Here is a 68,812-nt window from a genome sequence, read left to right as displayed (position 1 = left end):
CTGAGCCCCGCCTTCCGGCTGTGGTCCAATTCAGGGGTCGTGGACAAAGGATGCCGGGGGCCGGCGGCGCTATCCCAGGACCCCGCGGCGAATTCTCTGATTCCCCGGGGCTCCCTCCAGGGGAGTCCCAGAGACCCCAGCGGCCAATAGGAAAGTGGGTTCGGTCTGGGTAGCCTTCTAATTGGCTCCGGCCTTCGGAGTGGACCCAGGGGCAAGGGGAGGGGAGAGGGGCGGTCCAGGGCTTTGGGGTGGGAATAGGATTCCAGCTGTGGTTCTTTCCGCGGGCGCCCCGCCCTCACTGCCACGGCAGCTGGCCAATGGGCGCGCGGCTCGGGACCGGCGGCGTGCGGCGATTGGCTGCGAGGCTGGCTGGGGAGAGGCGGGGCCGAGGCTTGAAGTTGGAGTGAGGGATCCAGCTGTGGTGTGCGCCGGGCTCCTCGCCGCCGCTTTCGCTTGCTCGCTCCGCGTCTCGGCCGGAGGAGGAGGCAGTGGCGCCGGCGACAGCTACGGCAGCGGCAGCCACCGCGGCGGCTGCGGCGGCGGCATCTCCGCCTCCACCCTCGCCCGGGACGGCCCCCCACCGTCTCCCCGCCCCTCCTGGACCGTGAGCCCGCCGAGGGGCGGAGGAAGGAGCCGCCCCCCACCCCTCCAAACCCACCCCCAAAGAGATCCCTCCTCCCCTCCCCCCGCCGCCGCTGGCTCGGAGCCGGGACGATGCTGACCCCTTAGATCCTGCTCCAGCTGCGCCGCGGGAAGAGGGGGCGCCCCTCCCCGGACCCCCCGCCCTCCGCCCCCTTCTCTCTCCCCTTCTCGGGGCCGCTTCGCCGAAGGTAGCGCCGAACCGGGCGATCGGAGCCTGGGCGCGAATCGAAGAAGCCGGAACAAAGTGAGGGGGAGCCGGCCGGCTGGCCCGGGGGGCCCCAGGGGCCCTGGGGGAGCGGGACTCGCGCCGGGCGGGGCTTCCCTGCGAGCCGGCGCCCCGCGGGCAGCATGCCCCTGCGGGCAGGGGGAGCTGGGCTGAACTGGCCCTCCCGGGGGCTCAGCCTGAGCCCTAGAGCCCCCCAAATGCGCCCCCGCCGGGGCCCCCCGCTTGCGTGAGGACACCTCCTCTGAGGGGCGCCGCTCGCCCCTCTCGAGACCGCCCGGGGCCCCGGCTGGCCAGAGGATGGACGAGGAGGAGGATGGAGCGGGCGCCGAGGAGTCAGGACAGCCCCGGAGCTTCATGCGGCTCAACGACCTGTCGGGGGCCGGGGGCCGGCCGGGGCCGGGGTCGGCGGAAAAGGACCCGGGCAGCGCGGACTCCGAGGCGGAGGGGCTGCCGTACCCGGCGCTGGCCCCGGTGGTTTTCTTCTACTTGAGCCAGGACAGCCGCCCGCGGAGCTGGTGTCTCCGCACGGTCTGTAACCCATATCCTCCGGGGTACGACGGCCGGGCTGGGGGGTCCGCAGGGGGGCGGGCCGAGCCGCCGGAGGGGACCAAAAGCCAGGTGAGTGGGAGAAGTGAGCCTGGAAGGTAGGCAGAGGAGAAGGGAGCTACTAAGGAATGGAGGGGGGCTTCGGAGTGGGAGCAGAGACGCGAGTAGGTTTGGCCGATACCCCAGGCGAGCCCCACCTCGGTACACACACCTCAGTCCTCGCTGGGGGGGCTGGGATCCAGGCCAGGAAAAGAGAGGAGACGTGCCCCGCTGGTTGGCAGCTGGATGCTCTCCAGATGTGGGCAGGGGAGGGTCGTCATCCTCCAGATGTGGGAAGCTTCGGGAGCCTGGGAGCTCTACTCCGCCTGCCGCCGGTTAGCGAGCTAGGTTTGGTTTCCGAGTTTGGGGGGTGGGGTGTGGAGGAAGCTGCGGGGACGGGGGAGGGGGGACCGCAATCTCCTGGGTTTCCCTCTTGCCCCTGCTCCAAAGTTTGCGGTGGATTCCAGGGTCTGATCCCCACCCAACCCCCTCCCCTGACCTGGTCCTCGAGGCTGAGGTTTTTACTGACCCAGAGGGAAATGTTGGGGGGCGGGGACCAGGTCCTAACCACCACCCCCGGCCCCCACCCCGCGGGTTGGAGGCACAACAAGGAGATTCCGGCGGCGGCTGATGTCAGGGGTGCAGAATGAGAACAAGATGTGGCGGAGGAGAAGCTGTCTGCCCCCAGAGCTGGGACAGAGACCCTTCCAGTTGGAGCCCAATACCCAGAGTGCCTCCCTTCTCTCCAATTCCTTCTTCAATGCGGGTGCTTGAGGTTGGGTTGGGGAGTTTTGTGCTAGATTTTTTTCTTGTGGAGGGAAAGACTGTGGTGAGAGCTTTGGCAAGTGGGGGATGGGATTAAGCTGGTCCAAGTTACCCATCCCGTTTCACAAATAAAGAGTGTTCCCACCTGAGCACAGAGCAGGTATGGGAGACGGCAGCCCTCCAAGAAAGTATTGGGGGCACAGGGAGACTGTGAGCCTGTTCGCTAAGGAAGACTCTGGTCCACCACCCCAGTGTCTACTCCTCAGATGGGTTTGTGGAAGGCAAGCCCCACATTCCAGGGAGAAAGATCCTCTGCCCTGTCTGAAGTGGTATGGGAGACCCCAGCCCCCTCATCCCCAGGGCCTCTCCCCCTCAGCCTCTAGCACAAAGCACTGCTTGACTGATGCTGGGCTCCAGGCTCCCGGGTGGGTCCCACTACCGCCAGAAGGCAAGGGGGGTGCGCTGCCATCCTAGGTCTTGACAGCTTCTCCTGGCTCCTTCTTCCCAGCTCAGAGGCTCTTTTGGACCCAGGATGGGAACCCTTAGGTCTCCCTTGTAACCCCTGAGAACCCAACTGGGACACTGCTTTGGGGAAGGGGGGAGGCTTGGTGCCGCCCTCACTCTCTGCAGCTCTGCTGCCTCTAGTGCGCAAAGCAGGGATGTGAGCTTGGGTCCCCCCAACCCCCATCCTCTACACCCTGTGGGTCTTCAAGACGTTCCCCTCATGACACCCCCTCTCCATCCCTTGCCCCTTCTTCCTTTCTCTCTGAGCTGCAGAAAGGGGGGGAGGTACTCAGAGGTTTGTTGACCTGCTGAATAGGCACATCTTGGCCTCTAATTCCCCCCATCCCTGGTCCTCTACCCCTGGGCCCCTTTCTGCATGGCAGAGATGGAGAACAAATATCTCTGAGAAAGGTGGGCTCTGGGCATCCCTTCTCTTTGCCCCTAACCAACCACCCTCTCCATAAAGGGGAAAAGGCACCAGGCCCATCCTCTCCTTTGCAGGGGTCCAGGGGAGGTGGAGAGATCTTCTCTCCCTTTTCCCTCCCCCTCCAAAAAACCCAGACCTCTTGGCTAGCATCTCCCCACTTGCTCTATGTCAGGTGCTAGGGGATGATCTCACGGCCGATTTCTTCCTTGAGGGGTCGTGGAGAGGGTTGGAATGAAGAGAGGTGGGAGCCTAGTGCTCATCTTGGGGGTGAGGGATAGGCTTATGTCTGAGGCGTGGGAGTCTGCCGTGTGGGGCACTGGCATCCTAGGGCTGGACAAGGTGCAAAGCCTGGGGTGGCTGAGGACAGTTTCTTGGCAAGGAGGCCGCCTAAGCTGTGCCCCTCATCACTCCCGTTACCCCCAAGTGTCAAGGGAAACCTGTATTTTCACTGCCAGAGGGGCTGTGCACTGACTCCTGGGCCTCCGTCTTTCTCTTCTCTCTTTTTGGTATCTGTGAGGCTTCCCTTGGCTCCACAAGGTTCCTCTCTGCACCTCCGAGCCTGCGGGACCTAAGGACACCTCCCCCCAACGCACTGAAGCCAGTTAGACTCTTCTTGGTCTTCTTCTCAGCCCTCTCCTCTCTTAGCCTCTTTAAGAGGCCAAGTTTCCTAGAGAGGAGATCCAGACCCAGGTAGGAAGTGGGGTGTGTGTGTGTGTGTGTGTGTGTGTGTGTGTGTGTGTGTGTTGGGGGTGGGGGAGGGAGGGAGTGCAGCCAAGGGAAAAAAAGGAAGAGCGGCTCAGAAGTGCATGTTTTAGTCTTGGAGAGACCAGGGATACTCGTGGACAGTCAGTTCATTGTCAGAAAGGCCCCCTCCTCCTAGGTTATAGAGAAGCGTGTTGGGTTTTCCAGCGTGTATTTCTTCAAGTGTGAGGGAGTGCGTTTCCCCTCCTGGGAAGGAGATCCTGAGCATTCCCTCTCCGGCTGTTGTGTCACATCTGGAAGTTTGTGTAGGAGTTTCTCCAAGCTCAGAGCCCAGCACAGCTTTTTCTCATTTGGAAATCACAGGCTGGCATTTGGGATGCCGAGAGGGGGAGTGGGAGGGGGGGCCAGAGGGGGAGAGGGGAGCCTGCCAGGAGTGGGGGGAGGAGAAGGGGGAGGCCCAAACAGGCAGGAGCCCTAATGGCTTCCAGAAGTGAGTGTGAGTGTGTGACTGCGTCACTGTGTGTGTCTGAGTGTGTGTGTCTAGAGGGGAGGGGGCACCGGGAATTTCTGGAGCTTTCCTTGCCACTGTCCCAGTGCCCCAAGTTTGCCTGTTTCTCTTACCTAGGGAGAATTCTCCATTTTGGTCCTCAGAGGAAATGGGGGGGTTTGTTCTTCCTGTGTCCTCACCAATTCCCTCTTCTCATTTTAAGCCCAAGGCTCTGCAGAGGGGGTCTGGGGAGAAGGTCAGGGGCTGAGGAATTGAATAGGACTTGGTGGGGCCAGAGCACCCCCTGGCACCCTTTCTGTCCCAGGCTCACCTTCCTTTTGGGTCACACACCCACTCTGCTCCACCGAACTGTTGGGGGACTCCCCATCGCCCACAGTGCCAGTTGGAGCCATTCCTGGGATTATCCCCACCACAGAGCCCCACCTCACCCCGCGCCTGCTCCCGCCCCAGCCCTCACCCCGCCCTGCCTTCCTCAGCCAGGATGGCGACAGACACAACTGCTCACACACGCAGACATGCGCGCGTGCGCACACACACACACACACACACACAGAGTCACAGACATTTGAATCAGATTTCTGACCTATTTCCTCTCCCAAAGATTCCAATGGGCTGGCTCTCTTGTGTCTCTGTGTCTCACGTCTCTGTCTCTGGGTGGGGCCGGCCGCCTTTCTTCGGGCTTCAGTTTTTGGTTCAGCTGGAAGCCTCTCTCCCCACACACCCACACACTGGAGCGGGCGGCAGGGAGCCCACTGGGAAATGGGCTGTAGGAGTGGGGGCTTGGCTGGGGGAATCCCCCTTTCAGCCTTCCTAGCAGGAGCCTCGCTGCTGAGCCCTATATCCCTCCCCACCCCGGGAATGCTGAATCCCATATCCCATAGGCACCAGCCTCTCTTGGCGGGGGAGGGGGGGAGACAAGGACCCCACCTTCCTAACGCATACTAGGAGGCTAGGATTCCTGGGTCCAGGCCGGTTTCCTCCTCAGCACTCCTCAGTACCAGATTTCCAGGCTTCCAGAGGGGAATGGGGCAGCCTGAGGGCCTGCTTCCCTTCTCAGTCACGCCCTGCCCCAAGCCCCCATGCCCTTGGAGGCGCCCCAGCCCTCCTCCCTCCTCTCCACACCTCCCTGTCCCTTGCTGCCAGGCGAGGCAAGGGCTCTAGATAAGCCCCACAGAGAGGACTCAGTTGTGCAGATAACATGCTCTAGTTCTCTCTCCTAGAGGGAGAAGAGGCGGAGGGATGGCAGTGGGGCTCCTTGCCCTGCCATTTCCTTTTTGTCTGCTTTTGATGGTGGGTTGTGGGGAGAAGAAAGATCCTCCCCTCTCCTACCCACCTCCCCCTTTGGGATCCACTCCAGCCCGGACAGTCACCATAGCAACAGTAGACATATGACTGCACAGGTCTCTCATAGTCACTATGGCAACCAGTGTCCCCCGTTCCTTTGGTTGCCATGGGGATTTGTCACATGGTTTCCCTTCAACCTGATAACCTGTGGGTCTCCCTACTTCCCCTTCCCTGCATGAGGACAAGACAGCAGCCTGGGTAAGGGGAGTTCATGTGTGAGGGGTCCCTTTAATTACCATGGCAACAAATCCCCACCACCTGGTGACATATCCTCCCGTTGTTATGGCAACAGAGGAACATCACACAGTGACATACGGCCATGTTCCCAAGGAAACGAGCCCTCCTCTGAGAAGGGTGAAGGACCCCCTCACCCTGCTAATTATTCCTTGACTCAGATTGTCCAAGTTTTCCTGTGCCTTGGTGTATTCCCTGTCTTTTTATGGTTTTTTTTTCTATTTTATTTTTTATTGAGGTTATGATAGTTTACAACCTTGTGAAATTTCAGTTGTACATTATTATTTGTCCGTCTTATTGTAGGCACACCACTTCACTCTTTGTGCCCACCCCCCCCTTTCCCCTGGTAACCACTAATCTGTTCTCTTTGTCCACGTTTTTGTATCTTCCACATATGAGTAGAGTCATACAGAGATTGTCTTTCTCTATCTGGCTTATTTCCCTTATAACATAATACTGTCACGGTCCATCCATGTTGTTGTGAATGGGACGATTTTATGCTTTGTTATGGCTGAGTAGTATTCCATTGTGTATATATACCATATCTTCCTTATCCAGTCACCGGTCGATGGGCACTTGTATTGCTTCCACGTCTTGGCAATTGTGAATAATGCTGCAATGAACATAGAGGTGCATGGGTCTCTTTGAATTGCTGATTTCAGGTTCTTTGGATAGATACCCAGTAGTGGGATGTCTGGGTCATATGATATTTCTATTTTTAATTTTTTGAGACATCTCCATACTGTTTTCCATAGTGGCTGCACCAGTTTTCATTCCCACCAGCAGTATATGACCTGTCCTTTTATGTTTACCTGTAGAGAAAGGGGAGTGGTAGAGAGCGGGCAGAATGTACGTGGGAGTAAGGTGAATTGCAAAGGGGGCCCTCGAGAAGGGACTTCAGTGGTGAAGAGCTGGAGGTGGGGTTATTTGGAGGCAGACTCTGGCTATGAGAGGCCCCAGTGTCAGCATGTCGAAGGTGGGGACAGAAGGAGAGACAGAAGGAGGGACAGCTCTCTCCGGTGTCGCTTCTGCCCCTCCCCCCCGTTGTTATCATCAGTTCATTGCTACTGAGGCAAACAAGGCAGGAAAACATGAATGGGGAGATACATCTGGCTTCTAGGAAGGGAGATTGACTGATTGATTCACTCATTCACTCATTTATTGTATTGTATTGATCATCTGCTACATGCCAGGCACTACTCTAAGCTTTGTAGGGGATATAAAGATGTAAGAGAGTGCCCCTGTCTCAGCAAGGGAGAGGAGACAAATGCACAGAGCCATGGTAGGAGCACAGCTATTAGAGGGGTCCAAACAGGCATCCCAGGAGCCCCACTTCCCAGAGCTACCCACTCCCCCGTGTAGAGATATCTGCACATATTGGTCCCTTCCCTGCAGAGGAGAGGAGGGGGTGAGCTTGGGGAAAGCAGGCCAGTTCTTGAGGGTAATTGTGTCCTTTCCTTTCCAGATGATTGCCCCAAGGGAGCTCTCTCCCTGTCCCCCTTTTTTCAGGGTGACCCCTGGCTGACCCCTATTCTTGGGAGAGATCCATTGGGCTCCAGCTCCACCAGGAAAACAGCTCCATGGAAACAGAGCCTTCATTTTATTTCCCCTTCCATCTACTTACCCCAAAAACCTAGAACTATGTTATTGTATTTTTTTACTCTTATTCTTGTGAGGAGGTGGAGATTAGGGAAATTGCAGTACCTTGGGGTGTTTGAGTACCTGTCAGCGGGAAGGGATGTGAGTCTGAGGGAGAAGGACCTGAGTGACAGAGGAGGGGGTCCGAGGGCTGTGAGGGAATCGAGGAGTTGTGGGCTCCTGGGGAGGGGCATGGTCTGAGGTTCCAGACAGAGATGGAGTATGGCTGGGACCAGCCAGGAGGAAAGTCCTTGGGTTCCTGGCCAAAGCCCTCTCACTCCAGAAGTGGGGTTATGGCAGCAAGAGTCCGTCTGCTCGGGCCCTCTCCACTCCACTGAGTCTGGCTTGGTGGGCCGGGCCGTGGGCTGCCATGACTCCCTCCCCACCTCCATCCCCGAGGCCTACTCTTTTCCCCAGTCTCACACTCTCTGCTTGTTTCTAGTCTCTTTGCTCTTCTGCACTCCTCCCATTTTCCTTGAGAAAAATAGGGTGCTTGCACTTATCTGTGAGTCTGGTGCGCAGAACCTTCTAAGGTGCACAGGTCATTTTGTATATTCTCCTGCACATGGGCTGGAAGTGAGCCCCTTAATAAAATCCGCTATGTGGAAAGACTCAGGGTTTAGAAGGATGCCTCTCTCCCCCTTGCTGCAGAACAGAGTCCATTTTAGTTGGTCTGGGCTAGGGTTTTGCTAGAAGCCATGAGAAGATGCGATGGTGGCATAGTCTGTTTATACAGGATACTGTCCATTCTGCATGGGCTGGGGGCTGATGCGTAGCATGGGGCCTGGTGTGTAGTGGGTCCTCATTATTTAAATGTGCGAATGAGTCTAGAGGCCATCCGAGGGCTTTGAGAGGCCAGGGGGCTGGTGGTGGGAGAGGCAGCCTCTGGATCTGGTGCTGTGGTGAAGGGGCACTACAGCTGCGGGCCCCCTTGTCTGCCTCTGCCTGTCTGTCTGGTGCCAGCATGGTTGTGACAGCCCCTTCGCGGCATGCCTGAGCGCTGTGGAAGCAGCTATCCCAGATCAGGAGCTTGGAAACCTCCATCTCATCCTGGCTTGTCCCGTGACCTTCAGCACACGTCTTTGACTCTCTGGGCCTCAGTTTCCTCAGGTTCTGGGGAAGAAAATGATCTACCCCGGATACTTCACGGGGCTGTTGTGAGCATCAAGTGTGGCATGGTGCGAACGTGCTTGGTAAACTGTAAGGCAGGCATAATCCGACTTGAGGTTTGTGTCACACATCCACATACATTATCTCATTTGCTTCTCACATCTTCCCTGTGAGGTAGGGAGAATAGGATTCAGCTTCAGCAGCAAACTCTCAGTGTCTGGCATTTCCACAAGCACGATCGATTTTATCCCCCAAATGGCTTGTGCAAATAGTCAGGGTATTTGTGGCTTTTCCTGATTTACGGATGAGGAAGCAGAGTCCAGAGAGGTGAGAGGACCAAAATGGGACTGGACCTGGGGACTGGTCTGATGTGTAGGCCAGGGCCTTCCCATCACGACTGGTTGTGTCTCCGATGGGGTTGGGAGGTCAAGAAGCAGGAGGTGCTAGGGTGGTCTGGGAGGGCACGGGCTCGGCTCCGGGGCTGGCCAGCTGTTTCCTTAACCGCCTGGATACCTGGTTCGAGCGCATCAGCATGTTGGTCATCCTCCTCAACTGTGTGACCCTGGGCATGTTCCGGCCGTGCGAGGACATCGCCTGTGACTCCCAGCGCTGCCGGATCCTGCAGGTGAGTGTGTGTGGTGGGGGAGGGGGCTGCTCCTGATCTTAATAATCCTGACACCTTCTCTGCAAGACGCCCTGACCCCACTGGTGGGGGTGGGGGTGGGGGTGTTCCCCCACCTGCTTCTCAGTTTCAGCAGACTCTCGTCCCCACATCAGGCCTTTGATGACTTCATCTTTGCCTTCTTCGCCGTGGAGATGGTGGTGAAGATGGTGGCCTTAGGCATCTTTGGGAAAAAGTGTTACCTGGGAGACACTTGGAACCGGCTTGACTTTTTCATCGTCATTGCAGGGTGAGGGCCTGGGCTGGGGGTGGGAGAGCAGTGGATCAGATCAGTCCTTTCCCCAGGGCCAGGGTTCTCGGCCCCAACCCCCAGCTCAGCCCACTTACAGCACCACTTTCTCCCTGGCTGTCCGCTAAGGCTCCGAGGCTGCCCTGTCTGTAGCGCTGAGTCTGGACTTCTCTGTATTCCACGGCCCCTCCATCCACACCCTCCTCCGTTCGTTCTCTGATGAGGAGTCTGTCCTTGGCTTGGGGGTGGCCTTGCCCACAGACAGAGAGCCGGCTTTTCGGGGTTCCTTGGTGGAGGAGGGGGAGGAGTCAGAGGTGGTGCTGCCCCACCACAGCAGGATTCCTCATTGACCTCTTTTGACCCCCCCCCCCCCCCACCGACGGCGGCCTCAGACTCAAAGGGCCTCCCTTTGGGCCCCTCCCTGCAGGATGCTGGAGTATTCGCTGGACCTGCAGAACGTCAGCTTCTCAGCTGTCAGGACAGTCCGTGTGCTGCGACCGCTCAGGGCCATTAACCGGGTGCCCAGTGAGTGACCCCTTGGCCCTCAGCCCCTTGGTGGAGAGCCCCAAGAAGAAATATGGAAATCTCAGACCCTACCCCTACCTTGTGACCACTTACAGGCCACATCAGGGCCTGGCACTCTGAGGCAGACCCCATCAAAGAAGGGCTGAGTGGGCTCAAGTTGGGGGTCATGGGCCAAATGGAGCCCCCACACCTGGCTGTGGCACTGTGAAAGTTGCCTGGAAAGACCCTTCCCCCTCATTTTGCCTGACTTGGGGTCAGAGTCTCAGAAATGTCTCAGATCACCCCTTCCCTCCAGTGAAATAGGGCTGAGTGGGAATGGGGTGGAGAGGCTGGCGGGCCTGGAGGAGTGGGTGCAAAGTGTGATGGCCTTTTCTAGCCAGAACAGCCTCCTACACAGTCTGATTCTCCCTGGTGAGACCACACTGGCCACCCGAGCATGACTTCTCCCAAGACAAGGCCACTCTGTGCCTCACCCTCCTGCCCGTGTCCCCTTCCTCCTTCCCACCCACCCCCTTCCAACCCGTTGCAGCAACTGACTGCCGGGACCATTATCTAAATTAAACCGCATTGGTTTCCCGAGCCAGCGCAGCTTTGGCAGCTCTAGCTCCCCCGACATCCTGCCCCCCCACCCTTACTCAGGCCCCCTTTGCAACTCCCCAACCTACACAAGCTGCAGATGGTCCCTGCTGCAGTCCCAGGAGTGGGGGGGGGCATGTTTCTGGGGCTCTGCGCCTGATGAAGCAGCAGCCCCCTTTGCTGTGTGTGTGTGTATGTGTATGTGCGTGTGTGTATCTGTGTGTGTGTGTTTCTGGGTGAGATACAGCTGCCTCTGGGTGGGAGAGCTGTTCGGTGCATCCTTCAGGCGTTGGGGTGTTTTGGTGTTAACAGGAGCTCTAGACGAGGGGTATGCCTGTGCCTCCTCTCCCGCCCCAGGTGACGGCTGGCAGATTTATAGGCTTCTGTCTAACCACCGGTGTAATTCCCTTAATGCAAACCCTGAGGAATTGATCTCAGTTGGAGCACAGAGGAGCTGAAGGGGGATGGGGCTGCAGGAGGGGGAGAGGGACTGAGTGAGAAGACTGGGCAGGGAGGGGCGGAGGCCGGGCAGTGGCAGTCACCAAGAGGGTTAATTAGCTGCTGCTTAGAAGCTTTTTCCCTGGAGGGGGCAGGGGGCCGTGAGCGGCACTTTGGGGGTAGAAACCAGCCATTGGAGGTCTGTGTGCTTGACAAGGGCTTGGTTGCCTGGGGGCTGGTTCAAACGCTGGTTGGGTCTTAGACCTGGAGTAGGGAGGGAGGGAAGTATCTGTAACAGGGCTTGTCGGGGCGGGGTTGTGGTGGCTCAACCTATGGAAGGGGTTGTTAGTTGATGGCCACTGGAGATGTCAGCCTGAGTCTCTTCAGGCCCTGATGTGGGGATCTGGACCAAGCAGAGAACAGACTCGGGGCAGGGGGCTCAGAACCATAGTAAAGTGCAGGGCATCTAGGCCTCTGCTGAGGGACTGGCTCCCAAAGTGAGACTCCTGCCTGCTAACGTCCCTCCTGGGTTCTCTGCCTCAGTTTCCCCAACGACTGTGATGGTGATAATTTAAAAAGGTCAGGTGACTGTGTCTGGTGAGAGAAGGAAGTTGGAGGGGAGTGTGTGTGTGTGGGTGTGTGTGTGTGTGTGTGTGTGTGTGTTGCAGAGTGGGATTCGGAAGCAGAAAGTCCTGGCACCTACATTTAGCAGCTCTGTGATACTGGACAAGTCATGTCAGTTCTCTGAAACTCGATCTTCGTCTGTAAATTGGGGGAGAAATCCGCACCCATGATGATGTTGGAAGAGTTAGGAGGGATGCAGTGCAGGAGAGTGGAAGCCGCAGTTACTTTGGCTCATCCTTGGTGGTCCTGAGCACTGATTAACATGGGCGGGCCGAGAGGGCTCATGGGTAGGGGTTAGGGGCTGCAAGGGCTGCCCACAGAGTTAGGGGTGTCTGTCGGTCTCCCCTCCAGCTTGAGCCAGGCCGTCTCAGCCTCAGAGGCCCGGTGGGCCCCCTCTGGGAGTGCTGCCAGGCCCATGGCAGCCAGCCCAGCCCGGCCAGCCTGGCGCCCCCAGCGTGGCTTCTGACCCCACAGGCATGCGCATCCTTGTCACGCTGCTGCTGGACACGCTGCCCATGCTGGGCAACGTCCTGCTGCTCTGCTTCTTCGTCTTCTTCATCTTCGGCATCGTCGGCGTCCAGCTGTGGGCAGGGCTGCTTCGTAACCGATGCTTCCTGCCCGAGAATTTCACCCTGTGAGTGGTGCCCGGTGTGGGGGGTGACCTGGGAGTGGTTGTGGGGCTGGGACCTCCCTCAGTCCCCGTTGGTATTGACATATCTGTTCTCACACTGGTGACATGTCTGGTTGTCAAATTTGGCTACATATTGGAGTTATTGGGGAGTTTAAAAATGTACTGAGGCCTTGGTCCCACCCCCACAGATTCTGATTTCATTGGTGTGGGGTTTAGCCTGGGCACGGGGATTTTGAAAAGCCCCTCAGTGAGCCTAATGGGCAGGCACGTTGTAAAGCCACTGCTCTGGGATGTAAGCTTCTAACATCCTGACTCTGCAGTTTCACGTTCAGTCCTCATGTTCCCGGCACCCCCCATGCACACCCACATGTTTCTGCCCCTGCCCAGTGCTTGTCCCCAACTCTGCCCCCTGCCCTGTCATCCTGCATGCCTCAGTGCACTGACCCAGCTCTCCGTTCCCGGGCCCTCACCCAGGAGAACCCTGCTCCCACCTCATCCCTGTCCCCTCCGCAGCCCCCTGAGCGTGGACCTGGAGCGCTATTACCAGACGGAGAACGAGGACGAGAACCCCTTCATCTGCTCCCAGCCGCGCGAGAATGGCATGCGCTCCTGCAGAAGCGTGCCCACGCTGCGCGGGGAGGGCGGCGGCGGCCCGCCCTGCGGCCTGGACTACGAGGCCTACAACAGCTCCAGCAACACCACCTGTGTCAACTGGAACCAGTACTACACCAACTGCTCCGCAGGGGAGCACAACCCCTTCAAGGGTGCCATCAACTTCGACAACATCGGCTATGCCTGGATCGCCATCTTCCAGGTGGGGCAGCCTGGGCGCTGGGAGATTCTCCAGAACGCAGGCGCCAGGACACAGTCCAGGCTTGGAGCGGTCATTCTCGGGGTTGGGAGGGGGTTCTGGGCTTCTGGAGGAGGCTGCAGGAGGCTCTAGGAGGCCCAGAGTCAGCCTGCCCCTCTGCAACCCCCCCAGGTCATCACGCTGGAGGGCTGGGTCGACATCATGTACTTCGTGATGGATGCTCATTCCTTCTACAACTTCATCTACTTCATCCTTCTCATCATCGTGAGTGACTCCTCAGGCCCCCGTGGGGATGGGGGATCCTGGGGAAACAGGTGGGGCAATCAGAGAGGGGAAGGCTTACCTGGTCTCAGGACAAGTCCCGGAGAGATGCAGGCAGAGAGGGCACCTGTTGTGACGAGTCAGGAGGGAATCTAAGGTCAAGGCCTGACTGTCACTTACCGCCGCTTACAACCCCATCCAGCCCCAACCCTGGGCATCCATTTCTTCATCAGTAAAATGGATGATTCTCAACCCAAGGTGATGCTGCCTCTCCCAGAGGGCATTTGGAAAGGGCAAAGGGTGGTCCTATTTTTCACCAGGACTGTTGGCATTTTGTTGGGGGGCAGAGGGGAGATGATAAACATCCTGAAATGACAGTCCTGCCAACAAAGAATTGTAGAATTGTTTCACCCCAAATTCCTGTCATTCGGTGTTGAGAAACTGCCTGATCTTTTGTTCCTTCCAGCTCAGAAGTTCCAAGACTTTACGAGGGCAGAAGGCAGAGGCAAAAGTAGCAATATTTAATCGTTTTAATCACTACCATTCGTAGTTAATAATGTAATTGTTACTACTTATAGCTGGTATTTATTGAGCACTTACTATGCACAGTCCCTGCTCTAAGCACTTTCTATGTGCGGGTGCATTTAATCCCCACCACGATCCTCTTACCATCTCCACTTGCAGATGAGGAAACTGACGTTTCCTCATTTGTCTGACCCCGTCGTGGGCTTTGCATGCCGTGGATTAATCTTGCTGGGAGGGGCGTTGCTGCTGAAGTGTGCTGTAATATCTGCTGTCTGCTTAATCGTCATAGTCCCCTGTGAGGTGCAGGGACTGTGGCCCCATCGCCTCAACGAGAGCTCTGAGCTTGGTCACTGGGCTGCGTAAGTGACTGGAGCTGAGAACTCAACCCCAGGCTAGCGATTCCAAGTGCAGCCTTTTTCCCCGTGTCATCAAGAGGCCAGTGGCAGAGCCAGACAGGGGGACCAGCTATCGAGGGAGAGAGATTAAGATCTAGGCAGGACCCAGGACAAGCTCCAGAGAGAGGTGGAGACAGAATCAGGCAGCTCTTAGTGAGTGACAGTCAGAGGGTAGGCCTTGAGAAAGAGCAAGTCCTCGAGGCCACCCTCTCCTGCCCTTGAAAGCTTCCCTGGTGCGGAAGCGTGCCCGGGCTGGAGGCCTGTCCCCATCCCCCCACCGTCACCTCGGGTGGCAGGGCCAGTGGCTTGGGGAAGCAGAAACGTGGTCTTTTCACTCTGCTTCTCTCTGTGGGCTTGGGGGCAGGGGAAGGAAGCAGACAGGGAGGTAAGGGGCCTGGTTTCCACCCGCCCACACACCCCCTGAAAAATCTTTCCAAACAGCTCTCTGAAATCACACTAGTGAAGCTAATTATCATAATTACTAGGACACAATCTAGAAAAAAAAATCTGCTTTGTCACTATAAATATTCATTTCCTTCATTCTAGATTGTTGTTCCAGCAGTGGCCATCCCAGAGTCCTGGAGAAATTGAGGCATGGGTTCAGGGTTCAGCCCATCTGGGGGAGGGGAGGGAACAGGGAAAAGGGATACAGGTAAGGCAATGGTCATGAGGATACTGAAGCCCCAAGGTTAAGGGTCTCACTCAAGGTCACGCAGCTAGAATTGGGACGAGCAGCAGGAGTCTTGTGAACAATGTTTTTACCAAGATTTCAAAGATTGAATCCTATGTGAAAACCACACGTCCCCAATATTGCATTCATTTCCACAGCGTTCTCTATTCCTAATGGGAATTGGGGCGGAGTGCTCAGATTCTCCGAGGATGAGCGTGTTTAGCGGCAGAGAGTTGCAGGACAGCATCGTGATCAATAGCAATGCCTTGGAATTCCACAGAGCTTGGCTCAAGTCTTAGCTTTGCTGTGCATTATCTGAATGATCTTGGGCAAATTCCTTGACCTCGCTGAGCCTCCATTTTTTTCACCTGTAAGATGGAGATAACAAAAGTGTCACCTTTTGAGACGATGCTGAGAATAAAATGAGATCAGGCTTAGGCAATCATGGAGCCCGGCACCTGGCACGTGGGAAGTGCTTGGTACGCTGTGGCTGGCATTGTGATTCCCTTTTCTTCAGGACATCTCCTCTTCCTGTCCCCACCCCAACAGGTGGGCTCCTTCTTCATGATCAACCTGTGCCTGGTGGTGATCGCCACCCAGTTCTCAGAGACCAAGCAGCGGGAAAGCCAGCTGATGCGGGAGCAGCGCGTGCGGTTCCTGTCCAACGCCAGCACCCTGGCCAGCTTCTCTGAGCCAGGCAGCTGCTATGAGGAGCTGCTCAAGTACCTGGTGTACATCCTCCGTAAAGCAGCCCGCAGGCTGGCCCAAGTCTCCCGGGCAGCGGGCGTGCGGGCTGGGCTGCTGAGCAGCCCGGCACCCCGAGGGGGCCCAGAGCCCCAGCCCAGCGGCAGCTGCTCTCGCTCCCACCGCCGCCCATCCGTCCACCACTTGGTGCACCACCACCACCACCATCACCACCACTATCACCTGGGAAATGGGACGCTTCGGGCCCCCCGGGCCAGCCCGGAGATCCAGGACAGGGATGCCAACGGGTCCCGTCAGCTCATGCTGCCACCACCCTCGACACCCGCCCTCTCTGGGGGCCCTCCAGGGGGCACAGAATCTGTGCACAGCTTCTACCATGCCGACTGCCACTTGGAGCCAGTCCGCTGCCAGGCACCCCCTCCCAGGTCACCATCTGAGGCATCAGGCAGGACTGTGGGCAGTGGGAAGGTGTACCCCACTGTGCACACCAGCCCTCCACCAGAGATGCTGAAGGACAAGGCGCTAGTGGAGGTGGCCCCCACCTCTGGACCCCCTACCCTCACCAGCCTCAACATCCCACCTGGGCCCTACAGCTCCATGCACAAGCTGCTAGAGACACATAGTACAGGTGAGAACTCTGGGTGAGGGCGTGTTGGTGCCCCTCGCCCAGGAGCTGGGTGGTATCCCACCGAAGACTGGTGGTCTGGAGTCAGAAGGACGAGGCTCAGATTCCCATTCTTCCAGTTGCAGCCTTGGGACCTTCAACCAGTCACATCACTTCCTTGAGCCCTAATTTTCTCATCTGTTAAGATGGGAATCATAATCCCTACATTGTAATAATAACAATAACTCTCGTGTAACGAGCTGTGCTGTGTGTTCTGCTCCAGCTGTTTGCAATAATGCCTAACAGTTGTGGACCTATTGCTGCATGCCTGTCATGTGCTTTGCAGGCAGAATCCCATTGGATTCTCTCAACACTTTAGGTGATAAGCTTTCTTATTGTCCCCATTTCACTCATGAGTAAAAGGAGGCTCAGAGAGGTTGCGTGACTTGCCCAAGGTTGTGCTGTTGGTGAAGGGTGGACTCAGGACCATTTGACTTTGAGGCCCATGCTCTATACTGCAAGGCTCAGAGGGGTAATGGTGGGTGACTGTGGCCAGCTCTGTGTCCCATGCTAAGGGGTCTCTGTAAACAGGAGTTTCATCCCCTCCCCAGAAGGAAGCAGCAAGTCCTCAAGTGGCTGTGAGTGGGACCCAGCGTCTTAGGGGAAGTGAGCTGCTCACCACCTGTGGGCGGCCCCCAGTCTGACGGGGCGGCAGGCCCTCCTCCACAGGCAGACTCACTGTAGCCGCAGCCCAGGGCCTGTGTTTCAGGAAGGATGCGGCACGTGGGAGAAGTGGTATATTTGTGGGATGTTATGTGGGAATGTGGGCTGGGACAGGAAGGTGCCATCGCAGAACGCAGTGTGAAGGTTCTTGTGCCAGCTCTTCCACTACTCTGCCACGGGACACAAGCCAGTGGCACACGCGCACGTTTCAGCCCCCTCCTGTGTGAGAGGCAGGGCTGGGACCGTCGTTGCTGTGAGTGGGTGCTTACTGACGCCCTCCTGTGTGCAGTCAGAAGGGGAAACGTTGCCCTGAGCCTGGTGCCTTCGAGTCCATGCTTCCCCTGGGTGGTCTCTGAGTTTCCTTTCAGCTCTCATCTTCTATGATCAAAGCTGGATTTAAATGGATGTTGATGTTTTGGGATAGGTCACTATGCAGTCTGGTATGTGTGTATGTGTGCATGAAGGTGTCTGGTGTGTATGAGTGCCCATGTGTGCATGTGCCTGGCACACATGCATTGTGTGATACGCATGTGTCTGGCGGTGCATGTATGTGTGTGTGTAACTGTGTATCTAGTGCACATGTACGTGTCTGGTGTATGTACACGACCACACGTGTGGGTGTGTATCTTAAGAATGCCTTGGAAAATGCTATTCAGAGGAGTGTTGATTCAGGGCTGGCTTCCCTGGGAAGGTGAGAGAGTCTAGGCTCCTTGCTGAAGGCTCCTAGGGCATAGGAGCTGCCCAGGACCTCAGAGGACATCACGGCCACCTGTCTGAACCGTAGGACACCAGCGGTGACTGTCAGTGGGATGCTATGGGCATTTGGAGGCAGTCTAGTGCTCAAGACTGCCCACGGTGCAGGGCCTTCACCTCTCCTGGCCCACTAAGTGCCTAGCACCCCCTCATTGTAGCAACTCCCAACTCCCCCACTCATTTTATGCACACTCAGAGGGAAGGGCCACTCCAAGTAAGAAACCCGGGAACCTCTAACCTCTCCCCTTCTGTCCCAGGCACCTGCCAACGCTCTTGCAAGATCTCCAGCCCTTGCTTGAAGGCAGACAGTGGAGCCTGTGGCCCCGACAGCTGCCCCTACTGTGCCCGGGCGGGGGCAGGGGAGGTGGAGCTCGCAGGCCACGAGATGCCTGATTCAGACAGCGAGGCGGTTTATGAGTTCACACAGGAAGCCCAGCATGGCGACCTCCGGGACCCCCACAGCCGGCGGCGACGGAACCTGGGGCTGGACGTGGAGCCCAACTCTGTGCTGGCCTTCTGGAGGCTGATCTGTGACACCTTCCGGAAGATTGTGGACAGCAAGTACTTTGGCCGGGGGATCATGATTGCTATCCTGGTCAACACACTCAGCATGGGCATCGAATACCACGAGCAGGTAGGGTGTGGGCACGGGCACCGTCCTGGGGGCTGGGGACCCTCCCTTCCTTGCCTCCCTCCTCCTGTGTTCAATTTCCTCTTCATGCTGCCAGCCTGCAGGGCAGGGAGGAGGACACGAGGAGATGCAGCAATGCATGGGGACTCTGGAGAGTGACAACCAGTGAATGTCACTCAGTCTTTGAGTATGGAGATTGCCCAGGGCAGGGACAGGGTCTGAGCTGGGCATATGCTATCTGGAAAGGCTTCTCAGAGGAGAAGGTCTTTGAAGGATTTGAATGAGTGCTGAGCATCAGATGTGGGTAAGGCCTCTTTGGAGGGACAAATCACTAGAAGAGATTGGGGTCTTTGGAGGAGATATGGTGGGGAGAGAAGGTGTCGGGGGATCCCCCAGCGCAGTGCCAGGCCCTTCAGCATTCATTCACCTGATTCAGTATTGGGGTGGGATTGCCTAGAGGCAGAAGGAGGCCGGGTCGGTAGGAGGGAGGAGCGGAGGGTTGGTGGCTGTGCCTGCGTGGAAGCAAGGCCTATCGGGGTCGGGCGGGAGGCCATCTGCTCCTGGCCTCCATTCTGGGAGCCTTGCTGTGAGCGAGGCGGCGCTGGGTGGATGAGAGGGCCTAGCATGGCGAGGGGACTTGAAACCATTGCGTTTGAGGAATCGTTCTAAGAAGCAGGATGTTTAGTCAGGAGAAGAGGAGGCTCAGCAGGGACTGGCAAGCTGTCTCCAAATATTTGAAGGGCTGTCGTGTGGAAGAAGGAGCGGCTCGTTCTGTGGGGCCAATGGCTGCAAGCTGTGGGATCTGGGCTGAGGGGCAGGAGGCATTCTCCCTCTCAGAGCTGTGTGAGGACAGAAGGGGTGGCCTCGGGGACCCCACTGACTTCCCACCCCCTACACGGACTAGGGGTGGGAGCATAGGGTTCTTTCCAGAAGGCAGCCCTTCCTCCCAGTTTGGCCTTCCAGGTCACCCCCTTGGCTGATTCCTGGAAAAGGAGGGAGGCGGCAGGCAGGTGCCGCAGTCCACAGGCCCTTCTGTGCTCTTCTCGTCTATGTTCTCGCCTCCCTGGGGCTCGGGGAGGGGACTGGGCCGCCAGAACCTGACTTTTCCCGGTATGGAACCGTGGCTACGGACCTCCCCAACCCCCTAATCAGGGGTAGAGGCGGGTCGGGGTTGGAGTGTGAAGGGGGCGCCTGCAGGGGTGTGTGTCGGGGGAGTGACCACAGGGCGGGGCCTGGGCTCTGCCGAATGGTGCCCAGGGGAAGGGGAGAGGGGGTCTGGGTCGAGGCTGGGGATCATAGATCCACCGGGGCTGGAGGCGATGGGAAATGTTCACTTTTCAGGGGGATCTGAAGCTCCGGCCCCCCACTGCGCTGACTCTCTCTCTGCCGTGTTGTGAGCACTCAGCTCTTACTCCAATTGCCCCGTCTGGCCAGGCACACCCCAGCCCCAGCCCTCCCCCATCACCATCGTACCAAGTTGTGGCCTGTTCCTCTTGCCTGAACAGCCAGCTATGCCCTGTTCCCTCCCTCTGGAGGTGAGGTGCAGGGGGGCAGGACACGGGTGACAATGCCAGCAGGTGCAGAGTGTGGCACTGTGGTGGGCGTGTTGTGTCTAGGCGCATGGGGCGTGGGTGTGTGTACACAAGCCCGCTCAGCCAGCCTCCCAGGGAGAGGCACTCTGCTCCGCTGGGCTGGCAGGGGCAGCATTTTCTGCTGCAGGGACCTGTCATGAAAGCCCCTAACCTCCCATTACCCCAGCTCCTGAGCCTGACGTCAACCTCCTCTCCCTCACCTCAGATCTGGCCCTGGTCAGATGCCCCTCCCCCAGGGTGCACCTCCTCAGCGCCTCCCCCTGGGGGACGGCGTGCCCAGCAATCTCTGCCCAGCCGATGCTGCTGGTGGAGGCTTAACTGCACTGGGAAGAAGCTGAGTCACAGAAACTGAGGGCAGATGAAGCCGCAGCAAGAGGGCTTTCAGGTAGACGTCAAGAAGAACAGCCCCTTGGGGAGGAAGTAAAAACGATCAGTCAAGGATGCCTGCAGCATCTCCTTGCCCAAATTCCTAAGGAAAGTCAGGGATGGGCCCCCCAAGCCCTCAGCAGCAGGGAGTCCCTACTCAGTGGTAGCACCATGTCTGCTCCATGGAGGCGTTTGTCCCAATACCTGGTTGCCGAGGGCCCCATAGGGGTGAGTGGGAGTCCCCAGCAGGCCGGACGGATAACTGACTGCTGCCCGGCAGGCTCAGAGTCTGGGGGTGGTGAGACGTCCCAGAAGCAGCCATGGCCCTGTGCTTGCAGGCACTGCGGCGTGAACGTCCCGCCATCTGGGCCCCGGAGCCTGAGCAGGCTGGGTGGGGGGGCGGGGAGGAGAGTGAGGAGATGCTGGGCCGAGAGACAGAGAGAGAGAGAGAGAGAGATGGAAACACAGCAGAGGAGACAGAGACAGAGAAAGAGGGAGACAGAGATGGGGGCACAGAGGGCAAGACGGAGACCCAGAGGGAGGGAGGCAGATATAAAGACACAGAGACAAGTGGGACAGAGATATAGAGGGGGAGATGGAGTCTCACGGGGAGGAGACAGAGACAGGTGGAGGCACAGAGACGTAGGGGTGACAGAGATAGAGAGATACACACTGGGAGCTGAAGAGAGAGACGGAACCCCAGATGTAGATGAGGACAGAGACAGGCTTAGAGGGAGCCTCGCAGACTGAGGAGAGAGGTGGGGCCAGCTGAGGAAGAGAGCTGAGAGAGACAGCAAGGGAGAGTGTCAGCAGATGCTGAGAGGGGCAATGGCCACAGGCTCCTGGTCCCCCTGCAATGCCCTTAATGAGGCGATTGTGTCCATCCATCCTGGTATTGATCAGATTGGGGGCTCTGGGGAGGGTGTTGCTGGTGCTTCCGTGGGGGAGGAGCCCTGTTGCTGCTGCCCTCTCCAGCCTATCCTCTCCCACTGTCATCTACCTTACCCATCATTCAGTTTCCCTGCTGGGGATGGTAGTGCCACTCCTGACCTCCTCTACCAACGTCTTGACTCGAGATGTTGAAGAAGCCCCCATTTTATCATCCCCGTTCTACCCAAAGCAGGTCCCAGGCTGTCCGCACTCTCTTGCTTCCCCACCCCTTAACCCACCACTGCTAGATAATTGGCAGGACTGGTTTGCCCAGAGGGCCTGGTGAGGAGGACACAGAACACTGAGGAGGGAGCAAGAATATGACTGAAGGGGAGGAAGTGGGACCTGATGATCTGATGGAGGGAGACCATGTGTGTGCCCATCCACTAGGGGGCAGTACATGGAACGAAGAACTTGTGAATTACCCATCCATCTATCCATCCATCCATCCATCCATCCATCCATCCATCCATTGCACACCATTTCCTGTGCATGGGAGGTGGCCTAGGCAGTGGCATGCTGATAAAGGTTTAATAACTAGACCTTTAAAAAGGAAAAAGAAAAAAATGTTCTGATTTGTGGTGTCTGTAGTGTTTGCCAATTTCCGTGGTGTAAATGCTCCCTCCATGGCCAATTTCAAGCCACCAACATGATGTCACTGAATGTGGAGATGGGAAGAGATGTGCACAAGGTGTCTCCAGCACACCACTGAGTCTGAGGCACTGCATCCATCCTCTCAAAGAAGTCACTTTGAGAGGACGACCAGTCAACTGTCCCATTTACTTGTAGTACATGCTCAGAGAAGATACACGGAGGAGTAGCCTGTGACCCAGCCTGGGGAAATAATTCAGGGAGGGCTTGACCTGGCCTGGGAGCTGAGTTTGAAGGAAGAGTGGGATGTACCCAGTGAAGGGTGGAGGGTAAGGCACAGCCTAGGGGAGGGCCAGAGACACCAGACATCAGAATGAGAGGTTTATAAGGAATTCAGAATGAGTAGGGCACTGGCTGGGGGCTGGGATGGGCAAGTGACAAGAGTTGAATTTGGAAAAAAACTCAGGGCCAGGTCCTGAGAAGCACAGGAAGGAGTTTGGATTTTGTCCTGAAGATAATAGGTTCCTAACAACGGTTTTAAGCAGGTCAATGATATGAGTAGGTTTGCGTTCTATCAAAAGTCTTCCAGAAGCTATGTGGGGAGCAGGAGGGAGGGAGGGGAGACAGGAGGCCGGGAGGCCAGACAGGAGGCAGGGAGGCCAATGAGAGGGCTACTACAGTGGTCCAGGCAGTTCATACATCTCTGTCCCTGGAGATGGAGAGGTGAGGGCTGGGAAGACCTGGCAGGTGTCTGAATCTGCAGGACTCATCACCAACTGGATATCTGGGGGTAGGAGGCTGCAAGGGTGACACCTATTTTTCTGTCTGGGGTGGGAGCACTGGGGCTTGAGCAGATTTGGGCTGGAGGACTTTGCACACAAGGTGCCTGTGGGACATCCCGGCACATAGCCAGTAGGCTGTGGAGCTCAGAAGATAGGTTGTTTCCTGGACCCTGCCTCCACCTGGGTCTGCACTGACGCAAGGCTCCTCCAGGAGGAGGGGAGGGTGTAGGGATGGGGTCTTGGGGACACAGGAGCTTCCTAATCATCCCCCTCCTGGTTGTGGCTTGCTGAGGACAGGGGCTAGCCTCATTTTCTAGAAGAGGGACAACAGCATGTGTGGGGTTGGGGTAGGGACAGGCGGCCTGTGGTCTCCTGGGCTACAGATGGGAGAGAGGGAGGGTCCAGAGTAGACGGCCTTTCAGGCTGGGAGAGGACAGGGCAGGTGATGATTCTGCTCGTTGCTCAGACTCTGGGCCCATCTTGTCACTCTAGATCCGTGTCCAGAGAGGGTTTCTATTTATAAGTGAGTGAGGTCGGCTCTTCAAGGCGAGAGATGCTGGGGGTGGGGTGGGGGAAAGTCCAGATGTGGTAGGTGTTAACTTCTGAGGGGGTTCACAGACTCCTTTTGGATTCTTCTGAAAGCAAGGGACCCTCTACCTAGAAAATACATACATGCATAGACACCCCAAATGTGGCCTGTGAGGACAAGGGCTTATGGACTCCTCCCACCCCAAGCCTATCCTTTGGGCCTCCCAGGAGTCCATGGCCTCCAGGCAGAGGAGCCCTGGCTGAGGAATTGGGGCTGGGGGCCGAGCAGGACTTCGGATGATAATCCTTTTGCAGCTGCCCTGGCCCCAGACTTTCGAAGGATCTCCAGGTGGGAGGGAGAAGGGTGGCTTTTGGTGGCCAGCGAAGGGGATGCTCGCATTCCTCCAGGCTCCCTCCGGCTCCAGGCTCCTCTAATTCAGCAGCCACGGGCAGCACCTCCTGTGCACAGCACGCTGGAATGGAATAATAGAACGGCAGGAGGCTGGGGGGGCAGAGCCAGAAGCGCCTGAGAAACTTAGTTTCTAACGGAAAAGTCCGTTCTGCTTCACGGATGATTATGCCAAATGCTGTAAGGGAGGCTTCTGGGGCAGAGGAGAGATGCTCACACCAGGTGGGGGATTTGGAAGGGCTTCCTGCAGGAGGTGGCCTTTTGAGAGGGGCCTTGAAAGATAAGTGGGATTGGCAGCTGGGGCTGGGAGCAGAGAGGTCTGCGGGGAGGGATTGGAGGAAATTTCAGCGGCCTGGCGTGGGAATGCACAGGGTGACATGGGACTCTGTGAAGGACAGCCGTGTTGCCTCCCCCCACCCGCACCCGAGGTGTCAGAGCGGGACTGACATGAGTCCAGCAGTGTTGAAGGAAGCCGGAGCTTCCAGTAGGTGCCGGCTGGGTTGGAGGAGGGGCCCAGAGGCTATTTCTGTCACTCAGATCAGAGGCAATAAGGGCCCCAAGTATGGGAGTGGCAGGGAGAACGTGGGGGTGGGGGACAGCACTTCCATTGGCAGGGTGTGTGGGCCGAGGCACCTGCTGCTGGAAGGATGAGGGCAGGCGTGACTCCCAGATCACCGCAGAGTTCGGGACAGAATCCTGGAGAGTGATGGAGCTGGGGAGTCGGGAAGAGGGAGTTTGGGAGAGGAGGTGAGAGGGTGGACGTGGTGCATTTGCCCTGGAGGGGCCGTGGGCCCTCCTGGGAAGGCTGTCGGGCAGGCTCGCTGGGTGAGGAGCCTAGGGCTTGGAGGGATTGTTTAGTGTCGTCTACACTCCAGTGACAGGTGAAGATGGCCGAGGAGGGGGGAGCCAAGGGGAGGGAGTGGGATCAGACTGGGATCTGAGGAACGGTGGCCTGAGGGGAGAAGGGCAGCAGGGGAGGAGTCCTAGGATGGCAGGAGGTGGCCACACAGGGTCAGGAAAGTGAGGGGAGGCGGCCATCAGGCAGGAAGGGCTGGCAGCAGGCTCAGATGCTGCCAAGGCATCCACTAAGAGGAGGGCTGGGAAGAGGGCTTGGAGAGAGCTGGAGTCGTGGGGCCCGAGGTTCAGGGGTGAATGGGCCTGGACTCCCTGAAGGTTTCTGCCTTCAGGCAGGAGAAAGGAGATTGGAGAAGCTGGGGGACCAGGGATAACTGATGGGATGGAATGCGGCCCAGGGGAGCCGGGGGCGGGGGTGAGATGGAGGTGCAGGTGGAGGAGGGGCCGGCTCCTTTCCAAGAGGGGAAGAGAGATGAGCAGGCTGCAGGACGCAGAGCTGTTTGCGGGAGGGAAGCAGAGCCCCATGAAGCAGGAGGCCAGGTTGGGAGTGGGGATGGGAGCCAAGGAGAGGGAGGTTTGGGGCAGCCCTGGGGGAGAGACCAGCAACAGAGGAGAGTGAATAAAGGTACGGAGCGGCCATGGGGCCCCCAGCAGGGCATCGCCTGTCCAGTCAGCACTGGTTCGTGACTTTCTAGCGATGCTCAGCAATTTGACAGCCGCAGCAGAGAGGCAGAGGGGGTGGGGACTTACCTGGGCTGAGACTGGGCAGCACAGGAGCCCTCTAAGGTCTGTGGCTTGAGGACAGCCTTTAAACAGTTCACCGTAGACTCCGGGCTGAGAGGCTGTGTGGGCGGGTGAGGGGCAGGGGCCACAGCTCCAGAATGGTAAGTGGCAAGGGCTTTGGGTTCGCTGTCTCCAAGCCGAGTGAGCACTGTGGGTGCCCTGTGCCTACTTAGCTTGTGTGTTTACTTGGGGTGGCTTCAGGGAGCTGGCGGGAGGTTGTAGGGAGGGGCTAAAGCCATCCCCTGGTTAGGAGGCACTGGGACACAATGACACCTAACGGTGGGCCCAGTGCGCACCAGGGACCTGAAGGAGATATGTTTAGACAGGCAAAGCTCCAAGCTGGAGAGCATCCATGGGGACAGCGAAGGGCAAGGCCTGTGTGATGAGGGCTGTGGGATTTCCTGGAAACCTCCTACACTCAGGTGTCCCCTGACTTCCCACACCTCCTTGAAGACTCGCCTCCCACTGACCCAGTGACACTCACCCCATCACTGCGGTCCATCTGGACCACTTCCCTTGGATGTGTGGGAGGAGCAGGCAGGACTGTCAAAAGCAGAAGCGAGGTGAGCTGAGGAGCAGAGATTTCAGGGTCAGTGGAGCAAGTGGGAGCTGAGGAGATGGGGGTGGGAGTGGCGCTTGGGCAGGGCTGGGGTGACTCGTCCAGGCTTCTGCTCAGCTCTGGTCTGGCTTGTTCACCCCCTTGAGACTTCCCTGCATGTCACTGTCAGCCAGAGCTGGCTCTCAGGCCTCCTGCCTGGACCGCTGCAGTATCCCCTAATTGGTCTCCATCTCTTGGTCTCTCCAAGCCCTCTGCATGCTGCCACCACTGCAGCCAGATTAATCTTCTTAATACACTCCTTTGCACATCTCCTCCCTTCCCTCAGAAGCCTCAATGGCAACATTGTGGGCAGAGGCAAGTCCAGCCTGCGTCATGGAGCAGAGTCAAGGCCATTCTGCCTGGGCCCTGCTGACCTTGCAACCTTGTCCCCCACGGGTCCCTCCCACCCTGTAACCAGGGCAGACCACTTGATTCTTGGTCCCTGCACCCTCCTTCCTCGGCACCTTTGCTCGTGCTGCCCCGAGATGGGGATGCCTGCCCCACTGGCCCACTGATCTCCGCTGGGTTTGAGCTCCTGGGGTGCTCCTGATTTGACCCCCAGCGTGGTGCTTGGTTGTAGCCTTGCAGGCTCTTTCTCCTGCCATGTTTGAGGCCTGCTTCCACTGGCAGTGCCCACAGGGCCACCTGAGCGTGCTCTGGGCTGGGCGTTTTCACAGGCTTTAACTCCTGTGTTCTGCAGAGCAGACTTGCCATGTGGTAGTATTACTCTGTTTTACAGAAGAGGCCACCGGGGATCAGAGATGTTAAGGGACTCGCCCAAGGTCACACAGGTCGGAAGTCTCAGAGTTGGCAGGCCTCCTGCGTTCAGGTTCAACTCCACCTTTTACCACCAGGGTGTGCACACCGTGGGCTCTTTAAGGGCTGGGTGATGGAAGTGCTGTAAGTTTCAGGGGCCTGGTGCTGGGAAGTACTGAACAGCTTAGCAGCTTAGCTGGGGCCGCAGTTGTTCCAGGTGGTAGGCTGAGGGGAAGGGAAGTGTTGGAAGATGGGAAATTTACAATTAGCATCAGCCCAGAGAAGAGCCTGGGGCCTCTGGGTGGGAGAAACTCAGGCTGCCAGGCCTCAACTCGCTGAAGCCCCCACTGGGCCTCGACATCTGTGAACAGGAGGGAGGATGCAGTCTGGACCTGAGAAAGGACTTCCTGGCAGCAGGGGAGAGTCAGTGAGGGGAGGCTGGTAACCCCTGATGGGCTTGTGTGTGTCTGATGGGCTGTCAGGGGAGAGGGGCAGCAGTGTGGAAAGATGCAGAGGAAAGTGCAGGCACACCTAGCTCTGCACCTGTCTAAGCCAGCGGTGTAACCTCCATGAAGTTACCATACCTCTCAGAGCTTCAGTTTCCTCGGCCATCTAGGAGGCTCCTGTCCCTCCCTTGTTTGGTTGTGAGCAGGGAGGAAATGAAGTCCTGGGAGGAAGGTATTCACAGTGCGGGGCCGTGGAGGGTAGTAACAGAAGTTGGCTCCCTCCCTGTCCCTTTTCAGCTGCAGTGGCCCTGACCGCAGCTCTGGTCCCTGGGGCAACCGTGTTGCTAAGATTGTGTCTCTGCGTCCTCATCCTGAGTTTGCGGAACATTCCCAGCCTCCGATTTAGTAACTTGGACAGACCTGGCTGTCTGCGGGGGAAGGCTTTTTTCCCAGGGATCACTGGGGATACGGAGGCCCTGGAAGGGAAGGGGCATTGCCCCTAAGTGTGTGCAGTGAGGTGGGCGAGGGCAGGCCCAGAAGAGTGCCCAGCCCTCCTTTCTACCGGCTTCTACAGTCCTGGAGCTACCTGGACTGGCCGGGTGGGGGCTCCAGCCTTTGCTGCCGCTCCCCCTTGACAAGGACAGTGATGCAGGCCTGGGGGGCGCCCTGCACCACCACCACCCCTTCTGATGAGGTTCTTGGTTGGTGTGCAGGTGAGTGGGGCATGTGTGTGTCTGTGAGCCATTGGGTTCAGGCTGCAGCAACCCTGTCGTCCGTAACACCAGGAAATGACTAGAACACCCTCCCTCTCCACGCCCAGCAGTCATTGTACTTTTATGATCCACTGATTGACTAAATATGTGATCCAAAAAGCTACAATGCTTTCAGCTACTTTTTAAAAAAACATTCGATTAATTTTTCTTTTTGGTACCTTTTTTGGTGTATAATTTATGTGCCATAAAAGCCCCTCTTTGTTAGTGCACCTCAGCTGTGCTTTCACATCGACTTGTTCTTCATTCGTCCATCTGTGCTCATGTGAAATATCATTTTATAGACATTAGAAGACACATGAGGTCTTCAGTCCATGCACGTGTCTGGCTTCATGGGCTCCCCACTGTCCCCCGGGAGCGGTTTGCATCCTGACAATCTAGTATTGGAATCAGAGTGAGGTGGGATTGGGGCCCACTCTCTGGTTCTCCTCGCCCTGTGACTTTGAATGAGTCCTTCACCATCTCTTGACCTCTTCTGCTCATGTGTTAAACGAGGGTGTGATGGCTGTTGTGTGGATGGCATGAGGTGACACACATGGTGAGCCAGGGAACTGCACAGCGTCACACCTGTGTGGTCTGTGCTCATCATCTTTATCCAATGCAAGGATAGGAAGCAGGGCAGGTGACAGAGTGACTGGGAGGCAGGCTCACTGACCATGGCTTCCCCAGCAGACTGGACTTGAGAGCACAGAGTGGGGGGGCCCACTTAGTCAGGAGGAGTCTGAGCCCTGGGCTTTATCTGTCATGCCAGTGGCCCCTTCGCCACCACCTGCTCCATGCTCATGTGGAGGGGCTAAAGGTCTTATCTCTGTGACCCACTTCACAAGGTCAGGTGACAGTCCTCTTCCTGTCCCTACTCGCAGTCTGGGGAGCAAAGACTCGCTCAAAATCTGCTAGAGCAATGGGTTCCATGCCACACCAGCCCACACGACAGCCACTCACTCTCTGGACAGCTGGCTCGAGGCCCTGCCTGCTGATCCTGGCTCTGCTCCCTGGGCCCTGCCTTTGGAAAGAATCCATGCACAAGCTGAGAGCTGGTCTCCTTCTGAGTAGCCATTGACCCCACACATGTCTACCCACCAGTCAAAAGGCCCTTCCTACCAGCTCTCCCCACTTCTCGCCCAGGCTGGCCACATGGATTGGGGCCATTAGGATACATTTGGTGGTGCCCAGGGCCTGGCTCCATGCTTGGGTGACCTACCTGGGCAGCCAGCCAGAGGAAGCAGCTGGGTAAACAGGGGGAGGTGTCTGACGGACTAAGGCTTCGTTTGGTTATTTATTTAACTCATACTTCTTGAGCGGCTACTATGGACTTTGGGCTTTTGGGTGATCAAGACACCCCATCAGGTGGGCAGTGGGCTGCATTGAACCAATTATATCTCACCCTGTATCCCCAGCCCTCAGCCCCCACTGACTCTCCCTTTTTCCCCAAACAAGGCTCATTCCTTGTGCTCGACCCGTGCTGTCTTCCTGCCCATCTCTCTCCGAGACCTCACTCACTCTTCAGAGTTCATTTCAAGTGCTGCCTCCAACTCGGGCTTTCCCCGTGTGCTCCTCCCTCGCCTTCTCTCCCCTGAACTCTTGGATTTACTGTCTGGATAATTTATTTTGGCTCTGAAGCATCTAAGGCCTCTTGTGGTTATTCAGCTGTTTTGTGTGTGTACAACTTGTTTCCAGCTAGACTCTGGGCTCCTGGGAGCAGGGAGCATGGCTGGCATGCTTGTGCAGCTCCTGTAATACCCGGTGCATTGCTAGGCATGCAGTAGGCACTTAATAATGAAAGGAGGGGGCTGGCCCCTTGGCCGAGTGGTTAAGTTCGCACGCTCTGCTGCAGGCGGCCCAGTGTTTCGTCGGTTCAAATCCTGGGCGCGGACATGGCACTGCTCATCAAACCACGCTGAAGCAGCATCCCACATGCCACAACTAGAAGGACCCACAACGAAGAGTATACAACTATGTACTGGGGGGCTTTGGGGAGAAAAAAGGAAAAAAAAATAATGAAAGGAGGAGGAAGGAGGGGGTGACTAGTGAGCTGGAACAGGAGATGAGATCAAGTTTGTCATTAGTTCTGATGACCTCTCTTGGCAATGTCCTTGGTTCCAATACCAGGCCCTAGGTAGGGGCATAAGAGTAATTACCTCCAGTGTTTTATGTTTGGCCAGAGAGTTTGCGAATCCTGCTGAAGGTCTCACAGTGAGTTGATAGGATAGGCTGAGAATTAACCCAGGGGTCCTAGTCTCAGGTAGCAGCTTCAGGTGCCTCCTCGTCTATGACAACCATTCTTGAGGTCTCCCTTCTGCCTGTAAGCATGTTTGCGTGTGTGTGCGTGTACTTGTGTGAGTGTGTTTGTGCATGTGTATGCTTGTACACGTGTTTGTGTGCACGTGTGTGTTTGTGTGTGTATGCATAGGTATGTGTGTGTGAGAGTTTGTGTGTGCGTGTGTCTGGCAGGAAGCAGTGTAGCTAACAGTTGTTCAAGAGAAGGCTGCCAAGTCCAGAGAGTAATTGTAGAGCACGTGTGACTGCGTGTGGCTGTGTGACTGGGTATGCGCGTGAGGCCTTGGCAATCGCCCTGTGACGTTGGCCAGCACTGTCGCCAGCGCTGCTAGCCTGGGCCCATGAGCTGACATGTCAGCAAAGGACAGGATGGGTCTCGGAGATCCCAGCAGGAGGTGGGCAGAACCCACAGCACAAGCCTCAGGTGAGGCTGTGGCCCCAGGATCTGAGACCCAGAGCTGGGAAGGGCTGGGGGCCGAGGGTTTTGTGTGGTGGCTGCCCCTGAATGCATTTCCTCATGGACCCTGTCGGGGAGGGTTCTCCCCATGAGCCTGAGCATCCAGCACCACCATGGGCCCCTCCCCCAGCTTGCTGTTCCTGCTCCTCCTCTCCTTGCGGTCCCGTGTTTGGGAGGACTGACATGAGGGGCTCAGGGACAAGCTGCAGCTGCTTCATACCCTACCCTGCCCTCCAGCCCGAGGAGCTTACCAACGCCCTGGAAATCAGCAACATCGTCTTCACCAGCCTCTTTGCCCTGGAGATGCTGCTGAAGCTGCTCGTGTACGGTCCCTTTGGCTACATCAAGAACCCCTACAACATCTTTGATGGCGTCATTGTTGTCATCAGGTATAACTGCCCCTCTACTCTCTCTCTCTCCGTGCTTGGAGCATGGAGCCATGCAGCCTGTTCCTCTGGAGTGGAGGGGTCTGGAGTCAGGCGCCATTGACCCACAGGATCTGCCACTCCCCCAGGAGCGGCCTTTCTGTGCCCCCACACTCTACTCTATCCTCTCCCTCGGCCCTAGCTTGCTCAGGCAGAGCTTGGCCTCACAGGTCCTTTGGCTGGGCCCCTCTGCAGTCTCCTCTCCCCACTTCTGCTCCTTATCCTCTACCCGACACAGGCCTGGGGTGGGTGAGGACTGGGGAGTTGGCTTTGGAGAGGAGCTGGAGAAGGAATGAGGCCCAGTTAGCTGTCCTTGCTTGCAAAGTGCTTGGAAACCATCTCAGATGCCAGCGACTTGCTTTAGGGTTTCCAAGACCTTGGGAAAGTGCTCTGTGCCCCCAGGCCTGGGGCCAGGAGAACTGCTTTATTGCTTTTTGGAATTGGTTTTAGATTTCATTAGAAAGGAACAAAGCAAATATTCTATAACTTGATGCTGTTGCGTTGGCTGGATTGAGGGAGAGGGCTGTCCATTGCCAGGATATGATCTCCGGCCTGGAGGCGGGTGGAGAGGGCTGGAGCTGTCAGGCAAAACCTTGCCATCTTGGAGGCTCCTGCCTGGAGGCCCGAGGGCCCATCTGTGCCCCACTTTCTCATGGTGTGCCGGCCAGTCCCGGCCCTCAGGTGCTGCTGGGCCCTCTCAAAGGGAGGGGCAGGGGGAGGGCAAGTGTGCATGGACTCAGACCACCCTCTCTCGCAGTGTGTGGGAGATCGTGGGCCAGCAGGGGGGCGGCCTGTCGGTGCTGCGGACTTTCCGCCTGATGCGGGTGCTGAAGCTGGTGCGCTTCCTGCCGGCGCTACAGCGGCAGCTCGTGGTGCTCATGAAGACCATGGACAATGTGGCTACCTTCTGCATGCTGCTCATGCTCTTCATCTTCATCTTCAGGTGAGGGCAGGTGCGGCATCTCTGCCGGCCGGGAGAGGGGCCCGAGGGGCAGGGGGTACTGGGGCCTGACCCCCATCTTGTGGCTCCTGTGTCTTCAGCATCCTGGGCATGCATCTCTTCGGCTGCAAATTTGCATCTGAGCGGGACGGGGACACGCTGCCGGACCGGAAGAATTTTGACTCCCTGCTCTGGGCCATCGTCACCGTCTTTCAGGTGGGAGGGTAACAGGGCAGGGGTGAGGGAGTGGGGTGGTACCCCCGGTAGAGGCCCTGACTCCTGTCCTGTCCTCTGCCCACAGATCCTGACACAGGAGGACTGGAACAAGGTGCTGTACAACGGAATGGCCTCCACATCGTCCTGGGCTGCCCTTTATTTCATCGCCCTCATGACCTTTGGCAACTACGTGCTTTTTAATCTGCTTGTCGCCATCCTGGTGGAGGGCTTCCAGGCAGAGGTAACCCCCTACCCACAACAGTCCACTTCTAGGAGGTATCCACTGCCCAGCTTGCACTGTGGCGGCCTGGGATGTCCCGCAGAAAGCGCCCTTCAAACTAGGTAGCAGAGTGTCCAGGGGTGGGAGGCTCAGGGTCTCAGGCAGCCCTCAGCACTCAGGAGACAGGTCCTATGGGGTCCCTGGGTTCCAGGTTAGCTGCCGACTGGACATCCCCCTCAAAGTCAGCTAGACCCTTCCCCAGAGAGCTGGACAGGATAAGTGTTGGCACGTGGTGCAGGTGGATCCCTGAGCACAGGTGCTCTTGGGGGTATCCAGAGGGGACCCATCTGAGCCTAGGGGTGGGGGAAGCTTGTGTGCAAGTCATCTGAGCTCTGGCTGAGCTGATGAAGATGCCACCAGGGCCCAGGCAGGGCTGAGCTGCCTAGGGTGAGAAATGAGCCCAATTAGCTGCGGGCATGGCAAAGATGAGCGTCCTATTTCCAGCCTAGGCTCCATCACCTTCGTCACAGGCAGCATCATCAATTAATATTGATTTACATTGATCCCACCCTTGCCATGCCAGAACACAGCCTCTGCCCGAAGGGCTGCACCTGCCTCCTCTCCCGCAGCTCTGCCCCTCTTCCCACCTGAGCCCCAGGCCCAGCCCGGTGTCCTGGCACCTCGCACAGGTCACGTTGACCCAGCCTAGAAATGCTCCAGGTTGGGAGTGGAGAAGCTCTTGGTCCAGTTCTCTTCGGGTGACCCGGATGGAAACTCCCGCTGCGGCCTGGTCTATAAATACCTAGCACACGGTGGAAAAACAAAAATCTATTTTTCGACTCTTTCCCAGCCTTGCGAGGGAGGGCTGTTCCCGTGGGCCGGGCTGGGCTGGTGGCGTGCGGGTGCAGTCCCGCACCGGCCTTCTCCGGCTTCTGTTGCAATTCTGTAGTTATCTATTATCGCACTTCCTCCCCGCTGGGCGGCAGTGAGGGCAGCTGGTGGGGGAGGTAGGCCCTGCCCATGGTGATGGCTGGACCTCTTGCAGGGAGGAAGGGATGTTGGCATTCTCCGTGGGACGGGACACTTCTTTGGGGGTTCCCTGGGGCCTGAAGGGTTAAGGGGTGCCACCATGCTCCCACAAGAACCAGTGTCTCTGTGGAGACCTGCCGCTCTCAGCCACTGCTCTTGGCCTGTGGGAGGAGGAGCTGCGTGGGGACAGGGTCCTTCAGCCCCTTCCAAACCACAGCTCCTGATGACTAAGATTCCCTCAGAAAAATTCCTGTGGAAATCTGTGGAGGGAAATGGAGGACTCCCGAGCCTATTCCCTTCCCCTCAACTGGCTGTTCAGCCACCATGGCAGTCCTGGGGGTGCGCCGCGCAGACAGCCCCCTCCCCACCACTGGCCCTTTCAGCAAACACCTTGTTAAATTGAGTGCTACTGAGCAGGCTGGTTGCTAAGCAGCGGCAGAGTCTGCGTGTGGGAACAGAGAGCAGCCCGGCCCTCTGGCCAGGCCTGGTCACTCTGGCCCTGCTGGGGGCCTGTGGCTGCCCCAGCCTGAGGGCTCAGCCAGGGTCTGGGGCCACAGCATCCTCAACCTTCAGAGCGCAGGGGCCTGGAGGGGTGGGTCTCACTCAGAATGTGATGCCTGGGTCTGGGGTGGGATAAAGAAAGGGTTCCAGGATCAACCCCTTTCCATGGGGATGGGCAGTGGCCTGGCCCTGAAGTGCCCAGGTGAGGAGCTGGACCAGCTGTTCACTGTCCTGCATGTGGTAGGCCAACACCTGGATGGGGGGGTTGGTCACTTAATGCCAGAGACCTGGACACCTCCAGAGGCCCCTGCCCTCTCCTGTACAGAGTTTCAGGGGGCTGCACCTGTGGCTCTGAGGGAGCCCCACAATCCGGCGAGGTTTATTTTACAAACGAGACAACCCGCCTCAGTGGAGGAAGTGCCTGCCCCGTTTTGTTGGGTTTCACCAGTAGGCAGCCTCAAGGGTAGCTCCCTGCTGGCCTTGCCACCCCGCCAGGAGGTAGGAGGGGGTGGCCAGGGGGCCAGGCCTGCTCAGCTGTTGATTTCCCGACTTGCAGGGGGCAGCGCCCTGAATCCTTGTATATTTATCATCCACACACTTAATTAAATGAACAGGCAGCAGGCCTGGTATGAGGCCATTAATTGATAGGAAACAACATCATAGCCGTCATCTCAGTGTTACTTGTCACATCCCATCCCAGTAGGAGCAGCTGGCCCCGTTCTGATTTGGAGGGATGCAGGCAGAGTGGATGAGAGTTAGGACGCCTGCTCTTGCTCCTGGCCTTCTGCCGCCTCCCCAGCCTCTGACTTCCATCCGCTCCTCATTCCCGCCCTCCTGCCCATTCCCCAAGCCCGCTGCCTCGCAACCAGGGAGAGGCAAGCTGGAGACTCAGGTGTGAGACCCAGCTGCACCTCTTACTCTCTCTGTGACTTGGGGCAGTTTCCTTAACGTCTCCAAACCTCAGTGCCTCTTCTAAGATGGAGCCAGCGGTACCTCCCTCCCACCTTGCAAGGAGGCAAGCTTAGTGTTAATGAGGCACTTCTGCCATGCCTGACACGCCCCCAGAGAAGGGTACCTGTTATTATTAGGATTTCTGGGGGGGCTCCATCTCCTTTCCTGCCCTTGCCCCATCTTCATGGCCTCTGCCCTCACCCTTCAGATTCATTCTGGCCCAAGGGCCTGTGGTTGAATTCTGGAAGGCTGTTCTGTCCCTTTTCTTCTCCTCCCACCCCCATGTCTCATCCTGCCCCCACCCCTTGGGGTCTGCACCCCTCCTTTTCTCCCTCCCCTTTCGACACTGCTGATGTTTGAGAGCCCAAGCACCTGTGACCAGCGCCCACCCCTGCCTCCCACTCTCCCTGTAGGAAATCAGCAAACGGGAAGATGCGAGTGGACAGTTAAGCTGTATTCAGCTGCCTGTCGACTCCCAGGGGGTAGGTACGCGATCATGAGTCGGCATGCGCCCTATGCCCTGTGCCCCCTCTACTCCGTCTCTGTGTCTCTGTGCTCGTGTTCACGCTCAGCTGCTGTGCAACCTGTGGTAGCCGTGGTGGTCACTGGTGTCGTGAGGTTGGCTTTGATTTTAAGTCCCTTCCCCCTTGAGGACATTGAGGGGAGGTGCCTCCTCCCTCTGCCCCCATCAACCCGCACGGGGCACCCTTCCGTCCTGTGAGACCGGTGGATGGACGGGAGAAGGAAGGGACTTAGAATCCTCTGTGTGCACGTGTGTGGTACACCGCGTGTGTGTGCCTACGCTGAGGTCCCCGCGGAGTTCGAGTCGTAGGGCCTCAGTGGAGTCAGGACTTGGGCCACAGACCATGTACCTTCATCTCTCTCCCCTCCCCCTTGTCCTGAGCCCCTGTTGGAGACCCCACAGCTGCCTCAGCTCAGGACAAAGTCTTTGGAGGATGTGGGGGCGGGGGAGATGCCTTTTGCCAGAAGGTCCCAGAATTTTAAATCCACTTCCAGGCCTCTGGCCCCTTGATTACACAGGAGGTCCAGCAAGTGTTTTGGGGCATGCTCCTCCTCTGGCTCCCACACTGAGCTAGTGCCCTGCTGTTTCTTGTGCTGGCACCAGAATTCAGGGCGAAGTCAGGATCCCCCTGGGACTCCATGGTGCTGTGCCTCCCGAGCAGCCCCCTGGAGATCCCACTTGATAATTAAAGGCCTCGTTAGGAATATAAACTGAGTTAATGAAAATGATCCCCCGAGATGCCAATTACGCAATATTTATGTCCTTATCAAAAGTGGCAATCAAGTATTTTTTAATAACTTCTTAAGGAGAAGTGTGTAATTACTGGGAAACCTACTGACCTGCTAAGAAGGAAGAAAAAACTGTCCCCGAGACAGGGAGAGAGGTAAAAATGGGGCTGGGGCAGGGGCGGGGCTTGGGGAAGATGGAGGGAAGAGGAGAGGTTCTGAAGTACATCCTTGGGCTGAGCCGCTCTGTCTAGGGTCTTTCCTTCCAGGGTCCTTGGGTCTGAGGCTCGGGAAGGGCAGCCATCGAGGGAAAGCAGAGGGCATACTAGCAGCCTTTGGAACTGAGGCTCTAGTGACCACTTCACTCAGGTCCCCAGCTCCCTCCGGCCTGTGCCACCAACCTGCCCAGCTATCCCCTCTCCCCTCAGCCATTCCTGGAGCCAGTCTCAGCCAGGCCGGTTGTGCTGTGGGCTCTGGGCTTAGCTGTGGTCTTCTCTGAGGTGTGGCTGGAGGGAGGCAGAGGTGTCAGGGCCCCGGGGTGGTCTGGCCTCCGTCGATGCATGCTTTGTGCCGTGATTGCTGGTTCCTGTGGCCTATATGTGGTGTGTGTGCGAAGACAGGGAGACCTCAGTCCATCCTGCCGACCCCTGCCCGGCGAGGTCCCTAATGACTCCATGCTCCCCTACCCTAGGGAGATGCCACCAAGTCCGAGTCAGAGCCCGATTTCTTCTCGCCCAGCCTAGATGGCAATGGGGACAGGAAGAAGCACTTGGCCTGTGAGTATCTATCCTGGGGGTGCAGCCCCTGGCCGCGAGACCACTCTGAGTGGACACAGGGTCGCTCCCTCTCTCCCCCATCAGTGGTGTCCCTGGGAGAGCACCTGGAGCTGCCGAGGAGCCTGCTGCCGCCTCTCATCATCCACACGGCCGCCACGCCCATGTCGCTGCCCAAGAGCTCCAGCACCGGCCTGGCTGAGGCACTGGGCCCTGCCTCCCGCCGCACCAGCAGCAGCGGGTCCGGGGAGCCAGGGACGGCCCAGGAGATGAAGTCACCGGTAGGGGTGGCATGTAGGGGCCCGAAGGTGGGAGGTGTGCTGATGTCAGGAGAGGAGAGGGGACAGGGGTGGGCAGGCCCAAGGGGACAGCTGCTGAGCCATGGGCTGGACAAGCCCCGGGTGGTCAGTAGGGCTGGTAAGGCAGGCAGATGAAGGAGCTCTGGCCTTGGAGGCAAAAGATCAGGGTTCTAATCCTGTGTCTTCTGTTCTCTGAGGGACCTTGGGCGAGACTCAACCTCTGAGCCACCTCTGTAAAATAGGGGAGTCTCTACCTCCTTAAGAGCTCATCATGATAATAGCAAGCCCCATCCAGCTACTGATGCTGTGCCAGACACTGTTCTAGACGCTGCTCACAAGGGTCCTAAACACATTTAATCCTCACAGCAACCCTATGAGCTAGGTACCATTGTTATCCCCATTTTACAGATGGGGCCTGAGTCTCAGGTTGCCCAAATGATTTGTGGGAAGCTCTGCAGCGAGCAGGTGACAGAGCCGGCCTTGTAATCCAGGAAGCTGGTGTCAGGGCCCATGCTCTCACAGTTATTTGATGATACTGCTCAGCTGATGATAAGACTTCTCTCACCAACTAATGAGGAATAGGTGCTAGCATCATATCTGTTTTACAGATGAGGAACTGAGCACAGAGAGGTTTAGTCGCTCGCCCCAGGTCATATAGCTGGTTAGAGTGAGACAGGATCTGAACCCAGGCATCCAGTCCAGGGCTCCTGCTCACCTCCACACCTGGTACAAAGCTAGGAAGGCTCACAGGAGACAGGGTGCCTGTGGGGGTAGGGTTCAGGGCTGCATGGTCCTGGCTGAGACCACCCTCTCCTGCTCACCCCGCAGCCGAGTGCCCGCAGCTCCCCGCACAGTCCCTGGAGCGCAGCAAGCAGCTGGACCAGCAGGCGCTCCAGCCGGAACAGCCTGGGCCGTGCCTCCAGCCTGAAGCGGAGGAGCCCGAGCGGGGAGCGGCGGTCCCTGTTATCGGGCGAGGGCCGGGAGAGCCAGGATGAGGAGGACAGCTCAGAAGAGGAGCGGGCCAGCCCAGCGGGTGGTCACTGTCGCCATGGTGGCTCCCTGGAACGGGAGGCCAAGAGCTCCTTTGACCTGCCCGACACGCTGCAGGTGCCCGGGCTGCACCGCACAGCCACTGGTCGCAGCACGGCCTCTGAGCACCAGGACTGCAATGGCAAGTCAGCTCCAGGGCGCCTGGCCCGGGCGCTGCTGCCCGACGACCCTCCATTGGATGGGGATGATGGTGATGATGAAGGCAACCTGGTGAGGCCCTTGTGGGCACAGAGACCCCCTCACCCCTGGCCTTGCGCGAGGGAAGCTGTGCCCAGCCAGGCGCAGGACGGGACAGCCCCCTCCCAGCGCTGTGGCATTCAGAGAGTTAGCATTGTGCCCAAGGCATCACAGGGGGTGCCAACCTAGCAAGCCAAACTCCATACACTCCCTTTTCTCCCTCCGCCCGCCTTGTCGAGCCCCAGATCCTCATCCTGCCTGGGCGGCCCTTGGTGGATATGAATGGTTCCGGACAGATGTGTATGAATCTTTCATGGCCCTCCCCCTGTGACTCAGAAAGACCCATCACTCATCTCTCCAAACTGATGCCCTCCCTTGACCCCCTCTCTCATCGCAACCTCATCACAGGCCTTGATTTCGCTCCCATCCTTACCCATTCTCCCCTCCCCTAGCCCCCTGGCTGCCACCTTTAACCCTGGGGATGAGGCTCAGGGACCCAGGACCCCAGGGTTAGCATGTGAGGAGAAGGGGTAGTGTCTCCTCATCCCAGGTGTGTCTTTGAACAGACAGCTGTGATGGGTACAATGTTTGATAATTGATGCAGCTTCCGAGCCCAGTGGGGAGGGAAGGAGGGAGGACAGGCAGGCACGGGGCTGGGCTGGAGGCAGAGATGGGAGAAGAGTGGAGAGCCTGGGGGAGGGGACAGTACAGGGGAGGAGAGGGGGGAGATGAAGGACCTGAGGGATGCTCAGGGGCTGAGAGGAGGCTTAGAGGGAAATGGGGAGGAGGTTTGAGGAATACAGGAAGGGAAGCAGGGCAGAGGGCTGGGCCAGAATGGGAGAGAGTAGACAAGGAGTGAGGGGTCGTGAGCCCTCACGTGGAGCTGCTGAAAGAGGGGAGGGGTGGTGAACCTGGAGGCCTGGCGTGCTCACAACCCTGGGGATCCTTCTACAGAGCAAAGCAGAACGGCTAAGAGCATGGATCCGAGCTCGGCTCCCTGCCTGCTGCCGTGAGCGAGACTCGTGGTCTGCCTACATCTTCCCACCTCAGTCAAGGTAGGCAGGGGGGCCCCCTGACCTGCGCCCCGATCTCTCCTCACAGGAAACTATCCCATGATGCCATTCCAATGATGCTAGAAGATGCTAGAAGTGTCCCCTGGCAGGGGGGCATGTGAGAGAAGGGCCTCGGGCAGGGAGGGCCCAGGAGGGGTAGGGGCCGAGGGGTGGTGCCTCTCACTGCTGCCCTGCCCTGCCTCCTTCCTGCTCAGCCTTTGCTTCCTTCCTGGAGCAGGTTCCGCCTCCTGTGTCACCGCATCATCACCCACAAGATGTTCGATCATGTGGTCCTTGTCATCATCTTCCTCAACTGCATCACCATCGCCATGGAGCGTCCCAAGATCGACCCCCACAGCGCTGTGAGTCACCGGGACTAAACACGGTGGCTGTTGAGTGCCTGCTCGGTGCCAGGCCCCTCCCCGGTTAGCAGTCACAGTGCCAGCACCAGCAAGGCGGGCAAAGAGGCCGAGAGACACGGAGGGAGGGAGCCAGGAGTCTCCCTTAGGCCTCCCTGACTCCGCCCCTTGCAACTGGTGCCCCAAGATGCCTCCTGTGTCCCTCTCCTGCCTTGGTTTCCCTTCTGTGATACGTCAGCCCAGCTAGGGAAGTGGGCCCTGCTCTTTACCTGGGTGAAAAGTGAGCTCCATTGCACCCTGGCTGTTTGCAGATGGCGTGTTCTCGTGAGCCAGAGACTTGTGAGGCCCATGTGTGAGTCAGTGAGTGTTGGGGTCATGTGAACAGTGAGACTGGCCCTGCCTAGGCTGAGTGGTCTTCCTTCCCCTGCTCCCGGCAAAGGGTAGCAGTTTCACCCATGACCTGCGCACCAATGGGAGAGATAATTCTCCCAGCCTGCCCCATGGGTGAAGCAGAGTGGGAGAGGGAAGCTGCCCTTCGCTCCTCATGGTCTTGCCAGGTCACAAACAAGTAGGTTTTCAGGGGTGTTAGGGGGGATGTCCGTCACTTCTGCTTGGCTGTGAACCTGAAGGAGAGGAGAGGCCAGAGGCCCGAGTATCTGGACCTACTCCCAGGGTCCCAACCTCTTCCAGGATGGGCCGAGCTGGTTCTGGGAGCTGTCTCTTCCCAGCCTGGCATCATAGCCCCTCCCCGCTGACAATGATTCAGGTGCTAGAAGTGCGGGTGGGTATGGCTTTGTTGCCCCTCATGGCATTTTGCACCACTTGCCTGAGGTGGCCCCCCCCGCCCCTCCTCACTGCCTCCCATACCATTGCTCAGATTTCAATGCTGTCGGGGCTTCTGTTTTCCATTAGGGTGGGCTCCAGCCAGGCCAGGGCAGGGATGGAGGGAGCCTGAGGAATAGAGGGGCCGGCTTAGGAAGAGGTGGGTGAGGGATGGGTCTGTGTGGGGTGGAGCCAGGGCATCTGGTCACACTGGCCCCCTTGTCTGCATCCCACCCAAGAGCTCTCTGCCACTGTCGCCACACCTTCCCACTCAGCTCGCCCATCTCCAGCTCTGTCCTTGGGCATGCTTCTCTTCTTCCCCTTTCTCAGTTTCTCACTGTCTCTGGCACTCACGCTCTGCCTGCTGCCTCTCCAGCTCTCTACACCCCTCTCCTGGCCACCCAGCAACAGAATCAGCCCACAGATATCAGGGGGCTGGATTGCCTTCTTTCCCACCCTGCCCCACCCTATGCCTGGCAGAAATACGATGCCTGGGGGTGCACAGCCTGCACTCAGGCCCCCAGTTTGCCCTGCAGCTCTATTTCTGGGGCACACAGCAGGAGAGCAAGTACGTGGAGCAGAGAGACACAGAATAGGGGAGGTCAGAGATGAAGTTAAATCCTGCCCCAGTTTTAGGAAAGGAATCACGGAATAGGGCCTGAGATATGGGGCTCACACAGCAGTGCGGTGAGGATCATATCCCCCTCCAGGCCCCTCTGGGGGTGGGAAGGCAAAGGTGAGGCTGTCCATGGAGCTGTTAGTGAGTTGGGGGCCTGGCACTGGCTGCATGTGTGTGTGTGTGTGTAGCGGGGGAGGAGATTGTCTGCCTTGTTGGGGAGGGTGGGGATCGTTTTTCTGAGTCAAATGTTGGAGGCAGTCCCGGGCTTCTGTATGCAGAGCAGACCTGGCCCCAGGAGGGGGCCCTGGCGGGCAACACCTGGCTGCTCTGTCTTGCAGGAACGCATCTTCCTGACCCTCTCCAATTACATCTTCACCGCAGTCTTTCTGGCGGAGATGACAGTGAAGGTGATGGGGGGTTGGCATTGGTTTAGGGCCTTCTGGTTCCTGGTCGGGGTGGAAAGGATTGGCCACAAGTTGGGGGCAGGGCTGGGGACCGCAGAGAGGTGGCGGTGGTGGTGACTGGTGGGCGTCCCCAGGTGGTGGCGCTGGGCTGGTGCTTCGGGGAGCAGGCATACCTGCGCAGCAGCTGGAATGTGCTCGACGGGCTGCTGGTGCTCATCTCCATCATCGACATCCTCGTGTCCATGGTCTCCGACAGCGGCACCAAGATCCTGGGCATGCTGAGGGTGCTGCGGCTGCTGAGGACCCTGCGCCCGCTCAGGTGACCCCCGAGCCACGCTTCCTCCTCAGGGACACCTCCAACAACCAACACCCCCACAATGGAGTGAAAGCCCACTTCCTGCCTGTGACCGTCACAGGGAACCCTGTCCCCCACATCACTCAGCTTAAACTACAGCCCCAGCAGTTTCCCTCCAAGGGCACCCCTCCCTGCCAGTGACTCCCCATCTGACATTCTCCTGCAGAGCACAGTACAAGGGGCCCTCATAGTCTTCAGCTGCAGTTCTCCCTTGGGTGGGACCCCATGAGGTAACAGACTCCGTTCAATGGCTTTCCCCACCTTCACCCCCTCTCAGAGCCCACCCACCAGGTAACACTTCTGGCGGGGGGTCTGCCCTCAGGAAACCCTCCCCAATAAGGCAACACCTCTGCCCCTACCCCAGACTCAGAACTTTCTGTGGATTGGGACAATACTGACTGACGAGGGATGCCTCCCTGGCTGTGATGACCCTCCTCTCCATCCCCTTCCCCTCCCTGCCACCCCCTGCATGCTCCCCTCAAGTTCATCTTCCTGTCCCCATAACACGCTGCATCCTGGGTAACACCTCCCTGGGTTGAATCCCCACCCTAGCCCCATCAGGTAATACTTTGACATCCTGGGAGGGGAGGTGGAGGCGTCAGGGTGTAGGGGTGTCTGCATCCTGTTTGGAGAGCTTGTGGGTGGGAGTGCGGAAGGTGGGGTCCCAGGAAAAGAACAGCTCTGCGTGACGAGCCCAGAAAGCAGCCCTCTTCCCTCTGCCAGAGCCCAGGATGGGGACCATGAGCCAACACTGGGGGCTGCTCAGCAGGGCAAGGGAGATGGAGTGTCTGAGCTGGAGGAGTCCCTCTTACCCACCTCCCTCCCTCCCCAGGGTAATCAGCCGGGCACAGGGGCTGAAGCTGGTGGTGGAAACGCTGATGTCCTCGCTGAAGCCCATCGGCAACATTGTGGTCATCTGTTGTGCCTTCTTCATCATTTTTGGCATCCTGGGGGTGCAGGTTTGTGGGGGTCTGAGGGCCAGCTGTTGGCAGAAGCCCGAGGGGGGCCTTCTTCTTGGCCTCTAGATCCTGAGGCTTGAGCTGCTGCTGCATTTTTTCCAGAAAGGAATAAACAGAGACACTTCCCTCAACACCCTAGGCCTCAGATCCCTTTGCCTCCTGGGCATTTTTCAGAAAACGGGAAGCCTAGAAGAGGCCCCTAAGGGGAGAGGGCCTCAGAGAGGCTTCTGGCCCTTGATAGCCGGGGCTGCTGTTCCGCCCCTCACGCACTGCGCTCTGGCGTGCAGACGCTGGCCCTGGCCCACAGTCTGCTCAGGGATCCCCTCCCTTCCTTCCCTGCTTGAGTCGGGTGGGCTGCAGGCCAGGTCTGGGGATCCAGGGCCCAGACAGCTGGGCCAGGTTAGCGGCGTGCTGGCAGGCAGGCCGGTGCAGACCCCAGACAAGGCAGGAAGTGGGGGCTGCTGGGGAAACTTGGCCTCTGGCCCAGGGAGGGAACTTGGCTTTGGAGGGAAAAGAGCGGGAACTGCCTGCAGGATTCCACAGGCACCTCCAGGAGCCGGGGAGCCCTTCCAGCCCCGCCTTCCAGCCCCACCCCTCTCCCCTCCTGCTCCAGATGTTTCACTTGCAGGGTAGATAGCTGACTGTTGGGGCAGGAGGAGTTCCTGGGTGGTTGCCCCCTCCCACTCCCTTCCTTTGGGTTCCTGGGGTATCCATTCTGCCCTGGGGAGGTGGCCATTCTCAGGTTTCCTTAAATTCTCTAGCCCCAGAGACCAGGCTGGGGCCCGTTTGCCAAGGCTGTGTAGTGCCCCTCTGCACGCCCGTTCCCCGTCCCCCTCCCTCCCTTCCTGGCCTGCTCAGGCGAGTCAGGGGAACCCCAGGCTCTCCCAGCAGATGCAGGTCTGCCCTGAGAGGCTTGCTCAGGCCCCTGTTCCTCCCATCCCTCAGATCCCTTCCCCACAATCATAGCCTGGTTTGTTCTGGAATGAGGGAGAGCTTTCCAGTCAGAAAGACCTGAGTTCGAGCCCCTTTTCTGCCGCCTCCTGATTATATGACCTTAATGAGTGAATCTACTTCTCTGAGCCTCAGTTTTCCTCATCTGTTAAGTGGGGTCGATAATACCTAGCCCATCCTCACCATTAAACAAGATCCCTCGGCCCCTCCCCCAGAGTGTCTGATTCAGTGGGTGGGGATGGGCCTGAGAATTTGCATTTCTAGCATATTCCCAAGTGCTGCTGATGCTGCTGGTCCAGGGACCCCACTTGAGGAACCACTGGCCTTGCCCTTTCTAGAAAACCAATGGCTGTTCCTGCCATCCGCTCTTTCCCAGCGCCTGCCACGTGGCCTTTCCTCCCTCTTTAGGGCCTCTGCTCCCAGGACCACAGAGGAGGGGGTGCCTGCAGGGAAGCTTCCCTGGCTTGACTGATGCCGGGGCTGAGCGCCTCACCCTCACCCGGGGTGGGCCCGGAGCTCTGAGGCCCCAGGGCTGGGGTGTGGGGGGAGGGGCTGGGGACTTCTGGGCTTCCTGTGGTCACAGTTCACTTCTCTCTGTCTCTGGGTGTGTGTGGCCAGCTCTTCAAAGGGAAGTTCTTCGTGTGCCAGGGAGAGGACACCAGGAACATTACCAACAAGTCTGACTGTGCCGAGGCCAGTTACCGGTGGGTCCGGCACAAATACAACTTTGACAACCTGGGCCAGGTGAGCCCCAGGCTCCGAGGTGGGGGTGGGAGTGGTGGCAGGAGTCTGGAGAGGACACATTCCATGCATAGTGACGCGTGCAGGGCAACTGACTTGCCAGGGCCACAGCTTCATCACCTGGTGCCTGGGTCGTGCCGGTGTCTCCTTGGAGGGCCTAGTAAGGATGCAGAGAGACGATGAGTACATTTGCTTAGCACGGTACAGGGTGCAGCTGTATGGTCAAGACGGCTCCTTTCCTTACTTCACATTCGCAGAAACAGAGAAATGTAGAAAACGAAATAGCTCACTAGGTTTTGCTGGTTCATTTCTCAGACCCTCCCTGGTTTGCGTTTCTGGATTTCCAGGGCTCTGGGGTCCCTTGCTCTATCTGGCTGAGGTCAGAGGGTTTGATCATCTCCCACGGCCCCCTTGGTTTCATACCAGCCCTGGAGGCCTGGGACAGAGAGCTCTCCTGGGGCATGGAGTGTGATTCCAGCCTAACTTCCAAAGGGCTGAGGTCCCCTGAGCTGCTGCCAGGAGATGCTTGGGGGGCAGGTGGTGAGTAGTTTAGCTATACATCTTAGGTTTCAGGTGGTATCCCTTCTCCTACCCTGCCCCCAGGCTCTGATGTCGCTGTTCGTGCTGGCCTCCAAGGATGGCTGGGTGGACATCATGTACGACGGGCTGGATGCTGTGGGCGTGGACCAGCAGGTAGGGCCAAGGTGGGCAGGATCCATCTTTGGGCTCAGGTCACTTAGCATGGGCCAACTGTAAGCATGACGGGTGTAGGCAACGGACAGAGAGAAAGCAAGGCAGGCTGGCAAAATGCCATCAAAGGGGCATCACCTTGCAGCAGAGGCTGTACTGGTAACTTGAGGGCCAAATCTGGGCATATTTTATTGGCTTGCACATGTTTAAATGATTTTGAATTAGTGGTGAACATTTAAAAATTCACAAATCTCACATGAAAATCCAAATTTGGGCCTGCTCAGGAGAAGTCCAAAGATCTGGGAACACAGAAGTCAGCTGGAACAAAGAAGCAGCTGCCTCTTTTGGATAGAACATCCACTCTCCACTTTGCCACAGTCCCCACCCCTCCCTAATGCATAACACCAAACCCACGTCATTCATTCGCATCACCTTCTGGGTCCCTGTAGCTCACTGAGTTTGCAGGTCCTGTCCTAAGGGACCCAGGCTGTGGGGCAGCACCTGAGACAGGCACCCCCCCGGCTGATGCCTCCACCTGTCCTTGCTGCTCCCCGCCAGCCCATCATGAACCACAACCCCTGGATGCTGCTCTACTTCATCTCGTTCCTGCTCATTGTGGCCTTCTTTGTCCTGAACATGTTTGTGGGCGTGGTGGTGGAGAACTTCCACAAGTGTCGGCAGCACCAGGAGGAGGAAGAGGCCCGGCGGCGGGAGGAGAAGCGTCTTCGGAGACTGGAGAAAAAGAGAAGGAGTAAGGAGAAGCAGCTGGCTGGTCGGTAGTCTTTCCACATCTCTCTGAGCCATGCTTGACCTTGGCCTTGCGACTGTAGGGGGCCAGGCGCTGGGGCCGGGGGCAGGGAGCAAATGCTCCCACCCCCCTCCTCACCTCCTTCCCCCCAAGAGCATGTCAGCCTTTAGAGCCCGCATGAAGCAGACCAGTGTAGCCCCGTGGGGTGGGGGTAGCTCCCTCTGCCCTATGGGGCTCCCCAGGTCTCAGCATCATACTCCCCAGATGAGGCCAGGTGGAAGTTGATGCACGGCCTCTCCCAGCTCGACTCTCAGAGGAGCCTCGTTGGATGAGAATCATGCTACGTTGCCCTGTGCCGATGCCCAGTGACCCAGGGATTGGCTCAGGTGCCAGCCTTGCCCACCCCAGGGTTGGCGAGCAAGCCTCTTGAACCTGTGCCTGCCTAGTGTCTGTAGCTGCTGAGCAAGGCCTCGGCAGAACCTGCAAACGGATGGCATCGTGACATAACCCCAGACCCGCCCTCCCTCCCTATCTCCAGCAAAACTCCCTGGCTTCCCGTCGTTTTTTCTGTCAAGCTGTAAAAAAATCCCCCCTGGCTCAGGGAAGGTCTGAGGTCACAGGAACTCTAAGCTCATGACTCTCTGGCCTTAGACCCTTTACCCCCTCACCTGTGATCTCCAACATCTCTTGGCATTGGCTGGGTGAGACCCCATGCCATACCTCCTCACGCTCTTACGCCATGGGTGGGCCAAGACTAAGCGAAAAGACACACAGATTCCAGGAAGGATGCGAGAGAAGTGACAGGCACGGGAGCCCCCTGTTTCTCAGTGTGTCTCCAGGTGTGTCTGCACCTATCTCCCTGTCTTCAGAGTTTCCGCCTGTCTGTCTGGTACTCGATCATCTCTGTGACTCTCTCTCAGTCACTGCCCACGTCTCTCCGAGTGTCTTTGTGTGTGGGTTTCTCTAAGCCTTTGTGTGTCTGTCTCTGTTTGGTCTGTGGGTTTCCCTTCCTCTCCACCCTTTCACAAACCAGCTCCCTTACGCCGATAAGATGTGCACAGTGCTCTGAGTTTTCCCTTTGATTTGTTGAAATGTGAGTACTACCAAATGGGTTAGGGGCTCTGGGGCCCCTCCCTCCCCTCTGCCCCTGGTTCTGTCTCCTGCTACCTGTGAGGGGCACCTGGAGCGAGGGGAGGAAGTGTGGGAGAGCATGGGAGTGGGTGAGGATGGGACACAGCTGATGCTTCTGTGAGAGGCAGGGGCTGCTCAAGGCAGAACGTAGAAAGATACTGGGCTCTGGGCAGCGGTAGGGGGTGCCATTCTCCGCGTCCCACATCCTCAGCACCTGTGCCCCAGGCTTCCTGCTGAGCTCTGGGGAAGGGGTGCCACCTCGGCTCTCCCTGTGGATATCTGAAGCTGAGCAGGCGCACTACCCCCAGCAGCCATGCTCCCACCCCTGCTCCATCCGCCCGCCCCTCTGTGCAGTCTGCCTCCTCGGCAGGGCATCTGCAGATGGAATTCTTTTGGCAGGAGGCACTTGTGGCCCTGCCTGACCAGCCGGCTCCCCTTCTGGGGTCTGTAGCCGTCTCAGGTGCAGCTGAGGCCACGGTGTGGGTAGGAGTGGACATCTGTTCTGATGACAGGCTGCCTGCCCTTCCCCATGTGTCCGACTCCTGCCCCTGTGACCCTGACAAGCTGGCTGAATTGCTCATTTCCTCAAGCACCCTGTTCCCGGAGTTTGGGGCTGGACACTCAGGACCAGCCACCCATGCTCAGTACACGCCATTCATAGGCAGAGTGAGGGTCAGAGCCAAGGGGGAGCGAGCTGCTGAGGGGGCCCTGCTCAGCCCACCTGGTCCGGCCAGTGACCAATGTCGTGTTTCGTTCTTTTAGATCTAATGCTGGACGATGTAATTGCTTCCGGCAGCTCAGCCAGCGCGGCGCCAGGTACTGCGTCTGGGGTTGCGGGTTCCAGGGCGTGGCCGGGGGTGCGGTCCGGCCCTGCCTGCCCCCGGCCCGCCTCGTGCGTGCGATGCGTGCGGGACGTCCTCTTTGCTCCTCCATCCTCTCGGGTCCAGGGGCTGAGGGTCCCTGGGGAGCTGGGCTCTGTGTCATCCCACGGTCCTGTGCTACCTGGATCAGAGGTGAGGGCCCCCGCACGCCCCTCCCTCTGACGTCTCTTGGATGACCCCCCTTCTCTTCCAAGGCTGCCAAGGCCTGAGCTCCCCAGCCCCTGCTGCCTCTTCCCTCTCCCGCTCCTCCTCCCGTTCGATTATTAGAGCTGCAAATCTCTCCTGTCTCCTTTTGTCTGAAGGGGAGACTTTGATCCAAACGAGCAGGATGAGAGGAACGGAGAGGGCAAGGATTTGTTTTAAAAATGTAATGATGAATAATTGAACAGACTCATTAATAGTCAAGTAAGCGCGGTGGCCACGTCATCGCTACAAACAGCAGGAATTGGGGATCAAAGGCCTGAGTTAGCCGCAAGCTTCTCCCGAAACCCCGAGATTTGGGAGTGAGTTGGGTCCTTCTCTTCGAGAGCAGTGTCTCTGGGCCGCCGGTCCTTGCTGGTCCTGCCTGCCCTGCCTGGTCCTCGGGCCCCTGCTCCCCACAACACGGCCCCCAGACCTCAGACAGAGGTTCAGAGGTCCCGAGAATCTGTGACAGGGCTGCGGGGCCTCGTTATACCTCGGATGTCTCCACCCGGTGGTTCCCAACCTGTTCATCCCCAAGGGTCCCCTTTATCATCTCCTCCAACAGACCCCACATTCTGAAAGACTGTCTTTGGAGCTAAGAGCACTTCACTAATGACTTTGTTTCACCAGTTTTACTAATCAAAGACCTATCTAATTGCTCATCAGAGCTTCTGAGCTGCACGTTTCACACTGAATAATGGCACAGAACGACCATTTGCCATTAGATTCATCTGTGGGGTCTTAACACAGGCATATGTATGATTTCTTTTAAGCTTTTGGAAATATTGAAAAGAATGTGAGGACCCCTGTGTGGCTGCCTTCTCAGGCTGTGGAGGGCCTGGGACCTCAGGCTGGGAACCGCCGGGCTGGCTGTACCTCTCTCCGCTATCCCACACTCCCCAGAAGCCACTCCAGCAGGTGCCACCCTGTGGGGGTTGGGCTGTCTGATCGATCGGGCCTCAGGGACCCACCCAAGGGGGGGATCCCCTGAGCTGCCATTTGGGAGATCATCCCTGAGGCCGTGGGTGGATCAATGTCTCCCCTCCCTGTGGTGCTGAGCTATGATGTTTGGCATTGATTGGTTTGACCGTCTCTCTGTGGGCTCAGGAGTCTCCAGCGGTTTGTGTCTGGATTGCCTGGGTCCCGCAACTCTGTGTCAGGCTGTACTGAAAATTCCTGATGTGTCGGGGGATGAGCAGAGGGTGGGAGGAAGTGACCTTCAGCTCTCCCTGTGGGTTCACCTGGTCTGTAGAATGTGTCCACACATACATACTCACCCTAAAGTACCACCCTAGCATCAGGCTGGCCCACAGAGGCTGCCCCACTGAGAATTAACACATGCAGGCTCTCATGGGCCTCAAGAACTCCTCCCGACACACCGACTCAATGATACCTACTCTTGTCACTCTCACGCTGCACCCCGGCTCTGGGGATGTTCTGCCATGTTCCTCTTGGCACATGCAGGCATATACACTGATTATGATAGTGTCTCACTTTTCCAGCTGGTAATGAGAACCCAGAGACCCCAAACAGGGGTAAAGTTCATCCCATATTCCTCTTACCCAGACCTCATGTTCTGCCTGTTCTATACCAGAGCTTTTCCAACTTCAGTGTATATAAGAATTACCTGGAGAACATATGAAAACACAGATTCCCCAGCCCCACCCTAGAAATTCTCAGGGAGTGGTCTGGGTACCTGAGCATCTGCATTTCCAGTCAGCTCCCAGGGGATGTACTGATCTACCCAGCAGGGTAATGGGGCCAAGTCACACCCCCTAATCTGGGGCTCCGGGAACCGAACATGGGCATCGCCACACCTCCCGCTAGTCCCACGCCCACCCCGTGCTGCTCCCAGCAGGAGGAGACAGCCAGACCCCAGGGAAAGGCAGAAGGGATGAGTCTTTGATTATCTGGGGAATGGGCCTGACTGGACACCTGGGTCCAGCCCAGCTTCCAGGTGGTGGGAGAGACTGGGGCTGCTGGGCAATCAAGGCAGCCCCAAGTGACCGCTCAGCCTCCAGCACCAGCTCCACTCCCACGGCCACCTGTGGCACCCCCCTCCATTCACCCTCTCTCCTTCCAGCGGGACCCAGTGATCAGGCCTGGCCACGGAAGCTGAGGGCATGGCCTCTGCCGTGGGGGCCTGTGTCCCTGCCTTCCACCTACTCCCTGCCACTCTCCTTTGCAAACCCTCCGCCCTGGCTGTGCCTCGGGCTCCCAGCTACCCCTACTAACTCACCATGCCTGTTGCTCCCACTCACAGCCTCACACCCCCTCCTGTACCTCTCCTCTGCTCCGGCCCCTGACTGTGGGCTTGACAGTCCTGGAGGTTCCCTTCTCCCCACTGTCTGACTGGTATTTTCTCTGCCTAAGGCAGCTCATACTGGTGGGAGGCAGGGAGATGGGGCCAGGGCTGCCAACATGCCAGTGACCACTAGTCAAGGGCTACGGCCACGGCTCTCAGAGCAGCACACGGGCCCAAGGCTCCTGCCAGGGGGTCTCTATTTCTTCTCTGAGCCCAGGTCTTGCCTTTAGAACTGAAGTCCGGGGAGCAGCAGGGGCGTGGCATCATCCAGAGCCCAACAGCGAGGGCCTTTGGGCAAACTCTTTGAGGGTACCGTCTGGGCCAAAACCCCATGGCCTTTTGTCTAAACCTGCCTGGCAGCTGGCGAGGAACTCGGGCTGGGAGTTTGGGTTCTGGCTCGGTCACTGTCTCACAGTGTGTGGACGACTGGCTTTGTGCTGAGTCTTCTTGACTGTACAGGCAAAGGGATGGCGGAGGAGAGGCTGATCAGATTGGCCCTGGTACTCTGGACCTGTGCTCTGCTGGGGGATTTCTGGCAGCCTTGGCACCTGCTGCTCTGGATAGGACCGGAAGTAGAGGGGCCTTTGTATAGACCTCGGTGGCCTGGGACTGGTCACTATGAGCAGATGCCCTGCCTCAGTCGTCCTGTCCCCACCTTCTCTCTGGGCCACTTGGAGGAGGGTCCCTGGCTGAATCCCAGCCCACCGCCCCTCAGACTCCTGGAGCAAGGCCGGAGGCAGCCATGTTGGTGGCAGCAGCTCCATTTGGCCTGGGGCTGCCTACACAGTCAGACAGGGGTGACAGGGGAGAGAGGGGACTCTCCCACCCTCTCCTCTGCATTGTCTCAGCTAATAATGGGGCTAATAAGGAGCCACTTTTTCTAACCTAATTGTATTCAAACATTTTAGTTAATTCTCCATTCATATTTTAGCATAATGGGATCGGTGCTCTCGGCACTTATGGAGATTAATGCAGAGAAAGAGTTCCGGCTGCTAAGGCAACGCAGGGCGACTAGCGCCCTCTGGTTCTCGTGGTACTGAAAGAAGGAAGCAAGAGGCCCGCTCGCCGGCTCCACCCTCCACGATCGCCATGTGGATGACCCGCGGCCTCTTGTGGTGCCCTGTCCCCGTCTCTCCATCCCCACACTCCTGGGGGGCAGGAGGGCCACCTGAGCAAACAAAGCCACAGTTGGCTGGCCCATCTCTGAAAACAAAAAGAGGGCCTATCGCACCACATGGTGCACCAGAACATTCCGGACTTTCTGCCTCTTGGTTATCCATACCTCAAGGCCAGTGCTGGAGAGTGGCATCCGGCGAGGCTGAACATGCAGCTCTTGGGCGCTCTTCTTCCTTCGGCCTTCGGTGGGGGCCCACCCCAGGCCACTCCCTGCCTCAGTTTACCTCTCTGTTAAATAGTCCTCTGCATGGGAAAGGACACTTATATCTGAGCTGGCCTGGGCTCAAAGCTTCCTGCTGCCCCTGAGCCAGCCACCCCTGGCACAGTCCTCAGAGGCTGCAGCCCTTGCTGGCTGGCTTCCGCCCTAGACTTCCTGAGGAGGAAGGGCTGTCTGGGACCTGGGGCTGCCCAAGCCTTCCCGTGCAGAGCCTCTTCTTTCTGTGTGGCTGCCTGGGAGACCAGTCTGTCAACTGCCTCCAGGTGACATGGATCCCCAACTTGGCCTGGCCTAACCTCAGCACCTGGAGGAGGGGCCCTCTGCCATCTCCTGCCCCCAGATTCATTCTGCCTGCTTAGCAGGCCAACCTTTTGGCACCATGAGTTTTATAACTAAGTGGTTCACTAATTACGAGAGAAATATTATGCCTCTGACAGATCTCAGACAGTGCTTCCGGCCCAGCCTGCGGTCTAATGCTGCCCTGACACCCAGGAGCAGGCTGGGCATTGCCTCATTAGAAACTGGGTGAGTCCTTCCGGTGGGCCCTCCCAGATGACTCTGGGACAGAGCAGAGCCCCGTGGCCTCCCCTCTGCCCTCCCCCCCATGGGGGTACAGGAGGCCCAGGCCCTGCCCCCACGGAGGCCATCTGGGCGGGTCAGTGCAGCCAGCCAGGAAGATGTCCAATTTCCAATGTCCGGTTTTGTCTCCAAATCCCAGCTCTGTGTAATCTCTGCTCCCCTCGAGGGGCTGAGCCTGGTGAAGGAGCAAGAGCCTTCGCCTCTCAGTTGATGGAGCTTCCTCTAAGCCCAATAAGACCAGTTGTTTTTCATCTTATTGATCCGGCCTCGCTGCGGAACACTGAGTCGAGGGCGTTATGAGGGGCTGGTGGATTTTGGAGGCTGCCTCGGGGTGGGGGCTCACCTGGTGTCTAATGTGGGTGGGGAGCTCTCTGCATGTCCTGACCCCGTCTGCACCCAACTGTAGCCAGTAGAACAGATGCTTGGTGGGGAGATGCCAAGAGAGCTGCTCCCCACCCTGGAAAAAAGGACAGTGTGTGGAGAGCAAGGATGCTGATGACACTGGAATGTTTCAGCTCTGGGGTTAGAGGCTGGTGGCTGTGAGGGGACTGTGGGTGGAGGGGGCACAGGGGACAGGGGGCCGATGGCTGCTCTGCTCTCCTCCCTGCCCCACCAGAAGCCCAGTGCAAACCCTACTACTCAGACTACTCCCGCTTCCGGCTCCTTGTCCACCACTTGTGTACCAGCCACTACCTGGATCTCTTCATCACGGGGGTCATCGGGCTGAATGTGATCACCATGGCAATGGAGCATTACCGGCAACCTCAGGTGGGAGCGAGTGACCAGCCATCCAGGCCCTGCCTCCAGCTGTAGGGCAGCAGGGCTGAGGCTCACCCAGCCTGAGCTGGGCACTCCACAGGGGCTCCTCTTGTACCCCTTGTACCCCTTGAAGCGACCCTTGGAGGTGGGTATCATCTTGGTCTTACAGATGAGGTCACTGAGGCTCAGAGAGGTTAGTTGACTAGATTGAGGTCACACTGCTAGGAAGTAGAGGACCTGATTTCTTCACCCAGAAAATATTTACTGAGTGCCTACTGTGTGCTGGGCTCTGGACCTTTGAGGGTACAGAAGGCAGATCAGTGCCTGCCCTTCAAAGTTAGGTTCTAGTGAATGGCCAGCTCCAAAACTCACCCATGATCTTGCCACTTTTCAAATCAGCCTCTCTTGGCTGCCCTCCAGGCCTCAGTTTCCCCATCTGTAAAATGAGGATGTTGAATTGGTAATGCACAAGGCCCCTTCCAGGCTCTGTGCCTTCCAGCACATTCTCACGTGGTCTCCTCGCCATCCCTCAAGGAGAGAGATCCTTCAGTACAAATGTGAATGAGGATCCTACCCTATCCCACAGTAGTGGCCAGTGGTCAGCCATCCTGGTGGGGACAGAGAAGAAAGATCCCCTTAGACCACCCTGTCTCCCGGATCTGGAAGGAGTAATGGAGAGGGAGGGGCAGACACGGTCCCTGGCCTTAGGAGACCCTGCATCGTGCCCCATCCCTGCCAGGTCCTAGATGAGGCTCTGAAGATCTGCAACTACATCTTCACCGTCATCTTCGTCTTGGAGTCCGTTTTCAAACTCGTGGCCTTTGGCTTCCGGCGGTTCTTCCAGGACAGGTAACAGAGAGGGAGGGGTGTGGGAGAGCGGGGGGAAAGGGCGTGTCTCCCGGGGAAGGATAAGGTGCCTGAAGACCTTTCTTGACTCCTGAGGTTCAGCCTCCAATCTAGAACCACCCATGGCTGATGGCCAGGGGGGGGGGGGGGGGGCGCATCCAGGGCCTAGAAGATGGGAAGGAAGGGAGACAACTTGACAAGACAGGGCCTGGGGGACGCTGGCGGCTGGAAATCAATGTGGTCTAGAGTGGGGCTTAAGAGCACAGAGCCTGGAGCCACACTGCCTGGACCAGATTCGAAACCTGGCTCCATCGCTTAGAAGCTTGTGACCTCGGGTAAGTTACTTTGTCTGTGCCTCAGTTTCCTCATCTGTAAATGGGAGATAATAACAGTATCCACATGAGAGTTGTGAAGATTATGAGTTCCTATTAGTAAAGCCCTTAACAGTGCTTGGCACACAGCAAACACCATATATGTGCTAAATTAAAAAGTGAATGTATAAAAATGAAAAGCAGAGGCCCTCAAGCTAAAGTTGTAGCCCTACCTCTGCCACCAACTTGCTGTGTGACCATAGATAAGCCACATCTTCTCTGCAGGATGGGGAGGCTGGACCAGCTGACCTCCACCCTCCTTTCTCTAGCCACTTGTGTTGCCACACTCTCCCTTCCCTGTGGTGCCCCTCCCCCACTCAGGGAGCTGTGTCCTGGGCTTTCCAGGTGGAACCAGCTGGACCTGGCCATTGTGCTGCTGTCCATCATGGGCATCACGCTGGAGGAGATCGAGGTCAACGCCTCGCTGCCCATCAACCCCACTATCATCCGCATCATGAGGGTGCTGCGCATCGCCCGAGGTGAGTACCTGACCGCCTGCCCACCACACCCACCCTCCCGGGTGTCTGGCCCAGGGGTCAGCTCTGTGGCTGCTCAGGGACTGGGTGGGTGTGGGTTCCCATGGGTCATTCTCCCACCCTCTGCCAAAGGAGAAGGCTAGGGGCAGGGCTGAGGGTGGGGGTGGAGCCTGGCAGCCTGGCTGTCCAGGGCTGGCCATCCCTCTAGCCACAGCCCTGGCCCTGACCCCAGCTCCACCAGCTGTGTGACCTGGGACGCAGAGGGGCCAGCTCATGACTTTGTCCTGTTCTGCAGTGCTAAAGCTGCTGAAGATGGCTGTGGGCATGCGGGCGCTGCTGGACACGGTGATGCAGGCCCTGCCCCAGGTAGCTGGGAGGTAGAGGTGGGTGGGAGGGGTCCTCTGGGGGAAGATGTGCTCTCCAAAGGGGCCAGGGGCTCAGGGAAGCTGGCTGGGAGATCCAGCGGCACCTTTTCCATTTCTTCTCCTCTTTTCCAGGTGGGGAACCTGGGACTTCTCTTCATGTTGTTGTTTTTCATCTTTGCAGCTCTGGGCGTGGAGCTCTTTGGAGACCTGGGTGAGTTGGGGTAGGGAGGGCGGAGGAACCAGGCCTGGAGAACCAGGGGCTCCTGGGCTAAGGTGGGCCTCTCTCCCCTTCCCTCCTCCTCCAGAATGTGATGAGACGCACCCCTGTGAGGGCCTGGGCCGGCATGCCACCTTTCGGAACTTTGGCATGGCCTTCCTGACCCTCTTCCGAGTCTCCACAGGTGACAACTGGAACGGCATTATGAAGGTGAGAGCCCAGCACTGCGGGGTCCCTCCCAGGGCTGGCTCAATCCCCAAGGAGACAACCCCACTTCTTGAGCCAAGATTCCCTGGCAAGATGAATAAAAGCATGTGACCTTCTATCCCCTATGCTGGAACACTCTGGAACTCCCTCTCCCCAGGACATGCTCCGACTCACACCTCCCAGGATAGTGTCTAATGCTCCTCTGCCCCCGGGACACCATAACTCCCTCCTCCTGCCCTTCCTTCTCCTCCTTCAATCCTCTGTGACACCAGTGACCCGATTTCCCATGATGGCTCCGTCTGCTGTCCTCGCGGCCTCACCCCTCTAACCCACCTCCCCCAGGATACCCTCCGGGACTGCGACCAGGAGTCCACCTGCTACAACACGGTCATCTCCCCCATCTACTTCGTGTCCTTTGTGCTGACTGCCCAGTTTGTGCTGGTCAATGTGGTGATCGCTGTGCTGATGAAGCATCTGGAGGAGAGCAACAAGGAGGCCAAGGAGGAAGCCGAGCTGGAGGCCGAGCTGGAGCTGGAGATGAAGACGCTCAGCCCGCAGCCCCACTCACCGCTGGGCAGCCCCTTCTTCTGGCCTGGGGGCCCCGAAAGCCCTGACAGCCCCAAATCTGGGGCTCTGCATGCAACGGCCCATGCCGGAGCAGCCTCCCGCCTCTCCCTCGAGCACTCGACGGTGAGCCTACACCCACCCAGCCGCGACGGGTTGCGGGGATGGGACAAGTGGGGTGGTGGGGGGATGGGGAGCACAGCGGCTCAGTGGGTGGGTGGTATACAGGGAGTGGGCAGCACAGCAGACTCAAGGGCTCCTCCTGGATCCTTCTGCCCCTCCTGCCTGGATGCGGAGGGGACAGCAGTCCCTGACCATTCCGCAGAGATGCCTGCCCACACTCACTGCACAGGGTTCCTACCCCACTAGCCGCTGGCACATGTGCTGGCTCATCCAGCCCCTGTACCTCCAGCCCGGCCTGGCTGCCCTTCCTGGCTCTTAGGTTCAAGGCTAAGTTTTCTGTTTCCTTCCTGTTTCTTTCTTACCCTTGCCCGATTGCCACACCTCTTTCCTTCACACCCTTCGACCTGCCTGAGTCCATCTCTCAATCCTTCCACTGATCTTCTCTTTCCTTCTCCCTCTCCCTGTGGGCTCGGCTCATCTTCTATCTCCCATCTCCCATCTCTCCTTCCTCCTCCCACACCTCTCTCCTCCCCACCTTCCCCATCTCGTCCTCTTTCTCTGTCTCTTTGGTGCTGTGTGTGTGTGTGTTTGTGTTCGTGTGTATGTGTGACCTCCTCTTTCTCCCTCTGTGTCTCTTGTCAATCCCCTGCCATGACACTTCCCATCACTGCCCTCTGACCCCCGCTCCCCTGACTCACCAGCTCCCCTCATGGGCTGGTCCTCCCCAGGACAGACAGCTGTTTGACACCATATCCCTGCTGATCCAGGGCTCCCTGGAGGGGGAGCTGAAGCTGATGGACGAGCTGGCAGGCCCAGGGGGCCAGCCCTCTGCCTTCCCTCCCGCTCGCAGCCCGGGCGGCTCCGACCCACAGGTTACTATGTCCCAGTGCTGTGCCCCCTCGCCTGACCGTGCTGGGCTGTGCCATGCTGTGCTGTGCTTCTGGGGAGGTGGGGCTGTTTCCTGCTCACTGGGTATCTGGAAAAAGAGCAGCCTCAGGGCCTCACTTGAGCTGTGGGCTTGGCAGGAGGCAGCCAGGGGTTCTTCAGGCTGAGATCAACCTCTGGAACACATAGTTGGAAGGTAGAGATGCTGAGATTGCACTTCTGAGGGAGAAGGATGGATGGAGGAGGGGTTTGGAGAGGGGGCGTTTCTAAGAAAGAAGCTGGAAGAGAAGAGGTGGACGGAGCAGAAGACAAGTTGGCAGTGGGACCTTAGGGGGTTGAGGAAGTAAGATGCCAGATCCAGGGGAGAAGGACCTCTGGGGATAGTGCAGGTGGCCAGGGGACCCACTGAGGAACATGTCTTAGGCCACCATCTGCTTCTTCTCTGTATTCAGCATCCACCTCCCTACCCCCATCCTCCGTTTGGTGGCTTTTTAAGCCATGGAACCAACTGGGCATGGTGGGTGCTGTCAGTAGCCAGGGAGTTGTGACCTGGTCCCAAGAGGGAATGGAAGACTCCAGATCAGAGTGGATTTTGGGACCCTAGTGTGAAATAGGACATGGCTTCTTCCCCAAGCCCAGCCCCTTCCCACAGCGCCACATGTTGTCCCCTCAGACCCATCTAAACGTGTATCTTCCGTTTTCTGGGGTCCTCCTCTTCTTCCCTCACCACTTGTCTGGCTGCCTTTGACACCCTCCACTTGCAGAGCACCCCACCACCCCTCCTCCTAGGTCAGGGGCTGCAGGAAAGGCCCCAGGAGACGTGGAGTAGAGGCAAGGAGACAGGTGTCAGCTGGACATAGCACAGCCTAGTGCTCTGCAGGCCCTGTTGGGTGGAGGGGCGGGCAGGCCGGCTCCCGGTGCCTGGAACACCTGCGGCTGGATCCAAAGAAACAGATAGTGACGCTCACAAGGAAAGGGCCCTCGACTCTGGGGTTCCTGACCTCTGGTTCGGACTCAGTCTCAGATAGGCTACAGGGACCTGAACCTGGCAGTGGCCTAGAACGATCAGTGGGAGACTGAGTCCTTTCCTGAGGCTTCCCATCCTGAAGGAGGCTCCTAGGAAAAGGTACTGAGAGAAAAGAGGACGTGATGAGAAGGTGACCATGGCAGCCAGCTCATCTGGGAGGGATGGCCCCACTCCTCCCCCGGGTCCTGGAGGCACTGAAGCCCCCCTGCCAATCCCAGGTGAGCCAGCCAGATGGCGTGGTGGCTCACCCACGTGTGCCCAGTGCAGGCTGGCGGGAGGCGAGCATCTCCCAGAACCCAAGCAGGAGAGGGCGGCGCTGCTGGCAGGCGGAGGAGGGCCCGGGAGGGGAGATGCCAGAATCTGGGGGCAGGCCAAGTCCTGCCAGGCTTTTGGAAGTGGAGAGAATAGGCAGAAAACAGTTGTCAGATTGGTGGCTTTGTCCTCAGGGCCCCCCACGCTGCTCTGTCTGTGCGGAGAGCAGAGAGGCGCTTTGCTGGCCTTTCTTTCTTTTCTTTTTTTCTGATATCATCTTCACGGGATTCAAAAACCCTCCCCACTCCCCGCTCTCTCCCTGGGTGGTGGCAGTGTGGGAGGGGGCCATTCCGGTTCCTGGGGTCTCTTTAGAATATGTCTCTGCGTGTCCTGCTTTGTCAGTGTTTGTGCTGGCTCTTTGGTGCCTGCCTCAGCCTCTCTGATCGGAGCGGGGGTTGAAGTTGGGGGAGGGGAGGCACTGTCAGTTTACTTAGGAAAGGGGTGGGAAGAGAGAAGGGTGGCCTTTTTCCTCTCTGCTTCGTGAAAAGGGGGAAAGGAGGGCTCTGCGTGTGTGCGTGCGTGTGTGTGCATGCACACGCGGGAGCGTGCGCTGTCCTGGTTTCTCATGCCTGATCATCTCTCTCCCTGTCTAGATCCCTCTAGCTGAGATGGAGGCTCTGTCTCTGACGTCAGAGATTGTGTCTGAACCATCCTGCTCTCTAGCTCTGACGGATGACTCTTTGCCTGATGACACTCACACTCTCTTACTTAGTGCCCCGGAGAGCAATGTACATACACACGGCCCCTCACTTCTCCCTCAGCCTCCCCAGGGGCTGGGCTGGCTGCAGGGCTCCAGATCCCTCCCCTCTCACTCTGACACCAGGCTCCACCAGAGGTATCAACCGGCAGGCACTGAGTGCCCCAGCCTTTGCTAGGTCTTTCAGATCCCTCTCTGTGGACAAAGAAATCGGAGATTACACTGGGACCTCCCAGAAGGGCCCAGGGGCGGCAGTTGTGAAGGGTTAATCCAGATGCCCAGAGGTGGCATCAGCCAGCAGGCCAAAGGGCCTGCCTGGAGGCAGAGTCAGTCTATGTATTTGGAGCCCTGTGCAAGCCAGCCCTCCCTCTGCCTGCACCCCTGCTTCCCCCACCCCAACATGAGCCATTTGCCACCACGTAGGAGGTGAGAGCCACATCTCTGCTGCCACCACCATGCCCTTCTCCACCCGGGGAGCCGTCCTGTCTCCTCCGTCACTGTCCCTATATGTCCCTGTGTTCTGGGGGCTTCCTTGTGTTTGACAGCTTCTCCCCCCTTGCCTGGCTCCCTGTCCCCCTCTGACTCTGAGCAGCCCCCTCCTCCCTGTCTTCCCCCTCCTCCAGGGACTTAAGAAGGGACAGAGACCCCTTCCTCACAGTAGGGCTCTGCTGGGGCAGGGCCTTGACCACAGCCTGGGGTCCCTAGGGGTCTTAGGGTGGCTGGCAGACGTGGAACCTGGGGCTGAGGGGGAAGCAGAGGATCCCGACTGAGTTCCAGCACAGCCATTCTCAGGCCTGCTGAGGCTGCTTAACTCGCTGGGCCCTCATGGGGACAGAAACCCTACAGCCTCTCTGAGAACTAGGAACAGGCAGGATGATGGAAAAATCTCTTGGGAGCAAACCTTGTTTCCCTCCGGCTGGGGTCAAAGGCTGATTATTGCCTTTCTTTAAAATAGATTCAAAAAACCCACTCCCACTCTCAGACCTCCCACTAAGGGAGGACCTGAGTCCACAGTACCCAGGCCTTGCCCCACACCCCCCACCTACCAAAGTCATTGTGTAGTTGAAAGTGGGGGAGACAGGTGGGTGAGCCAGCTGCGACATCCCCTAGTGATCATCTGTCATTCAACCCACATTAACCCAGCCACGCCCAGTGCTGGGTGCTGGGGCTGCCTTAAAGAACTGGATGGTGAACCAGGCTCTGCTCTGCAGGCAGTCCGGGCTGCCAAGTCTCCTGCTCCCTGGGAGGGTCCTCGCCACTCCCCAGGCCCTCATGGCCCCAGCACGGGGACTGGGGGGCTGCTGTTAGCTTTTAATCCTTCACTGTGCTACGTCAGAGCCTCTCAATGGGGCCTTGAGAATGAGCTCTTGGGCCACCTGTGGGGCTGGGGGCTAGGGCTGGGGGCTGCTCTCCCTCCTTTGGACACCTCCTCACCCCTTTGCCATCCCCACTGGGAGCCTCCAAGCTGATGCAGTATGGATCATTTTCTGGGGCCAGGGCCTCCTCCCACCCGCTTCTTCCCTGTGTGTGGAGGGTTCATCCATGTGTCTGCCCCTTCTCCCCAAGCACACTCATTCCATCCCAACTTGCCAGGGGAGGGGATGGGGGCCCGGGTCTGGGGTTGGGTTCTGGTTTCTGTTGTCCAGATCCACCTCAGCTACCCAATCCGGACCACCCCTCTTCCTCCACCTCCCTCCCCTGTTCCTTTTGCAGATGGAACGCCACCCTGAGGAGGTGCCCCTCTCAATGGGACCAGACCTGCTGACTGTGCGGAAGTCTGGGGTCAGCCGAACGCACTCTCTGCCCAATGACAGCTACATGTGCCGGGATGGGAGCACTGCCAAGGGGTCCCTGGGACACAGGGGCTGGGGGCTCCCCAAAGCTCAGTCAGGTACTAGGGCTGGGGGCAGGTGGGCTCGGCTCACACCAGGAGACCCCGTCCTTGCCTAAGCCTCGTCCTGACCCAGGAAGGGGGTGCTGAGACAGCAAAAGAGGTCTCACCTACCTCTGAGGAGCCCCCAGACTGAGGGGGGTGGCTTTCAATCCAGCGTGAGGTGATGTGGTGAGGGTGGATGCCCTGATTGGGGAGGGAGAATGGACGAGAGGGGACTCAAGCTCTTTTCTCTCCTCCTCCCCCCATGCTCCTCCCCCACAGGTTCCGTCCTGTCCGTTCACTCCCAGCCAGCAGACACCAGCTACATCCTGCAGGTTCCCAAAGATGCACCCCATCTGCTTCAGCCCCACAGCACTCCCACGTGGGGTACCATCCCCAAACTGCCCCCGCCGGGCCGCTCCCCTTTGGCTCAGAGGCCACTCCGGCGCCAGGTAAGCAGGTGGGCATGGGGCTGGGGGCTGGCCTCTCTGCTGGGAATCCTAGGCTGGTGGTAATGACTGGGATTGACACTTTCATTCTCCTAACCAACATTTATTGTGTGCCAATGATGTGCCAGATTGAGTTTGAGGTACCAGGGACACAATGCCAGGCAAAGCAAAAGCGGTCTGTACCCTCCCTTGTTTCCCTGAGGAGGTCTGGAGACCAGAGGGGGGCCTAGTTACCAGGGATACACATCAAGTTGGAGGAAGAACCCAGGTCTCTGGACCCCCTTTCCCCAGCCCAGGGCTGCCTCCGTATTCTCTGTACTTCTAGACCTAGTTAAGGGGCATGAGGCATGTTTTAGGTCTCTCCACCTTTGGCCAAGCCGTAGGGCCAGCTTCCAGAGCCCACGTTCCAGGGGCACAGAGCAGAGGTTCATGTAGCCTAGTGAAGCTTGACTGCCCTGTTGTGACAAGGCCACAGCCCATGCTGCGAGTGCCCTTATGTGTGAGTATGACCACATGAGAATCTGCTTAATCCCACACATTTTGAGGAGCAAGCACAGTCCTCATCCATTCTGCAAATATTCACCGAGCAGCCTCTCTGTGCCAGGCACTGGGGACACAGACAAATGAGACTGCCCCTACCCTCTGGAGCTCAAGGTCTAACAGTGGAGACATACACCCTGTCAGATCATTGCAGTGACAGGTCATTGCTGGGATGCTCACGTGCGTGGTGCGGCAGGGAGCAAAGAGGAGGAAGGAGGCAGTTTTACTTGGGGGTTGAGATTGTCAGGCACTACGTCCTAGAGCACCTGTGTCCATAAAGTTGAAGGGTGCTTGCCACTCGGAAAGGGTATTTAAGGCCAAAGAAATAGCCTATGCGGAGGCTGGGAGGCATGAAGGAGCCAGCTGGGGAGCAGAGCTGGCCCCGTGCTTCTTATGTCCCAAGGGTTGGGAGCTGTAGAGAGCAATTTGTGTAGGCTTAGGGAAGGGGTGAGGGAGGAGGAGCATGGTGGACAACAGAGGTCAGGCTGCACATGGCTCCCAGCTCCCAACAAGAGCAAATATCAGTACCCCTGCTTAGGGTGGTCCTACAGCTCCATGGAGGGGGAAGAGGGGGCTATCTGGCTTGACAGGTGGGACCGTTCTTGCGGGAGAGGAAGCCCCCAGCCTGAGCCCTCCCCGTCCCCCACACAGGCAGCAATAAGGACTGATTCCCTGGATGTTCAGGGCCTGGGCAGCCGGGAAGACCTGCTGTCAGAGGTGAGTGGGCCCTCCCCGCCTCTGGCCCGGGCCTCCTCTTTCTGGGGCCGCTTGAGCACCCAGGTGCAGCAGCATTCCTGCGACCAGAGCAAGATCTCGAAGCACATGCCCCCGCCAGCCCCCTGCTCGGGCCCAGAGCCCACCTGGGGCACAGGCCCCTCAGAGACCAGAAGCAGCTTAGAGCTCGACACGGAGCTGAGCTGGATTTCAGGAGACCTCCTGCCCGCCGGCAGCCAGGAGGAGCCCCCGTCCCCACGGGACCTGAAGAAGTGCTACAGCGTGGAGGCTCAGAGCTGCCGGCGCCGGCCCACGTCCTGGCTGGACGAGCAGAGGAGGCACTCCATCGCGGTCAGCTGCCTGGACAGCGGCTCCCAGCCGCACCTGGGCCCCAGCCCCTCGACCCTCGGCGGCCAACCTCTTGGGGGGCCTGGGAGCCGGCCCAAGAAAAAACTCAGCCCGCCCAGTATCTCCATAGACCCCCCGGAGAGCCAGGGCCCTCGGCCCCCACCCAGCCCTGGCATCTGCCTCCGAAGGAGGGCTCCGTCCAGCGACTCCAAGGATCCCTCGGCCTCTGGCCCCCCTGACAGCATGGCTGCCTCGCCCCCCCCAAAGAAAGACGTGCTGAGTCTCTCCGGTTTATCCTCTGACCCGGCAGACCTGGACCCCTGAGTCCTGCCCCACTCTCCCACTCACCTTTCTCCACTGGGTGCCAAATCCTAGCTCCTCCTCCTGGGTTATATTCCTGAAAACAGTTCCATATGGACACCGAGGGGGCGCTCCTCCCCGCCTCAGTGGCTCTGGGCACCGGCGAGCAGAATTTCCAGAGTGGAAAGCAGCAGCCAGGGCCTCCGGCTCCAGGCAGGAAGAGAAGCCCAGGGTAGCTGAGGTTCCCGACACCAGGAGCTGTTGGGAGAAAGCAATACGTTTGTGCAGAATCTCTATGTATATTCTATTTTATTAAATTAATTGAATCTAGTATATGCGGGATGTACGACATTTTGTGACTGAAGAGACTTGTTTCCTTCTACTTTTATGTGTCTCAGAATATTTTTGAGGCGAAGGCGTCTGTCTCTTGGCTATTTCAACCTAAAATAACCATCTAGTTATATTCCCTCTTCTTGCAAAGCACAAGCTGGGACCACGAGTGCATTACAGCCCGGACAGTGGCCCATCTTCAGCGGAGAGCGAGACCCATTTTGGAAACTGTAATGTAATTTATTTTCTCCTTTAACCTCGTCATCATTTTCTGTAGGAAAAAAAAGAGAGAAAAAGAGAAAAAAAATAAGATTTTACAAATGAAATGGAACCTTTTTATATATACATACATATCTATATCTATATCTATATAATAAAGTAATTTTCCAAAATAAAAAGTTAATCACGGTCCAGAGTAAAAGCAGAAGGGACAATTAGGCATTTCTGGATGGCACTGGAGAGAGTCCAGGAGATGGGGGTGAGCGGGAGGGCAGGGGTTGGGGTGCCTCTATGTGTATGAGGGGGTGTGTGTGTGTGTGTGTCTGAGAGAGAGAACTAAACGCCTCTCCCTGGGGGGCTGACCCTTGCAGCCCTGCCTCCTAGGGACGAGGGAGGAGGGGAGAAGCCCCTCTGATTGGCGGAAGGCTGGGCCAGCAGGGTCTACTCCTGCTTCATCAAAGCTTTATCGCTTCCTTTTGGCCAGGCAGCTCTGTGAATGTGAGTAATTCCAGATTAACTCTTTTTTCTGCTGACAGTTATCAGCCGCACATTGAAAGCTGAAAATTGGCATAATGAAGCTGTTTTGGTTAACGGAGGCTGGGGGAGGGGGTCTCGGCTGCTGTGATCAGGATTCGTAGATTGGTGGGGGAGGGACCAGCGCTTCTGGGTTTTCCTTCCCCAGGCTCTGGCCCAGGTGACCCGAGCAGTCTGGGCTTCAGCCTTCTGCCCTGGGGGGCCTGCTGACCCGCACTGCGGGCACTGCCCCATTGGGATGGCAATGGAAGAAGCTGTACAGTAGAGCAGCCGCTCCCTCTCCATATTTAGGGGGCCAGGGCCTGGGGCCCAGAGGCGACCTCGCAATGGAGTTGGTAGGGTCGGTGGCCAGGCTGGTGGGTGGGTGGGGAGCTGGCCCCCTGAGGGGTGATGAACAGGCACCATCAAGGTGTTTACATGGTCTGGTGCCACCTGCCCAGTGGGAGCCAGTGGAGAAGGGAGGGGTGAAGGCAGCCACCAGCAGGGCGGGGAGGAGGAGGGGTTAGCAGTATGGCCAAGGGCGGGGAGGAGGAGGGGCTAGCAGTATGGCCAAGAACCTCTTTTCGGTGCCAACACGGGCAATATGCTCTTATCTAAAGCCCTGGTGCCAACAGGCTAGCCAGGGGCACCAACCAGGCTCAACCAGCCTGTCCCTTGCCAGCCACCCCCAAACATCCACCCTACCCCACTCCCTTGAACATGCTTCACCCTCAGCACCTTCAAACTCCCGGACTCTTGAAACCTCACAGGCAGCTGGGCTAGCTCACCTCTGCTGTGTTCCACAGCCCTCACACACGGCCCCATCTGAACCTGGGAGCCGAGGGTGCCAGGCTGCTGGGTGGATGGCCTGAGGCTTTGTCCAACCCCCTGTTCTCTAAGCTGGTGAAAGGTTTTCTAATCGCTCTTTTGGACAGAAATGACACACCACTCCTTGAAGCAAACAGCTGGTTTTGTCCTCTTGGCATCTGCAATAGCCTGGGACTCTTTTTTTTTCCTCTGGCCTCCTTGGATGAGGAGAGAGGGGTGCTTGTAGGAGCTGCCTGTTTTTATATATAAAGCAAACTACAAAATTCCTGGAGCTTTGTCACCTGGGGCCGCAGATTAAGCTTTTCTATTTTTGTAGAATTCTGTAGCTGTCTATTCCTCATGAGGGTGGGAGATTCGGGGAGGGGGCTCTGGGGTCTGTCTTTCTTCTAATGGTTGGAGGATTCTAGGTCATGATGAAGCCGGAGAGCTAGGTGTCACCCCCTCCCCTCCATCCCAGCTTTCCCCACCAGGACCCCCCCAGAGTCAAAGTGGATATTTTGGGGGAGAGAATTGTGGCCTCTCCCTTAACAATCTCCCCCAACAATGTGAAATCTTTTCCGTGCTGGAAACTGTTGTGTCTCATTAAAAGAGTTTTGAAGTGGAGATAATGATGCTGCTGAATCTTATTAACAGTAGTAATAATAACGATGCTGCTAACCTCATGATGCTTGTCTGGATGGTTATTGGATTCTGCTCCACGATACACGAGGAGCAGGGAATAGAGAAGGGCTGGAGGAGGCTGGGGTGGGGAGGGGCTGCTGGAGGCAGCAGGTCTTGCATTCGGGCCTCCAGGGCAGAGCTGGGACTGGCCAGGAGCTTCAGGGATGCGGGGCTTTTGGAGGTAAGAACATCCACCCTGGCACTTCTGCTCCCAACCTTCTCCTCGGGGGTTCAGAGGAAACTGTGTCAACAGTTGCAGGCCCCCACCTCAGGCTTGGCTGCTTCAGCTTCCTCCACCCCAAGACTCCAGGAAAAGGTCTGTCTGGGGGTGGGGGACTAGGAAGAGGAGTGAGCTGAGCTGGTGCTAAAAACAAATCTGAGGCTCATCTGCAGTCTCTCGCTTACTCCTCACAACACCCTAGCAAGGGAAGTGCCATGGCAATCATTTTTCATCCATGAGGCAATGGATTCAGAGAGGTTAAGTGACTTGCCTAAGATCACACAGCCAGGACAAGGCTGAGTTGGGATTGATCCTAGGTCTGGTTAACTTTTAGCTCATTGGCTTCACACTACCCCGGTCTCCTCTCACTGTGGAGGGAATGGGAAATGGTGCCAGGAATCCTGATCACAAAATGACTTGCCAGGGAGGCCTTTTCCAAAGCAGTCACATTTGTGTTCATAGAAATGAACACATGAGCTCCCAGCTTGACATACTCAGAGGCTGAGAGGAGGCCACAGCCCTCCACCTCGTGTGGGGAGAGAGGTTCAACCACAAGAGAAGCTGTCCCTCAGCTCCACGGGCTTGGCCAAGGGCTGGCTCTGCAATAACCCAGTTTCCCAGGCACCACCTTTCCCTGGCACGAGGCTGCCCTTGAACCCCATACCACCTGCTCTCCACCTCCTCCTCCCACCTCTTTGCTTCCTGTCCTCTCCCCTAACCCCACCCAGACCTCTCCCACTTTCCAAACAGCTTTCACCTACATTGTCACCCACAGTCCCCACCCATCACAGCCTGGTGCCCCATGGCCTCCTCACCCCTTTTCTGGGACAGCTGAGTGGCGCATCGTCGGGGGCTGTGACAGCAGTGCGGTGTGGGCATCGGACACCAGGTGGCAGCACAGGGCACGTTCACCTGGCACCACCCTGGTGACCCTTCTGAGAGGTGCCCAGCCAGGGAGAGGACGTCAACACTGAAGCACATCTTCTATGGACAGGTGCCCTGTGTACCCCCCCGAAAGAGGAAACAGGCTCACAGGGCCCAGTGAAGGATTTAGCTGTGCGTGGGGAATCTTGGCCCTTGGAGCGCTGAGCCCATGTCCCAATGATCCCTGCCTAAGGCCAGTGGACCCAGGACTAATCCAGGACAGGGGTTGCCAGAAAGGGAATTACCTCTCAAAAGCTAGTTTAGTCGTGGGCTGGCGCCCTGCTCTGAGGGCACAGCAAGCTACATAAGGGGGTTGCAGCTCCAGCAAATGCCCAAGAGGGAATGCTGCTAAGAACTTCGGAATTCTGCGTGTCTTAGCCCTCGTCCAGGTGTGGGAACTGCTGACTGTGGCCCGCGGAGCTAATTAATTTGTCTTGCTTTGCAAACTCATGAGTCGGGCACAGCAGCCAGCGCTCACGTGCATGCTAAATCAGATCACCCGTAAATCGGGGGCGGAGGGGCAGCCTTGCCGAGGCCAGGAGTGGAGTGGGGCCAGTGTGGCCCCCACCAGGCTGGGGTCTGGAGGAAACAGCTCCTGCCCCACTGCACGGGAGGAGAGAAGGGGGAGGCTGGAGTTTGGGAGCTGGAGGCTGCTTTGGGGGTGCTCCAGCCCTTCGAGGAGCCATAAGGGGCTAAAAGGAATCAGGCAGTGAGTGGACGGGAAAGCTGGCAGCCTGCCCTTGCTCGTCCACTCCCCTTCCCCTTTTGTCAGCTCCCACCTGACTCTCAGTTTGCAGTATGTCCTGCCTCTGGGTCTCCCCGTCCCTCCCTTGCTTTGCTTTCTTCTCTCTGCAGTCATTCCTGCTCGGAGCTGTACCTTGCAATTATCTTATCTTTCCATTTCCCTGCCAGGAAATCCCCAATGCTGCGTCCCCCTGGGATGCTCACTGGCGGGGAAGGCACAGCATGCGCTCTGTCCATCCTGCCTGGAGCTGCAGTCAGTGGAAGGGAGGGTGGGGCTGGGGCTGCTGAAGCTGGGGGAGGTTCTGTTCCTCTCTCTGCTGCAGCCCAAGCCACAGGTCTTTACTGCTCCTCTCAGGAGCCTCCAGCTGGAAACATCTTGGTTCTGAAAACTCAAAAGCAGAGTGGACAGTGCCCACTGCTGGGACTGTACCTAATGCAACAGTGGCCTCGCTGCTTATGACCTCTCCTAAGGACATGAGATACTTATTTAGTCAGTCAACAAACATTTCCTGAGGACCAACTTTGCCTGGCTCTGTCCTGGGTCCTGAGGATAAAGCAATAAACAAGAGCTGGTCCTTATCCTTAAGGTGTCCACGGTTGCCTAGGGGAGGTAAGCCAGTAATCAGTGAGTACAATACAGGGAGGGCGAGCAGGGCCCTGCAGGGGGAGGGTCCCTAGCCCAGGACTGGGGT

The 68,812-nt window shown here is 57.8% G+C and overlaps 1 protein-coding gene across 5 annotated transcripts; it reads left to right on the top strand.

The window, feature by feature from the left end:
* Window positions 1–9,214: 9,214 nt before the first annotated feature.
* Window positions 9,215–64,256, top strand: CACNA1G (calcium voltage-gated channel subunit alpha1 G). Of its 5 annotated transcripts, none has more exons than XM_046676944.1 (35): window positions 9,215–9,310; window positions 9,463–9,596; window positions 10,024–10,121; window positions 12,234–12,393; window positions 12,904–13,204; window positions 13,373–13,465; window positions 15,602–16,385; window positions 18,095–18,471; window positions 30,846–30,997; window positions 31,791–31,976; window positions 32,075–32,189; window positions 32,275–32,430; window positions 36,830–36,914; window positions 36,999–37,192; window positions 38,039–38,470; window positions 39,392–39,492; window positions 39,728–39,851; window positions 41,628–41,696; window positions 41,828–42,012; window positions 42,881–43,007; window positions 44,577–44,702; window positions 45,303–45,392; window positions 45,948–46,140; window positions 48,031–48,084; window positions 53,226–53,377; window positions 54,108–54,217; window positions 54,931–55,064; window positions 55,357–55,427; window positions 55,559–55,637; window positions 55,732–55,853; window positions 56,193–56,540; window positions 57,239–57,409; window positions 61,172–61,349; window positions 61,614–61,783; window positions 62,972–64,256. In XM_046676944.1, the coding sequence occupies exons 1-35, from the start codon at window positions 9,218–9,220 to the stop codon at window positions 63,704–63,706; spliced, it is 6,699 nt and encodes a 2,232-aa protein (XP_046532900.1). In that variant the 5' UTR covers window positions 9,215–9,217; the 3' UTR covers window positions 63,707–64,256. The 5 variants fall into 5 exon arrangements, with proteins under 5 accessions (XP_046532900.1, XP_046532901.1, XP_046532903.1 ...); XM_046676945.1 differs by lacking the exon at window positions 57,239–57,409 and adding an exon at window positions 35,304–35,372; XM_046676947.1 differs by lacking the exon at window positions 57,239–57,409.
* Window positions 64,257–68,812: the final 4,556 nt, after the last annotated feature.

Source organism: Equus quagga, chromosome 11 (genome assembly GCF_021613505.1).
Source record: "Equus quagga isolate Etosha38 chromosome 11, UCLA_HA_Equagga_1.0, whole genome shotgun sequence".
Lineage (NCBI taxonomy): Eukaryota > Metazoa > Chordata > Mammalia > Perissodactyla > Equidae > Equus > Equus quagga.
This window is presented reverse-complemented; position numbering and strand designations above follow the sequence as displayed.

Bases quoted from the DNA above. Each gene is read 5' to 3' on its own strand.
- CACNA1G (XM_046676944.1), top strand. From the start codon at position 9,218: ATGTTGGTCATCCTCCTCAACTGTGTGACCCTGGGCATGTTCCGGCCG. The intron at 39,852-41,627 runs GTGAGTCACCGG...TCTGTCTTGCAG, and splicing joins AGATCGACCCCCACAGCGCT to GAACGCATCTTCCTGACCCT. The intron at 56,541-57,238 runs GTGAGCCTACAC...CTGACTCACCAG, and splicing joins TCTCCCTCGAGCACTCGACG to CTCCCCTCATGGGCTGGTCC.